Genomic DNA, 72,089 nt, shown 5'->3' with positions numbered 1-72,089 from the left:
GTTGGACAAGCTTTTCTTCAATTGGCGCTACCCCTAATCTATCCCGTATATCATCGTTCCGAACTTGATCCCTTCTTGTATGACCGTAAATCCAACGCAACATACGCATTTCTGCGACACTTAGCTGTTGAACATATCGTCTTTTCATAGGCCAACATTCTGCACCATACAACATAGCAGGTCTAATCGCCGTCCTATAAAACTTGCATTTTAGCTTCTTTGGTACCCTTTTGTCACATAGGACACTAGACGCTTGCCGCCACTTCATCCACCCTGCTTTGATTCTATGGCTAACATCTTCATCAATATCCCCGTCCCTCTGTAGCATTGATCCTAAATATCGAAAGGTATCCTTCCTAGGCACTACTTGACCTTCCAAACTAACACATTCCTCCTCCCGAGTAGTAGTGCCGAAGTCACATCTCATATACTCAGTTTTAGTTCTATTGAGTCTAAAACCTTTGGACTCCAAAGTCTCCCACCATAACTCCAGTTTTTAATTCACTCCTGTCCGGCTTTCATCAACTAGCACTACATCGTCCGCGAAAAGCATACACCAAGGGATGTCCCCTTGTATGTCCCTTGTGACCTCATCCATCACTAAAGCAAACAAATAAGGGCTCAAAGCTGACCCTTGATGTAGTCCTATCCTAATCGGGAAGTCATCTGTGTCTCCATCACTTGTTCAAACTCTAGTCACAACATTGTTGTACATGTCCTTAATGAGCCCGATGTACTTCGTTGGGACTTTATGCTTATCCAAAGCCCACCACATAATATTCCTTGATATTTTATTATAAGCCTTCTCCAAGTCAATAAAAACCATGTGTAGGTCCTTCTTCTTCTCCCTATACCGCTCCATAACTTGTCTTATTAAGAAAATAGCTTCCATGGTTGACCTTCCGGGCATGAAACTAAATTGGTTCATAGAGACCCACGTTATTGCTCTCAAGCGATGCTCGATAACTCTCTCCCATAACTTCATAGTATGGCTCATCAACTTAATTCTGCGGTAATTAGTACAACTTTGAATATCCCCTTTATTCTTGTAGATCGATACCAATATACTTCTCCTCCACTTATCAGGCATCTTGTTCGATCGAAAAATATGGTTGAACAGCTTGGTTAGCCACACTATAGCTATGTCCCCGAGGCATCTCCACACCTCGATTGGGATACCATCCGGTCGCATCGCCTTACCTCCTTTCATCCTTTTCAACGCATCTCTGACTTCAGATTCTTGGATTCTCCGCACAAAGCGCCTATTGGTGTCATCAAAAGAGTCATCCAACTGAAAGGTTATATCCATATTCTCGCCATTGAACAATTTGTCAAAATACTCTTGCCATCGATGTCGGATCTCATCCTCCTTCACCAAGAGATGCTCCCTTTCATCCTTAATGCACTTAACTTGGTTGAAGTCCCGTGTCTTTCTCTCACGAACCCTAGCCATCCTATAAATGTCCTTCTCTCCTTCCTTCGTACTCAAATGTTGGTAAAGATCCTCGTATGCTCTACCATTTGCCACACTTACAGCTCGCTTTGCAGTCTTCTTTGCCATCTTGTACTTCTCTATGTTGTCCACACTCCTGTTATGGTACAAGCGTCTATAGCATTCTTTCTTCTCCTTAATAGCCATTTGGACTTCCTCGTTCCACCGCCAAGTATCTTTAGCCTCGCCTCCACTTCCTTTGGTTACTCCACACACCTCAGAGGCCACCTTCTGAATGTTGGTTGCCATCTTCTCCCATATGTTGTTTATGTCGTGTTCTTCCTTCCGAGAGCCCTCTTTGATAACTCTTTCCCTGAATATCTCTGACGCCTCCCCTTTCAGTTTCTACCACTTTGTTTTTTCAATCTTAGCTTGTTTATCCCTACGGCCACGCACCTTAAAACGAAAATCTGCCACCAAAAGCTTATGTTGTGAAACAACACACTCTCCTGGTATCACCTTGCAATCCAAGCATGCTGAGAGTGAGAAAAAAAATTCTACCACCATGCCACAAGCATAGCATTTGGGCTAAATTGATGAGACATCTTATATTAACTGATGGATCGATAGATACACCACGCAGGTCGGTTACTTGTCTTCTGCATATGCAGGCTATATTAACTGAGGTTTTTATAAAATTTTAGGATGTCACATCGGATGTTACATGGGTAGGGTATTCGGATATTAATAAAAAAATAAATTACAGAATCTGTCATAAAATCACGAGACGAATTTATTAAGCCTAATTAATCCATCATTAGCACGTGTGTTACTGTAGCACTTTATTATCAAATTATGAACTAATTTGGCTTAAAAGATTCATCTCGTAAGTTAGTTGTAAAGTATGCAATTAGTTATTTTTTAGTATATATTTAATACTCAATGTGTTAAACATTTTAATATGACAGGGCGTAAAGTTTTGGATGGGGCTGAACAATGAATACGGTCTCTCAGTCAGGCCTTGTTTAGATTGCAAGTTTTTTCAGTCTCTCTCCATCACATCAAATCTTTGGACACATATATGAAGTATTAAATGTAGATAAAAAAATAACTAATTATACAGTTTGATTGTAAATTACGAGACGAATCTTTTGAGCCTAGTTAGGTCATGATTGGACAATAATTATCAAATACAAACGAAAATACTACCGTGCCAAATACTGATTTCTAACCTCAATTTAAACAAGGCCTCGGAGTTAAAGTTTCTGTCAGTGTGTCAGCTACGCGTACTGAAGCTGCTGACTACATACTAGCTATTTGGCTGCTGGCGAGAGGAGAAACCATGGATGCTTCTGCAGCGTTGCTATCTTTTCTTGTTTTTTACTGGTTGCAGGGACCACCTCGTGTGCCTCGTGCGTATATATGCATATGCATTATTGTTTGAGCGGTGGAGCAGCTACGATTTCTTGGCACCGTCCGTAAACATTATTATCTTTTTTTTGGTTCAATTACGTCGGGTTCATAAGTTCGGAGTTCCTTATGGACCAATTTTTCAGTAAAGGCTTAGTTCAGCAGACGACGTTACGAACGATGCACAACTCCTGGGCCGGCCCAAAACTACCTGAATGACATGCCAGAAGAGCGATCCGGTCTCCGACCAGAAGGCCTGGCTAAGAAGGAACGACGCTCACCTCTGACTCCGGCCCGCCTCTCCGGTCAGAAGGCCTCGCTTCCGACTCCGGCCCGCCTCTCTGACTGGGAGGCCTGACCAAGGAGGAACGACGCTCGCCTCCGACTCTGGTCCGCCTCTCCGACTGGAAGGCCTTTCCAAGGAGGAATAGCGCTCGCTTCCGACTCCGGCCCGCCTCTCCGACTGGAAGGCCTGGCCAAGGAGGAACAGCGCTCGCTTTCGACTTCGGCCCGCCTCTCCGACTGGAAGGCCTGGCCAAGGAGGAACAATGCTCGCTTCCGACTCCGGCCCGCCTCTCCGACCGGAAGGTCTGGCCAACGCCGCTTCTGACTCCGATCCGCGTCTCTGACTGGGGACGCACCAAACCTCTACCTACAGCTCTTCTCCGACTGGAACAGTCAGAGCCAACTAGGACCAACCGACCGGGGACGCCTACTCGGTGAGGACCAGGAAACGGGCGGAGCAAGTAAAGCAGGATGCTCAAGTCAACCGTAGTACGGAGGACCATACCCTGTACACCTGCAGGACAGTACCGATAGAGCATGGCAGAAGGGCACCCTGCAACCTTCCAGGCATGTCAGAACCCAAGCAGTGTTGTGGGCGCCGATGTTTTGCCCTATAGTGTTATGGGCGCCATCAATTCCCATATCAGGCGAACACGGTAAGACTCCCCACGTGCCTCTGGAATCAATAGTGTTGTGGGCACCGTCATTTATCGTACATGGTAAATAGGGTAAAACCTCCCACATGCTTCTGACAACAATAGTGTTGTGGGCGCCTACCATCATCTTGTACCCGACGGCATGGGCAACAAGACTCAGTAGCATACGTACTCTCTCTCTCTCTCTCGCTTGTAAGGTCGTCCCCTTCATCTATAAAAGGGGACGCACTCTCTCCCAATAGGGGGATCAATCAATCTCACTACAACTGAAACACACTCCAGCAATCCGAACGACTAAGGGTTCCAACGAACAACAGACGTTCGAACACTTAGCACATAGCGGAGCTCCCGTTACTCTCAGCCCTTTAGACCAGAGTCCGACCCGAGCTCTAGCACCCCCATCTATCTCCCTCTTGTTTGTAACCCTACAACAAACTTCGAGCACCTAGGCTCAGGAATAAAGTCGCCGACCGACTCAAACTGGACGTAGGGCACGTTGCCTGAACTAGTATAAACCCTGTGTCATTGAGTGCTAGGCCACATCCGATCACAACGTACGGTAAAACTACAAATATTTACGCGTTGGTCACTTTCTGCACCGATAGTTGGCGCCATCCGTGGGGATGACGTCGTACGATCACGCTTTTGGTCATCGGATGGCCCACTTTTTCTCCATCCTCGCCATGATGGGCTCAAGCGATGCGACCTGTTGGGATGTGGGTTCCACCCATCTTCGAGCCGTCCTAGGCCTTCCTCTTCGGAAGCCTGGACTTCATCGCCGACCAGCTCGGTGTGCTGCGCCTCCGCAAGGAGGCACCCATCCCGGCGCCCGTTGGAGGGGCACCCTCCATCGGCTCCGGGACTCCCGGCAACTTCAACGACGAGGCGCCTGCGCTTCATTCTGAGCAAACGCTCTGTTCAAACCCCGCTGTGAGTAACATACATACTGTTATTTACTTGCTATTTGCTATCTTTCGCCAATTATCCGGAGGGACCCCGTTGTCCACGCCGCGACCACCATGCGACCGGTTCCTTTACGTCCTCGCGTCCCCCACGGACGCGTACGCTCGGGGGCTCCAAAGGATGCTGGCGCCGCCCCCTTTCACATCCGAATTCGTGGGAATGGTGAGCTATGCTCCCACCACTTTCCACGAGCTCTTGGATGACGAGGTTGAAAGCGACGGCTCCAGCATCGGCGACGAGGCACCTAGCCACCGTTCGTCTCGGGAGTGCGCCACGGCGGATGCTCCGAGACAGCCACCGGTGGTAGCGGAGTCCTTGCAGACTCACACCCCTCTGGACCCTCATGCGAGGGCCCTCGCGCTCTCACAAGAACACGGCGAGGAGCTACGACAACGGCGGCAGAACCAGCCACCACTAGCGTCGGCGCGCTCAGCGCACCACGCCGCACCTCCTGCACATAACCTAGCGAGCGGCGCCCGGGGTCACGCCCGCCCGGTCCAGGGCAACATCATGGACGAGGGGAACGATCCCCAATAGTTCGATCAGGCTGGCCAGAACATCGCCGCCGCGGCAATGCTTTTGCGCGGCCTTCCCGAGCCGAACGACCCCCGAGAATAGGTGATCCACCGAAACCTTCGGGCACTGGTGGAAATTGCCGCCGTTCAACAGGCGGAGAGCTCCGCATTGCGACACCGACTTGTGGCCTCTCTCCCCACCAGGGGAGTGGGGACGCACCAGACGAATCGCTCCATCCGCTCACCGCTACAGCCGCCAAGTGTGGGACAGGAGGCCGCAGCTGCGCCACGGCCTGACTTGACGCCCGCTCCTCATTGGCCCCCTATGCGCGAACGGCTCGGGCCGAACTAAGACGCTTGCAGCGTCATCAGCAACCGACGTCGGGCCCGGCATGATGATGACGTCCATTGGGCGACAGTGAGGGCAGGCGACACGGACCCCGGCCGGGCCATCGAGGGGAGCGGTGAAATACATCCCAGGCATGGTCGCCGGTCGAACGACCAGAGTCCTAGCCTGGATGGCTCGGGACCATGGATATTCAACTTGACAAGGACAATGGAGTTCATGTACAATCAAGAGGATAATTTCACAAATTGCTGCAACCTGAAGGATACTATCGTTATTGACGGAACCATTTCTCATTCCAGTTTAGTATTTTGCCATTGGCAACCAGCAAATAAACTGTTATGGTACAGTATAGTATGACGGTTTTTTCTACACAAACTTGTAGCTACTCGCATCGTCAATGTACCACTATGTGTATATATGACAGCATACTCATTTACCATTTTTCTTATTTCTCTATTTACACATTGTCATAAACTTCAAAGTGAAATACAAGAAAAGTTTAAAGCATGTCCTATTATTTAGTATGTTGTTATACTTACATACTGTTGCATAATTCATAAATATAGGTGTATGTCCAAATAGTCTACGTATACTCACATACTCTTTCTATGTACTGTCCAAGATAGGTAGTAGGATCACACACTCAATGCTCATCTCATCCCTTGGGTTACTAGGATCACATATAGGTGAGAGTAGTTACATACATATAGTGTGGCGTCACTATATACCCAATCCTTGGGTTACTTGGGAATTTCGAGAGTTCCTCCGACTAATAAATCCCTTCTAATTCGATGATTTCATCCAAAAAAAACTGATTAAGAGATGTGGATTAAGATTTGGCATTTCACCTAGGGCAACAACAGTGAGCACGATGTCAAATTTCCGGCGATCTACTCCCTTTTTTCTTTTCACCACACGGCTATCCTCGTTGCTACGATGGGGCCATCAGTGCTACGATGGGGTCATCAGTTCGATGGATTTTCTCGGAGAAGAATGGCCATGTCGGCGATGGTAGCCCTAGTCCCTCTCTTCTTCCTTATTCTCTCTTCTTTCTTTTCCTCCTTTGCGTGTACAGGGGTGCTATGGCTGTAGGGTTGTCCAAGGGTAGGGTTCGGCAGAAAAAAAATACGGAGAGAAAGAAAACCACGCCATGGCATGAACTCCAACTCGGGTACTGTATTTGGCTGATGGTCACTGTAGCTCGCGTGGTGCTGTGGCCTTTTCTTTCCTTTCTATACCTTGTTAAGAACATAACTCAATGATCCGAACTCCGATTAATATGAATAAGTAGTCAAACGGAAAGACGAGCTCTATGCATCCGTGGTCTCCATTCATCCATCCGAGCAGTGGATCAAAAAGTAAATTTTTTAATCTTCCTTTATAGACGGTCAACCTTCGCTAAATAAAACACTTGATCCATATTAACATTTGTATTTATGCCATGTATTCTCGGGTGTTACACTTAAGGAGCCTGCCTCTGAAATAACACCATTTCCACACTACGTCAAAAAGCATTTGTAGGAGCGGTTGTAGACCATTTGTAGAGGCGGTTTACCCAGCCGTCCCTACGCAAGGGTCTCTACAAATCATGTATTTGTAGGGGCGGTTCCCAGGCCGTCCCTACAAATCAATTTGTAGGGGCGGCTGTAGTACCAGCCGCTCCTACCAACGGGTATTTGTTGGGGCGGTTCAATCTAGAACTACCCCTACAGTACGTTTTCCCGAAAAAAAAAATCATTTTTTCAATTCAAAATCGCTTTGCCGAACGTCCCACAACCAACGTTCCGAACCGCGTTCGCGTTGCCAAACGCCCCGTGACCAGCGTTCGCGTTGCCGAACACCCCACGACCGCGACTACAAACATAAGAGTATTCTATAAACTATAATTACAAGTCCAATTCACTTGAATATATACAATCCATCATTAAATATACAAATTACATGCACATTGTTATCAACGTCCTAGAACTAGCCTTTCTGTCTCACGAAGGTGTTGGTACTTGAGGATTTGTACCTAACTCAGACTCTCGATCATGGTAGGCGCCTCTGACGTGTACAATCTGGTCCAATATGAAGTTGCAAAGGTCGCCGACGAGCTCTAAGAGTTGGTCATCCTTGTATGGGTCTTTTTTCATTCCTTTCTCTTCTCTCCACTATAAGAAAATAAGTTTCGGTTTAGTATTTTATACCATTTACGAAGTTTTTATACTATGGGTGAAGAGGTTCAAACTTACCCTTAAGGGGTGTCTCCTGTAGGCACCGGTGTTACCCATTATAGAACATATATAGTATCCACAATGTACACTCCTAGGCTTCTGCTTGGGGCACTGTGTGTTTTGCATATGAAAATGTTTAGTAGTGCTTTTGACAGCCATGTAACGGAGTACTGAAGAAGTAAGTTACACTTACCGCACATAGTATTTTTATAGCCAGCTTTTCCTTCCTTGCTGGATCATGCCTTCCATGATGATTAGTGACATAGAACCTAAATGCCATGTTCGAATTATTTTAGCAAATACAACTTGTTAGTATCCAAAAGTGAACGTTACAAGTATGTATACAAACATATAAGCTAATGAGGATTGTCGATATGTATACGTCTTGAGAATCGATATGGAGTCTTTGTATGTCACCGTGTCCTTATCTAATGAATCAAAGACCCATGCCATGCTCCTCCCGACATCGACGGCTATACAAATCTAGTGGTTGCTGCATGAATTTAATCATAGAACTAGATAAGCCCTTTTGCATTGAATAAAATATATCAAACAAAGCTTTAAGTATAGAGTTGAGCTTACTCGAAGTTGTATGGTAGCCATATAGTAGAGTGGTGTTGGAGATTTTTGAAAGCCAAGGCAATATATGCCGCAACCTTAAGGGACTCTTCCCTTAGCTTCGCACTACGGATGCGCTCTTTCTCCCGAAGAGTCTTTGTAGCTGCTAGCTCTTTGGCATCCAGTGTCCACCGTTTAGGGTAATTAAAATTTGTTTGGGCTATAGCTTGAGGGTCTACATACCCGGCTTTCACACTTGGCATTTGTTTGACAATGTGCACTTGCATTCTACAAATCACGGCGTGGGTTAGTTACAACATAATTCAAAGATTACATTCATATCATATCGGGAGGACAAGGACTTACAGGCACCATGTGCGAATTAGATTCATCTCCATTTCTCCCAGGTGAAAGTATGTGTGCATGTCATTGAAGTCAAAGACAATTTTCCTGGCTGGGCTTCCAAATGTGCCAGTGGGAAAGCATGCTTGTATGATATCTATGCTCGTTGGGAGAACACGCAAGTACCAAGCATGGAACCTTCTCATTCCAAGTGGTAGGCGCTGGATGTCCCGGTTTGGTAGGAAGGGCTTGCCTCTTTCATATTTTTTCGTGCAATCCTTTGACCATTCGATGGCATCAACATTTGGATACTGCTTTGCAATTTGGTGGAGTTTGCTACTGACGGCCTCCTTAGAACCCCGTGATGGGACTTTTTTAACTTAGTTTTCAGGCTTGAACTGATCATGAGAATACCACTTGGACACCGACGAGACGTCTTTGATCGGAACATAAACTGGCCTTATGTTGATTGGAATCTTCTTTCGGAGTTCCCATTCAGGCACGTCCTCATCTTCTTGTGCATCACCTTCTTTAGGAGACACTCATTGTTCATGTATCTGTTGTGCTTGTTGAGAAGACTGTGGCATCTCATCATGCACTTGCCCGGTACGAGCTGGAGAAGGTTGTGGCATCTCATCAGGCACATGCTCGATAGGAGGCGGGGAAGAATGTGGCATCTCAGGAATGTGGGGGTCACGAGACGGTAAAAATATCTCCCCGTCCTCAACAACTCGCTCTAAATTTGGGAGAGGGAGATGCGGCGAAGAAGCAGTCAATATAATGTCCCATTTGTGCCAGAGGATGAACTACCCCATAACGTCTCCGAGTAACACCAGCCCCTCTGGAGTTGCGTAGTCTATCCTCCATTGCATGAACTCGGGCTTCACTGTATGCTCCTCGACCCTAGTGTATTCCGACGGTATCTTATTATTGTGGTGTAAGCCACCGGGAGGATGTGCCACACCCGTTGCCACCTCCATCACAGTGTTTTGCCGGCCGTTGAGAAACACCAAGGTGCAACTAGTAGGTTCCTGTATGAGATCGACTGGGGTTGTGGCTGCAGTGGAACCTTGGCTGCTAGGAACTTTTGGAGGGCTACCAACTAATACCAGTTCTCCCGGCAGCGTCACTAATATACGTGGCTCCGTAGACATTCCTTGCTCCTCCAGCGCATTCGCAACTAGAGCCTTCACTTGGAGCTCAAGACTAGTCTCCCGGTCTCGGCCATGTTTCTTGTACATGTGCCTGTCCTCTTCGAATCCTTGCTTCCAGGTCATCCTTTTCCCTAGCCCCCTGGCGCAGCCTGTGTGCTCCTTGTTTCCCAAGCCAAGGCTAAGCTCGTCCCTCTCTCTGGAAGGATTGAATGAGCCCGTCTCTTTGTCTTCAGCATATTTCAGTATCCTTGATATCGCCTCTTGGGTCTCTGGCTTATCAAACTTAAGATTACTGCTGGATGGTTCTGTACTCCTCGCATATATTCAGTTCCTTGAGCGTACCTTCAAGTTCGTCACATCGATATTCCCAGCAGCTGCGGCCTCTTCATCCATCTTCCTAAATTGCTCTTCCTTGGAATAGTAGCCACCGGGGCCTAGATGATGGCGGTGTTTGTTCCTCTTCGCCAGCTCGGTGTTACAGGCACTGAGCTCCAATGCCTCTGCTGAAGTCTTCTGAGCCACGAGCTCCTCCCATTGACTAGGAGTTATTTTGCCGAACTCGTTGAAGGGAGTTAACCCCTTTTGGATATACTTCGTGTTGAGCTCCGACCTCCAACGTCGAAATGACTCTCCCATCATCTTGATAGTATTTTTTTACCAATTCATGCTTACCCTCCGAAAATCTAAAATTGACCTTCAGATGCCTATCCCATAGTGCATTCTTTATGTTCTCTGGTACCTCTTTCTAGTTAGGGATTGCTGGGTTTAATTTATCTCTTACTAGGGCTCCAATCGCATTACGGAATCATCCTGTTAATTTCTTCGGCTCAAGGATCTCCCCTACTGGCCTAACCTCTGTTATCACATAGCAAGCCTTATCTGGATATAGATTTCCTTTTCTATCCCCTCGTTTCCTCTTAGGCTTGGTAGTCATGGTTGTGTCTTGAGTTTGTTTAGCAGAGCCATCGTGACCCGTCTTTGTGGTTGTTGCCTCTGCTCTCCTTTCCTCTACTCCGTCTTGTCCAGCGAGATGCCGCGGACGTCGACGTCATCTTTTCTGAGTTTCAGGAGGGACCTGTATATATGACATGTCAAAGTGTTAGCAGAGGTAACACAGCCAAAGCTTTAGCAAAATTTACATGCTAAGGCTTCTTCCCTACCTCCTCGTTCGGGTCAAAATCCTTGTCCAAATCTTCCTCCGTTGGCCTCCTTGATTCAGGTGGGAAAGGATCCTCGAGACTTTCATATCCCTCTTCTGACTTATCATCCTCTTCTTCTTCGCCTTCAGCAGCCTCTCCTTTGGGGCCTTCCTCCTCGTCACACTCCTCCTGAGTAAGTATCACTTCTAGATCCTTTTCTACCTCGTTATCGAACTGTTCCTGAGTAAGTTGGTCCTCTAGTGCTTGCTCCTTAAGGGTTGGCTACTTATCATGCTCGGGGCATCGAGCTGCACTGTCTGTTGTCCGCGACATTATTTCGCGCTTTGTTCTAAAAGATGCAAGAAAGTGTGCTTTAGGTACGCAAGAAGGTATAAGAAATCAAAAAGGTCTATAAATCAAAGTAGTCCTATAAAACAATAATATAAAAAATGAGAAGTAGCAGTGGTAGAGGCCTCAGAAACATGTCAATCATTATTTGATCTTGAACTTGGAGCATCAAGGCATCATAACAGAGAAGAGAGGAGAAGGTAATGTAGGGGCGGCTGCTAATGATGCCAAGTTCCTCACAAGTTCTTGATCATCAGCTCATATTCCATATAATGTATGGACTTGGACAATTTCATCATCGGCAAAACAAAGGAGAGGAGAGGAGAGATTTGGCAAAAAAAAGCAACAGCTGCTTAACAAACATAGAGAGGAAAAGGTGTAAAAAAAGTAGCTGCTGCTTCTCAAACATAGAGGATAGGAAAGGCGGCAAAAATAGAGGAGAGGTGAGATTTGGCAAAAAAAAGAGGGTGCTGCTTCCCAAAAAAGCAACAGCTGCCATACTGACTTTGCTCGATCACACATGAACATCATATGCTTAATATCTTCTGAACCTAATAGGCAGATTAGACAATCAGAAGTAGTAGACAGTTGTAGTAGGGAAGTAGTAGAATTAGTTGACAGAAGTACAAGTAGTTGATAGAAAACAGAAGTAGAAGTAGTAAACAGTAGTATTAGGGAAGTAGTAGAGTAGTAGTAGAAGTAGCAAAAGCTGCTTAGGAGAGGAGAGTAGAGTGGAGTAGAGGAGAGTATAGTAGTAGAGTAGTAGTAGAAGTAGCAAGTAGTAGTAATAGGAGTTGTAGGAGACCAACCAGCAGCCAGTAGCCACTGGTACCAGCCAACAGCCAGCAGCCAGCAAGCCCGATACTGCCTAATAAGTAGAGTAGTAGTAGGAGCCAGCAGCCAGCAGCCAGCAAGCCCAATTACAACCAGCCAGCAGCATTCAGGTACCAGGTAGATCACAACATTAGGTAGATCACAGCATCAAGTAGTTCACATTCAGAAAATAGCACTGAAATTGAAACTGAAATGAGCACAAAAACTGAACTGAAATAAGCACTAAAACTGAACTGAAATTAGCACTAAAACTGAACTGAAATGAGCACTGAAAATTAACTAAAATAAGCACTGAAACTTAATTGAAATAAGCACTGACACTTAGCTGAAATGACCACTATCCAGTTTTTAGAAATTTAATAGTACTGACAGCAGCTAGATAAAATTTAATAGTACTGATAGCCACTATCCAGGTGACTAAAGATGATGAGTACATATTCAAAAAAGAAAGAACGATCACTACAAGCTGAACTGCAGTAAAATTAGCAAGAGATGAAAAAGAATCCATATATGCCCAGAACTAGAACATCCACACATGCAAAGCCTTTTAACTAAAGCATGACCCTTCTAGTTCAAAAGGCAAAAAAGAGTTATTTGCTTCATGGACAGGGATGCATGAGCTCTGGGGAGACAATGACATATGGGATGAAAAAACATGGGAAGTCATTAAAAATGCTTTCGTGGACAGTAATCCTAGAAGTAGAATAATTGCAACCACTCGCAATTCTAAAGTCTCTGAAGAAATTGGCAAAGTTTATAGAATGGAAAAGCTTCCAGAAAGCCAGTCAAGAAAACTATTATATACAAGAACATTTGTCGTAGAAGAAAAATTTGGTTAAATGAAAAAACAACACTTCGACTCTATTATTATGAACTCTAAATGACTTCTGGATGTTGCAATAGAGTGGATGTTCAAATAGAGTTATCTGGATGTTGCAAAGGGTAGTCTCACACACATGCATAAAATGTAGTCTCACACACATACAAAAATATGTAGTCTTACACACGTACATAAATATATAGTTTCACACGCATGCATAAATGAAGCCTTACAAACACATACTTACACATACACTCCACGTTCAACAACTAGCTAGCCCGTTGTAACGACTTTTCCCTTGACACCTTTTTGTTCCCATGGCATTATATCTTTGGGGAGGTTCTTTTCCACAACACTGATCTTCTTTGAAAAGTCTGTGAATAGCGGCATCTCATCATAGTTATTGTAAGCTTCAACATCATCCACGCCATCAACTCCAATAATGTGTTGTTTTCCGGAGGCAACCACGTGCTTTGTCTTCTTCTTCGAGGGGAGGTTACTTTGTGGGTCAGACATATAGAAAACTTGTGCGACACGTGAAGCGAGCACCCAAGGGTCATCTTGGTAGCCTAGATTCTCGAGGTCCAGGACTCTCAATCCGATCTCGTTCAGTTGGTGTTGTTTGATCCAGCGGCATCGAAATAGGGCCACCGTTATATCCCTTCCATAGTCAAGTTCCCATATCTCTTCAATGATACCAAAGTATTGGATCTTTCGCCCTAATCCATCGAGAGCCTCTATTCGAACGCCGCTGTTTTGGTTCACATATTTACTATCCTTTGCGTGGGTATAGTACGTGTACCCATTGATGTCATAAGCATTCCAAGATGTCACTTGTCTCGATGGCCCCTCCGCCAACCTACTGATGGTAATAGAGTCTATGGTTTCTTCAGGCGGTATGTTTTGGTCCTTCAACCATATAGTTAGTCGTTGCTTGTGCTGTTTCATGACCCAATCATCCGAACGGCCATTTCTCTCCGCTATAATGATAGCCAAGTATTCATCAATATACGGTTGCATCAGTTGTGTACTCTACAAGACACTATAATGCGCCCGACTCACCTCTTTGTAATCATGGTCGATGAGCACTTTTCTACCACTAGTGCCCTTCCCAGCCAGCCTACCCTTGTGATGAGAATCGGGTTTACCAATCCCTTTCTGTACATTTAGGTACTCTTGACAGCACTCGACGACTTCTTCAGTACTGTAACCCTCTATCATGGAGCCCTCTGGGTATGCTCGATTATGCACGTATCGACTTAAAATCGACATGAACCGCTCATAGGACCACATTTCATGCAAGTAGCAAGGGCCAAGCGTCTGTATCTGATGAACCATGTGAATTATGAGATGTGGCATTATATCAAAAAAAGCAAGAGGTAAACACATCTCTAGTTGGTTTTGTGTCTCCACCACAAATTCATGTAGGTCACTTAGCTCTTCCTTGCCAATCGTCTTCTTTGAGATCTTCGAAAAGAAGTAGCACATGAGGGTGATGGCCATTTTCAATAACTCTGGCTTTATAGCCCTGATTGCAATAGGTAGAAACACTGTCAGCATCACATGGCAATCGTGAGCCTTGCAGTGTGTTATTGACAAGTCCTTCATCGATACTAGCTTCTTTACATTTGCTGAAAACCTAGTCGGGACTTTCATCACCCTCAGGAAAGTGCATATAGCTCTCTTCTCATCTGGTGTTAGGTTGAAGCACGCCGCGGGCAGAGTGTATTTTCCATTAGCCTCAGGTACTGGGTGAAGTTGTGGCATCATGTTTAGCTGCACCATGTCTTTTCGTGCTTTAAGACCATCCTTTGACTTGCCTGTGTCCATCAAGGTAGCAATGAGACTCTCAAAGACATTCTTCTACACGTGCATAGCATCAATGGCATGGGGGACCTCCAAGTCTGGCCAATAAGGCAGATACTGAAAGAAGATCGATTGTTTCTTGAAAGGTACGCCTTCAATAGGAGGTGTGCTTCTATCTCTGTTCGTCCCATCCGGATTCTTCTTTCCATAGACGACGCGTATGTTTTTCACCATTCTATATACATGTTCTCTGTTATGACGTCTCTCCGGAGGGCGTTCAATCTCCGGGGCGTTGTCATAAAATCTAAAGAACAATTTGCTACGGTACTTGTGACTTGTCTTTAAGAAGCATCGGTTTCTTAGGTAAACTATCTTCTTGGATGCATCCAGGTAAACCCATGTAGTACCATCCAAGCAAACCAAGCATCCCGTCTTCCCTGTGATCTGTCCAGACAAAGCAAACAACGCGGGGTAATCATTGGTAGTAACAAATATTATTGCTCTACATATGAAGTCCTCCTTTCGGAACGCATCGTACATCTGCTCCCCATGCCTCCATAGTCTCTCTATTTCTTGCATCAAGGGCTCGAGGAACACGTCTATATCAATGCCTGGTTGTTTAGGGCCAGAAATAAGAATAGTGAGGAGAAGGTACTTTCTCTTCTGACACAACCATGTTGGGATGTTGTACATGGTCAAGATCACTGGCCATGTGCTGTGGTTGCTCATCCTCTCATTGAAGGGATTCATTCCATCGGTGCTCAGGCCAAACCGTACATTCCTTGGGTCATCGCTGAAATCTTTGTGCTTCTCATCAAACCTTTGCCACTGACTACAATCAGCCGGGTGTGCAATCTTATCATCATCCACCTTGCGCTCATCATTCCACCATGTCATGAGTGCGGCTTCTTTAGGGTTTAGGAACATACGTCTCAAGTGGTCGGTCACTGGCAGGTACCACATTACCAGGGCAGGAATTCTTCTCTGCTTTGCATCGTTGCCTAATGGAGTGTCCTTTGGGGGCTGAGATTCTTGTACCACCTTTTTTGTACCCTTCTTATTCCTCTTTTTCCCCATGGATGGTTCGTCCCCACCGTAAAGGTCATTGTTCTTGTACCGGCTGGCCTCACACCGGGGACATTTATCCAATGACTTGAACGTTTCATCAAGAAAAAGTATACAGTGGTTGGGGCATACATGTATTTTTTCAACCCCCATTGTCAATGGACTTATGATCTTCTTCGCTTGGTATGTGTTGGCGGGAACTGAGTTTGGTTGTGGCAACACCCATGACAGGAGATGCAATAGATCATTGAAACTACAGTCTGACCAGCCGTACTTAGCCTTCAGGATGAGCAACTCAAGTACGAAACGTAGCAATGTCCAATGTGTCGGACAACCCTTTTCAACACCATACACAGTCTCCTTCGATGCTTTTGTCACTCTTTCCAAATTTTCTAGACCTTTTGGGCTATTTAGTAAAATCTCTGGTCCAAGGGTTCGAATCATGTCATCTAAATCATCTTCAACTCCGACACGTGCTCCACCATCATTATTGGCACCACCTTTGTCGTTACCATCCCAACCACCAGCATCACCACCTTGTTTATTGCCAAACTCGAAATCCATTTGTGCATCAAGCTCGGCTGAATATTGGGACAGTGATTCTATGGTTTCATCGTCGTATTCCTCCTCATCCTCGTCGTTAACAATAACCGTTTCACTATGATGAATCCATACTGTGTAGTCCTCAATAAATCCTCGTATAATCAAATGTGATATGATGATAGTCACATCTGTCCATGCCATACGGTTCTTGCAATCTTTACAGGGGCAAATAATTGTATCCTTATTCACTTTCAATGTCGTTGCATGCTTCGTTGCGGCTTCAATAAATTTATCCACCTCTTCACGGAAACCTGCCTTGAACCTTAACGAACCATACATCCAAGAGTTCATGTACTCCATCTTTTACAACAACAACAAAACAAACATTAAAGGACTACTTATTCAGATATATATAAAAATTAATCAAAGTAATAATTATTTGAGAATAATTGTATATACCTCAGATATATATGAATATAAATCTAATATAATTCAATGAAGCATACAAACACACCATGGTAGAGGAAAATTAATTAATGGCCCATTTATCCATAAATAATTAAAATATATATTTATTGATTACAATAAACAATTTCAAAGACAACAATTAGCAATAATTATACTTTACCCAATATCTTTTGTACAAACCCTAGTCCAATTTTATTAAACATAAATTTACAAAAACGAAATTAATAAAAAAACCAAACCCTAGATCTAGATCACATGCACATGAAACATCCATAAAACTAACTAATGTTTCACTAAAATCAAGAAACATGGACCAAATAAGGGTATGGTCTTGTTCCCCTCCCTAATTTACCCTAGTACATTTAAAAGTTAGGTCTAATTTGCTCATAAATAACTCAAGCACCATAGAAGAGAGAGAAAAACAAAACTCTAATTATTCACTAATCAACCATTAAAACTTCAAAAAAATGTGGAATAGCATTTTCTTACCTTCTACAACCTCTCCACCAAAGAATTTGAGATCAAAACCTTTCCCCTTAGTAGAGCAATTTTTGGGAGGTGCCCAAGGCCTTCCCACCTTTATTTTACGGGTTGGAGTGAATGACCCGAGGAGGAAGAAGGTGCTTCCTCAGTTTTATATGTGGGCCATTTGTAGGGACGGCGGGTGATTGAGCCGCCCCTACAAATAGGAGCTATAAATACGTGGCTATTTTTAGGGGCGGCTCAATCACCAACCGCCCCTACAAATAGAATTTCCAGGGGTGGCTGGTGATTGAGCCGCCTCTACAAATCAGACCCTATTTGTAGGGGCGGCTCGTAACACCAGCCGCCCATGCTGTTCCATTTATAGGGGCGGCTGGTGTCTAGGCACCCGAGCACGCCACTGTAGGGGCGGCTCCATCACTAGCCGCCCCTACAAAAAAATTGATCCATTGCTAAAAATCGTTTTCTACGTAGTGCCAGAGACGGTTTCTATAGGCTAGCCAATGCCATTGGGCCCTTTGACTAATTCCAGATGTAGATCTTTGCTAGGGACACCTAAAATCATTTTTTATAGTAGTGTAATACATTGGAACTAATGACGAAATTAAGTGTTGCACTACTCTTGAAGGCGATGACATATATATATATATATATATATATATATATATATATATATATATATATATATATATATATATATATATATATATCGCTAATGCTTGCCCACCGGTGTTCGCCCCATACGGACGCCGCACACCCAACTTCTGATGCGCTCTCTCCCTAAAAAGTATCTCCCGCTCGTCCCACTTCGCCTTGCAGCCGCGGCCATCGCCGCTCGCGGCCCCATCCTGCGTCTAGGAACGTCAATCCACCACCGCGTGCGCCCCCATCCTGCGCCTGCCCGTCCAACTCCTCCATCCCCCTCGCGCGCCCCATCCTATGCCGCGTAGTGCTGTCGCGTCCCACTCCACCTCGCCATCGTGGCCATCCACCCGTCGTGCCCCCATCCGCGCTCACCCATCGCGGCCACGGCGTGCACCGTGCCACCACACCACCCCGGCGTCACCGATAGAAGGTCATCGCCAGCCAGGGCATCGTCTCCCGTGGTCGGCCAAAGACACCACGACAGGAGGACTCGTATATTGCAAATGCATGTTTCAAGTGTTTCAGAGATGTATGTTGCAAGTGTTTTATGTGGATGTTGCAAAAGTAGATTGTGATGTTTCACATGTTGCAAGTGTTTTAGAGGTATGTTGCAAGTGTTTCAGAGATATGTTGCAAGCGTCTATACAAAATGTTTTATCTGTTTTAGACGTATGTTATAAGTGTTTTATTTAGATGTTGCATATGTTGCTGTGGCTATACACATATGTTGGAAGTGTAGGTTACAAATGTTTCACCTGTTTCAGACGTATGTTGCAGAAGTGCTTCATGTTGCAACATTAATAGGCGCAGGAAGCGAGCACAAGCAGAGGCGGTTCCCGCGGGCTCAGACGGTCTCCGCGTGCATGTGGGTAGCGAAGCGGGTGTGGGTGGCCCCCACCTGCATGCACAACAGCAGGCATGGGTCCGCAGCAGCATGCGGGGGTGGGCGGGCAGGCGCAACAGTCGCTACCGCATGCAGAGTGGGCACAACAGGCACAGGAGGCAGGGCAAGCGTGGGCGTTTAGATGGGGGCTAGCGTCCGAACGTCCCGGCGCTAGTCACACGAACATATGTTGTTCTTTTTGTGAGGAACAACCTCCGTGTCCTAAAAAGACGTAATTCTAGGTTTGGATTGATTCATCAAACTTCCTTAAATTTGACTACATTTGTGAAAAATATTATTAGCTTTAAGTTTTGGACTACAAATACTTATAATAGGAAAATTATATTTTCATAAGAAATATTAATAAATTTTTGTATAAATTTGGTCAAATTTAAAATTGTTTGATTTCTCAACCTTCCGGAGGGAGTAACATCCTCTCATTGATTGAACGATGAAAATGAAAATGACATTATTTTGACATATGGTGTTATGTGTCATGATCATCCTCGTGGTTATGGATTTTTAGTTTCCGCGCGCATATCCTCCGCTTGTTGTGTAGTGGATGTCGGCAGCATCATCCACGGGCCACCTCGTGTGCCTCGTGCCTTCGTTATTCAGTGGTGGACATGGAGCTAGCAGGCGTGTACCATTTCTTTGCACCATCAGCATTTTTTCTATTTGCTTTGCTTGCACCATCTACCAACTACCAAGATAAGTCTACCATACGACCATTACACTTTTCCTACCTTCATCAGCTCTATGAATAGCGCACTCTCGCTCTGTGCATATATACAGCTAGCGGTGCTGTATCAGAAGCATAAGAAGCCTCACTTAAGCTACTCATCATATCCAGCGAGCATGAGCTCGTCGACGGCCGGCGAGAAAAGACGTCATGGCCGGAGGTGGTCGGGCTGAAAGTGGAGGAGGCCAAGAAGATGATCCTCAAAGACAAGCCTGACGCCGACATCATCGTGCTGCCCGTCGGCACGCCTGTGACCAAGGATTTCCGCCCTGACCGGGTCCGCATCTTCGTCGACACCGTTGCCGAAACGCCCCATGTTGGCTAGTTGCCCAGCTGTCTTTTACTCCGTCCACAACATAATAAAACATATATAATGTATAGTAAAAAGAATAACTCAGAAGATGCCATGATCTATCGTATGTACCCTGTTCATGCGTCTTCTGAATGGATCCGGATGTGATGTGTGTTTTACTTTCTATGAATGGTACCATATTATACTACAATAAAATAACAACGCTCCTGTTCCGGCATATCGTCTTTCTGCATATGGAGAATTAATGTGTTACCACTGTTATTTATGTCTAAAAGCACGTTCCAATCCTTGCATGGATGAACGTACGTACGTACGGAAGTGATGATGCACAAATCATTCGGACACAAATGTGCCCCAATGAAAAGTGCAGCTGACCACAGATGTGCCGATTGCATTTTTTTATAAGAAACTTCCTTGCACTTAAGAACAGAGTACAGAGAGTAGCGCCAATAAAAGGCTCCCAATTTACGGAGGTGAGTGCTTCATTAACCACCAGGCACTGATTAACATGAGCAACATGTGTGCAAGATATAGTAGTTTGAGAGGGATGAGAAGACAGAGATGTATGAGCTTGTTTGGCTAAACTATGAGCTGGATGATTTAGAGCTCTTGCAATCTTGTATAGCTTGTTAAGGTTGTATCTATATTTAATTTGTCTGAATGAAATCCTGTGTGAGGGATGAGAAGATAGAGATGTATGAGCTTGTTTAGCTAAACTATGAGCTGAATCCTTGCAAAAAAAAAAAAAACTATGGGCTGAATGATTTAGAGCTCTTAGCTTGCAATATTGTAAACCTTGTAAAGGTTGTCTCTATATTTGTCTGAATGAAATCCTGTGTAGTTGTGCGATGTTCTTTTGTTCAAGTAAAATGAAAAGGACCACAGACACTACCTCTGTTCGATCATATACTATATAATATATGTAACAGCGCAGAGCTCTGGCTACTTTGTACATTTTTAATGGCATCAAACTTTCATATGTCTCAATCGCCTAAACTGTAAGGTAACGTTGAACTGGAAAGAAAACAATTTCAATCACTACAAGTTAGTAGACAGAGTCCTTTATTTAACTTTGAAATCTGCACAACCGTGTTGACAAAAGAGGATTGGGAATTCCTGGCCGCATTACACGCATTCAGCTTTGACAAATTTGATGCGTCCTTCATCTTCCACGATCGATATCCGTTACAGATATTGTTGTTTAAGCCTTGTTTAGTTTTTCCCTAAAAATTTACACCATATCACATCGAATGTTTGAACACATGTATGAAGTATTAAATATAGACTAAAAAAATAACTAATTGCACAGTTTTGCGACTAATTTACGAGACGGATCTTTTAAGCCTAATAAATCCATAATTCGACAATAAAGTGGTACAGTAACACATGTGCTAATGACGGATTAATTAGGCTTAATAAATTCGTCTCGTGGTTTACCGACGGATTCTATAATTTGTTTTTGTATTAGTATCTGATCACCCCATGCGACACCCGATGTGACATTCCAAAACTTTACACCGTGAAACTAAACAAGGCCTTAATTAGATCGGTGGATTATCCCGTTTGCATGTCCAACACGTTAGCTAATAAGAAGCCAACAGCTGTGCAGCATCTTCGCGTGGCATCTTTATCAATGATGGTGAAGAGATCAAAAAAGGTTGCATGTTAAGCTGTGTGTCTGAACATATGACATGCGCGCATTTTGCCGTACCACAGCTAGCTAGAACACGTACGACTAGTACTAGCATAATATATACCAGCCATGCGTTCAGTAGAAAGATCAAAAGGTTGCACGTTAAGCTTGCGTGGCTTGTGACTAATTCAGATCAAGTTTAAGTGTGTGTCTATTCTCTATTGTCAACAAGATTGCTTGTGGATTGGGATGTCTGCGTTCAGAGGAAAGCAGAGAACAGGTCATCCGATCCATTCATCTCCATCGTACATGCACCCTGCAGGCTGCAGCAGCTACTATAAATACCTCACCGGTGCATACTCGCTTCATATAACCAGCAGCAGTACAAAGAAGCACGTACGACAGCAATAAGCAAACACTTGCCCGTGAGTGTGCCTTTCTATACCTTACGCTTTTTTGCAATAATGTAGTAGTAGTAGTCTGTTTCCTTTTTTTGCATCGTCATCGATCAACTGATTCGCAGTTAATCTCGCGACCCACGACGACGACCATGAGCTCCACGGCGGCGGTGACGACAGCACCGGGGAGCGGCGGCGCCAAGACGTCGTGGCCGGAGGTGGTTGGCCTCAGCATAGAGGAAGCCAAGAAGGTGATCCTCAAGGACAAGCCCGACGCCGACATCATCGTGTTGCCTGTCGGCTCGCGGGTGACCGATGATTTTCTGCCCAACCGCGTCCGCATCTTCGTCGACACCGTCGCTGAGACGCCCCGTGTTGGCTAGTTGCCCAGCTCCCTTTTACTCCAGCCACAACCGAATAAAAGATAATATATGTGTAGTAAACTCAAAATAATAACTCAGAAGATGCCATGATCGATCTATCATGTACCCTGTTCATGCATCTTCCCAATGGTTCCGGATGTGTGTTTTACTTTCTATGAATGATACCATATTACATATACTACTGTAAATAACAATGCTGATGTTCCGGCATGTCGTCGTTCTGCATATGGAGAATTAGTGTGTTATCACTGTTCTTTATGTCCAAAGCACGTTCCAATCCTTGCATGGATGAACGTACTATACGTACTGGTCACGGAAGTGATGATGGACAAATCATTCAGCCACAAATGTGCCCCAATGAAAAGTTCAGCTGACATTTTTTTAACAGGAAACTTTGTTGCACTTAAGAACAGCTAGCGTACAGTGTGTATTGCCTAAAAGGCACCCAATTACAGAGGTGAGTGCTTGCTTAACCACTAACCAGGGCACTGATTGACATGAGCAACATGTGTGCAAGATGCAGATAGTTTGAGAGGGATGAGAAGACAGAGGTGTATGAGTTTGTTTATCTGAACTATTAGCTGAATGATTTAGAGCACTTGTAATCTTTGCAAACATTGTAAAGGTTGTCTCTATTTGTCTGAATGAAATTCTATGTCCGGTGGTGTAGATAAGGTTTTTTTTCATTGCCGAAGTATTTTATTAAATCAAGATAATTGTCTTGAGCTGAGATAGCATATATAATCTCTCATTTTCTCAACTGCTATAGAAAAACTAATTAAGGCCCTGTTTGGTACAGTTTTTTAGAAAAGTGCTTCCATAAGAAACTGTATAAATTAAGAAAAGGTGTGATGAGGATAACCTGACCTGACCCAGCTTATACTTTTTAATATAAATGGGGGCTACTGTGAGAAGGGCGGTCAAAGGAAACTGCAGAAAAATGCAATGTTTGTGTTTTAATTTCAGCTTATTTGGATCATAAGTTGCTTATAAACTGAACCAAACATGTCCTAAGTCCCCATTAAACCATCCTGCAATGTTTGTAAAGTCTAATCGATTTTTTTATGAATTTTTGTGTGAAAGTTCTTCGTTGCAAAAGAGAATGGTCTAAGTAACAACATTAACACGTGCAAACGCAAAAAAGGGGTGACAACCTCATGCAACTAGGCAAACAAAAATGGTGACAACCTCATGCCACTAGGCTAACAAAAAAGCTACGTTAAATTCACAAAAGCTTACCATCGTCTTTCTTCGTTGGCAAATCTCAACTGATGACTGCATGCTCTTTTTTTCTCAAGTAATAAAATGAAAAGGACTATATATGTAAGTGCAGAGCTCTGGCTACTTAATTTGTAAATTTTTAATGGCACCAAACTTTCAGATGTCTCAATCGCCTAAACTGTAAGGCAGCGTTGAACTAAAAAGAGAAGAACTTGGTCAGTCTCAGTGGAAGTTTCACGTGAGTTTCATTTGCATTAAATAGGTTGCCACGTAGGTATTTTGATGTTATGGCAGTGTATTTAAGAAGAGAGAGAAAAATGAGTTTCATGTAGATGAAACTCTTTTGGCATGATTATCAACTCTATATGAGTCATGAAATTAAATGCCTATGAAACCGTAGAATGAAACTCTCAATTGAGAGTGGATGTTTCATCCAAGTTTTATTTCATTTCATATAACATGGCAGTCTTGAAAACAATGCCACGAAACTCTTCACTAGACAGAGTCCTTTATTTAACTTTGAAATCTGCAGAGTCGTGTTGACAAAAGAGGGTTGGGAATTCTGCCCGCTTTGACAATTTGGTGCGTCCTTCATCTTCCACGATCGATATTCCTTACACCTTACAGATATTGGATTATCCCGTTTGCATGTCCAACACGTGTCTCCAATAGCAGACCCATTACAGAACCTAAACCCGAAATGGGTCTCCAACACAATACATATAGCCTCCAACAGACTATCTATATGGAAGACCTATTTTCGGTGTCAGGAGAGGCATAACCCAAATCTGAGTATCATTTCTCTTAGAGACCCATTTGCAGAAAGGGTTGTCTTTTGGGTCTTGTTGTTGGAGAAAACCAAAAATAGGTATTGAACCCTTTGCCTATAGCGCTACCCAAAGAACGAATATGTCTTGTATTTTAGGTCGTGGTTGTTGAAGACAGTCTCCGCCGTGCAGCATCTTCTTGTGGTGTCTTTATCAATGATGATGAAAGATCAAAAGGTTGCACGTTAAGCAGTGTCTGAACATATGACATGCGCATGCATTTTGCCGTACCACAGCTAGCTAAAACGTACGACTAGTAGTAGCATATATACCAGCCATGCATGTGTTCAGTAGAAAGATCAACAGGTAGATTGCAAGTTAAGCTTGCGTGGCTTATGACTAATTATCAACAAGATTGCTTGTGGATTGGGATGTCTGCGTTCAGAGGAAAGCAGAGAACAGGTCATCCGATCCATTCATCTCCATCGTGCATCCTGCAGGCTGCAGCAGCTCTCTATAAATACCTCACCGGTGCATACTCGCTTCATATAACCAGCACCAGCAGTACAAAGAAGCACGATAACAAGCAACACTTGCCCGTGAGTGTGCCTGACTTTCTATACCTTACGTTTTTTGCAACAATGTAGTAGTAGTATGTTTCCTTTTTTGCATCGTCATCGTTTTAACTGATTCGCAGTTCAATTCTCGATCCACGACGACGACCATGAGCTCCACGGCGACAGCGGCGGCGGCACCGGAGTGCGGCGGCCCCAAGACGTCGTGGCCGGAGGTGGTCGGGCACAGCGTGGAGGAAGCCAAGAAGGTGATCCTCAAGGACAAGCCCGACGCCGACATCGTCGTGGTGCCCGTGTCGGCTCCAGTGTGACCACCGATTTTGCGGCCAACCGCGTGCGTATCTTCGTCGACACCGTCGCCCAGCCGCCCCACGTCGGCTGATAATAAAGAGGCTAGCTAGCTGCTGCCTTAGCTTCGGTTCCTTCCTTGCTTCAGAACTGAATATTCTATAATTAAAATGAATAACTCGGACATGCCATCATGTCCGTGTATCTGCCGAATAATGGATGTGTACGTGTTTCTTTTCCGACTATAAATTATTACTAAATAATGGCATCGTTCTTGCATAGATATATGTATCACAATGTCGTCCATCCTTTGCACGGATGAATATATGAAAGGAGTCGCTCCCCTAGCGCCGCCGCCGCCCCGTCGCCTCCGCATCCACCACCGTTGGTCCCCATCCCTTCCCCCTCCGGCATGTCACCGGACACCGGAGGGAGTAGCGATGCATCATTTTTTATAAGTTTTCTAGTAGATCGAGTCATCTAGGGTTAGAGTCTCTTCATGCCAAGTTTTTTGGTACTGGGGTTTTATCTCCTCCTCCTCTCTGGCGACGGCGAGGGGGCGGGATAGATTCGTTTTCTCCAAGGCGGCCCTGTTGAAGATGAGGGCAACATCGGCGTCAGCAACTTCATCGGCTTGACGACATGGAGACTTGGCTTTCCGAACGGCGACATCAAGGCAGAGATGATGTCGTCGTCATGCAATAATTTTCTCCAGTCTCTTCACCATTTTATTGTGGTAAGATCTGACCACAATGAAGGACTAGGGAGAATAAGTTTTAGATCAGTCTTTCTTATTCTTTGGTGGCAGAAAGAATAAGGAAGACACAACAAAGAAGAAGTTTCTCCACTTCGTCTGCAGTGAAAGGGACCTAGACGCCTAAGAGGGGGTGAATTAGACAACTTAAAAGTCTAACTCTAAACGGTGTCCTCTTTTTCTATTCTTAGCAAAATATATGCAACAGATAAACTGTCTAAATATGCAACCACAGTTTTGCTAGGTGTGTTGTTATCTCTACCGCAAAAGAAGTTATGCAACCTAGGTTCCAAATCTATCACTAAGCTAGGAAAGTAAAGCACACACTAAGATTGCAATGTAAATGCGGAAGCTAAAGAGTAAGGTAGAGATATGCAGACTCCCGTCGACGACTCCGTTATTTTTACCGAGGTATCGAGAAGCGCGCAAGCTTCCCCCTAGTCCTCGTTGGAGCCCTTCGCAAGGAATCCCTCGCAAGGGCCAAGCTCCTAGTCGGGTAACTCCGAGGATAGCCTCGGACCTTTCCCACGCGCAAGTGGGTCTTCGACTTGCCTTCCGGCAAGCCTATCACGGATGCTCCCCGCCGTCTTCACTATCAAGCTTCCGGCCGAAATGCCATGGGTCTTGTTCCCTTCGATACACGGTGGCGGCCACACCACAAATGTGGTTCGTGTGATCTTACAAGACTACAAGCCCCTCCGATGTACAACAATGATGCGCGCAAGCACCGAGTGTTAAGAGGTATACATACCTCTCTAAACACTAGGCCTAAACCTAGAGCAAGCGCATAAGAGGTGGTCTAATCAACCTAAGCACTTCGCAAAGCACCCACGCTAATCACCTAATGAATCACTAAGCACTATGCAAGTGGAGATTACTAAAATGGTGTATTAAGACCCTTGGTATGTTTTCTCAGCTCCACACCGCTCAAATGGTCGGTTGGGGGGTCTATTTATAAGCCCCATAGAGAAAGTAGCTATTGGGGGCGAAACCTAGATTTCTGCTACTGACCGGACGTTGTTGTCGTCCTGACCAGACGCATCCGGTCGTCCCGACAGTTGAAGCTAGCGCGTTGATCGGACTCGACGTTGAGTCCGGTCACTGTCGATCGGACGCGTCCGATCGCGCTGGCGCCGCTCTAGAACCTCTCTGGACTCGATCGAACGCTGCAGTTCCTGCATCCGGTTGATCATCCTCCAGCGTTCGGTCAGTGTTGAGCTATTGTCGCGATAGTGAACAGTGTCATCATCGCGTCCGGTTAGTTGAATCCTCAACGTCCGGTCGCTGCTGATGACACTGCCATTGCCGAGCATCTTGATCGGACGCGTCTGGTCACCTCTGTGAAGCTCGTTTCTTCACGATCTTGCGTCCGGCTTGGTTCCTATCTTCATGCTTGGACTTTGCTTGATATCTTGGGTCTTCTCTTGTACTTCTAGGGTCTTGCTTATGGTGTTGATCGTGGGATCATCATGTCGCTTTCGTCCAAGTCACGTCTTGCACCCTATTGGACTAGAAAACAATTACTTACAAATTCATTAGTCTAATTTGATTGTGTTGGTCATCAAACACCAAAATCCAAAGTAAATGGGCCTAGGGTCCATTTTCCTTACATGCAGGAATGTTGGCCATCATTCATTGGGCATATGTTCTCAGGCCTTTTACCGAGTGTTTGCCTGTGCGGTCAACTATACGAATCGTCATACAGGTTTGGAGTTGAGATTTTGGGCTATACAAAGCGTAGGTACAATTTAGATGATCAGGTTCTGTATATACATAGTGTATTCCAGTTTGCTTGTAACGTGATTATATACTCATCTATGATCTAATATAATTCTTCTTTGGTCTCAAAAAAGCAATGAATATATGAAAGGGGATTAGTTGTTTGTTATCACTTTCTTTCATTAAAAAACAGCTGTCCGACACAATTGAATCCCAGTTGTCTAAATTAAATTCTCAAAACTTTGATTTACTTTTTTTGATCAAAATAGGAGGGGTTGCCCCCCCCCCCCCCCCCCCCCCCCCCACTGGATGCATATATGCTATATGCGCTCCCCCAATAGAGCCTCTTTCTCCGCATTGCACCTTAGGTCAAGGTTTGAGAGATTAGGGCAAGGGCTAAAACAAGCTTTTTTTTGCACAGTACATCTCCAAGTTACACATGAAAAAATCTGAAATAAAAAATACATAATATTCTATCCAGATTCTTCTATCTCCTCCTTCCCCAATGGCATCCCTCGAACACCGGAGCCAAAGTGCAGTCCTTATGCCGATTCCAATGACCAACCCCCAAAACATTGGACATGCCATAAGATCCAACGCTTCGGAACTAGTCCAAAACGCATCTAAATCACTGAAAAAATATCGACAGTTGCATCGTTGGGTACGACATAGGCTGCAGATTCATCATCTCAAGACCCTGAAATCCTCTCCGCGACCATCGACGATGAGATCGATGACCCGGAGTCGCTATCCTTGTCGGTGGCTCCCAGAAGCACCCCTCCCATTGCAGATAAAAGGCCACAAATTGGCTGTTTGCCGATGAAATCGACGCCTGCAACGGTGATCTCGTCGTGGCAATCACTGAAGACATCATAGGACACATGATCCTGACCGAAAATCATCTGATTTCACTAGAAATTTATTTAGACTAAACCCTAAATAAACTAGAACTATAAACTGTGGAAAAGAGAGATGGGTCCACTTTCCTTCTTACCTCCGGCAGACGCACCTGAGAGGAAGAAGGAGAGGGGCTCTAGGTGGTGGCGTGGCGACGGCGAGGCCCTACGAGCAAGGGCAGCGGCGGTGTTTTTCTGAAGACCCTAGGCAGCGGCTCCATCTGAAGAAGCGCACGGCTAAACTAAACAACAAGCTTAACTAAGGTGTTAAGCAAATTTTTTGTCAAAGGGTGTTTTTTGGGTTGTGACAGTTATAAGTAACAGTGACTCGTGTCCTAAGAACCTCTCTGATCCATCCAACTAGAGACGAATTAGCCAGTGCAACACGTGTCGTGCCCAACCGCGATATCATTAACAAGATGCCGGTAGCTCCACCACTCCGTGCACTGGAGGGCTTTATTGATACCATTGTACTAGGCACACAGCAACTCTGCAAGTGCGCTTGGTTATTACTAGCCAAATAGAACGGAAGATATTCGGACTAAAGGCACTAGTTAAACTATAATAAGCAATGATAACAAAACATTTTTCACCGGTAGCGTATCTAGTTTACACATTGTAGTTTATTAGTGCAGTCTGCTGGACACTGTAGCTGCAGCTGCAGCCCGCAGCAGCAGTATCTTTTTTGTGCAGCCGAACACCCAGTTTTGTACGCTGTGTGAACAGCAAGGGTCAAGAGTTCTTTCAAGATGGACGTATTAGATGATACTGAGAACTAATAAAAACATCATTACTATATGCAAAAAAAAATCTGCCAACGTGCCACAAGCATAGCATTAAAACACTTAAAAACTATTGCAAAACATAGCAACATCTAGATAAAACACTTGCAACGTATGTCTAAAATAGCTAAAACACTTGCAATATATGTCTGAAACACTTGAAAATCAGTTGCAAGCATACGCAACATACAGATAAAACACTTGCAATATATGCGTGAAACATGTGCAACATCTAGATAAAACGCTTGCAACATACGCCTGATAAACAAATAAAATATTTGAAACAGGTGCTTGCAACATGCGTGTATAGCCATTGCAACATATGCAATATCCTAATCTACTTTTGCAATATTGATGTGAAACACTTGCAACAAACATTTGAAACAATTGAAACATACGCTCACAACATGCGCTTTCAGCGCAACAATCTTGCTGCTCGCCGCATGGAGGGAGCACAGCTACTCGTGCGCCCCGGATGCGCTAGGCCACCATGGTGCTGTTGTCCAAGATCATCTACGAGCAGGCCGACCATTAGCACGAGTAACGCGAAGGACATCTACGTGAGGAGGGGGCCAGAGGCACATCAAGGCAGCTGGAACAGCACCACGCATAACAAATCGGAGGGTCGTGTGGCTACGTACACTTGTGGTTGAGGAGTTCATCTACTATGCACCGCCGGCTGGAGAGTTGTGTCATGGGACGGCGGGCGAAGCGGTCGAAGAGGCAGCCACATCAGGCACCAGTGCAAGGCGAGGACGACGCAAGGGCCAGGAGGAAGACGGGCGGCCGCGACAGGCAGGAGGCGTGATGGAGAGGGAGGGAAGGCGGGCGGCTACGCTCAGGCGCGGTGGAGATATATGCTGGCCGGCGAGCGCTCGGATGCCATGGAGAATGCCGAGGTGGCACAACGGAGCACGGTTGCGGCGCTATGGTGATTTTAAGAAACTGTGTGGCCAGAGAGTCTTATGGAGAAACGAGTGGACGAACGAATAGGATAGGATAGGAGGGGGTTATTAGGCTGGTGTCGTGGGCTACCAACAGGAGCGTCCAGATAGATGGACGCCCTATAGGAAGTATTGTTCTCTAAAAGTTCTGTAGGCTGTGTGAACACGCAAGGGCCAAGAGTTCTTTCAAGATGGACGTATTAAATGATATTGAAAACTATAAAAACATCATTTATATATGCAAAAAAAAATCTGTCAACCTGCCACAAGCATAGCATTAATTTGGGCTAATTTTACGAGCAAGAACGGTGACGCTCAACGGTTGGCTTGCAGGTAGGAGTAATAATTAATGAACAAAACAGGTTAACCGATCGATTGATGGATCTACCTCGCACCAATCGATCACTTGGCCTGTCCATATGCAGGTTACATTAACTGAACAATCTCTCTACGATTTCCTAACGATAATTGTTTTGAGACGGTTTTCTAACGATAATTAAGCAGGAGCATTAATATATGTAGGTAAAGATGAGCTTAACCGATATATACTAGCTATAGCTGCCGACGAGAGGAGAAGAATATATGTTGTGAAGAAGACGTCGTGGCCGGAGGTTATGGGAGACTGAGTGCTCACTGAGTGTCACTAACAGTGCCAGCTATGCGCACTGAAGCTGCTGACTATTTGGCTGCAAGCAATAATATCACTTGGCTGCAAGCGAGATGCGTTTCTGCAGCGTTTCTATCTTTTCTTTTCTTTTCTTTTTTTTCTGGCTGTTGGGGGCCAATGCAGGGGCCACCTCCTCATGTGCCTCGTGCGTAAATACATTGTTGGACGGTGGAGCAGCTACGATTTCTTGGCACCACGCATCAACATTTTCTTCTTTTTCTCTTTTTAATTTGTTTGATCCTGCAGATGAACACACACACATCCTGCCTGCAGCTAGCAGCTGTCTATAGATACCTCACGGGTGCCATACTCGCTTAACCAGCAGCAGTACAAGAAAGCACGATAACAAGCAACACTTGCCCGTGAGTGTGCCTTTCTATACCTTACGTTTTTTTTTTTTTTTTGCAATAATACAGTACTAGTAGTTCGTATATTTCCTTTCAGATCACACAGGCCTGAGCATCATCATCAATTGATTTGCAGTTCTCGACCGACGACGACCACACCATGAGCTCTACAGCGGCGGCGGCGGGCGGCGCCAAGACGTCGTGGCCGGAGGTGGTGGGGCTCAGCGTGGAGGAAGCCAAGAAGGCGATCCTCAAGGACAAGCCCGACGCCGACATCGTCGTGCTGCCCGTCGGCTCGATTGTGACCGCGGATTATCGCATCTTCGTCGACACCGTCGCCCAGACGCCCCACGTCGGCTGATAAGATGCTGGCTGATGCCTAGCTAGCTTCGGTCGTTCCTTGCTTGCTCCAGAAGTGAATATTCTATAAAAATGAATAACTCGGACATGCTATGTATTCATGTCCGTGTATATCTGCCGGATACTGAATGTGTTATGTGTACGTGTTTCTTTCCTATAAATTATTACTAAATAATGGCATCGTTCTTGCATAAATAAAATGCCGTCCATCCTTGCACGAATGAATAAATGTAAGCGGTTTCGTTGTTTGTTTTCACTTTCTTTCGTTATAAAACAGCTGTTCAACATAATTGAATCTTGGTTGACTCAAGAGCTAAAGTGATCTAAAATTTAGTCAATAAACTTTAGACCCTTGGGAAATCCAAACAGACTTTTGTCTGTACGTTTCCAAAAAGTTTTCACTGCCGGAAACAGAGACTTTGCCGAGTGCAAAATTCTTTACCGAGTGTCAAAAATCGGGCACTCGGCAAAGAATTGCACTCGGCAAAAAAATGCACTCGGCAAAGGACTTCTTTGCCGAGTGCCAGACTCTCGACAAAAGCGCGGCACTCGGCATAGGCTGACCCGCGTAACGGTGTTCGGCCACGTCCTTCTTTTGCCGACTGCCTGCTATTAGGCACTCGGCAAAGATTTAATTTTTTTAAAAAAAATCCGTTGCCGAGTGTCCTAGATCTGGCACTCGGCAAAGATTTAATTTTTTTTTAAAAAAAATTCTTTGCCTAGTGTCCCAGATCTAGCACTCGGCAATTTTTTTTTGAAAAATACTTTGCCGAGTGCCCCTGGCATGGCACTCGGCAAAGATTTTTTTTAAATGTCTTTGCCGAGTGCCCTGTGAATGCAATCGACAAAGAGGATTTTTTTTAAATAAATTCAAAACCCTCTTTGCCGAGTGCCTTATCCGTGGCACTCGGCAAAGACCCCCTTTGCCGAGTGCCATGCCCCGACACTCGGCAAAGTTTTTTAAAATTTTCCTCTTTGCCAAGTGCCTTCACCGGGCACTCGGCAATGACATTTAAAAAAAAATAAATCTTTGTCGAGTGCCGTGCCAGGGGCACTCGGCGAAGTTTTCAAAAAAAAATTTGCCTAGTGCCAGATCTGGGACACTCGGCAAAGAATTTTTTTTAAAAAATAAATCTTTGCCGAGTGCCAGATCTGGGACACTCAGCAAAGAATTTTTTTTAAAAAAAATTAAATCTTTACCGAGTGCCTCCCTTATCCGGCACTCGGCAAAGAGCGGTTCTAGGACTTAAGCAAATTCGGCCGGCCGGGCAGTCAAACAGACAGCCAGCCAGCCCCCGCGCCGCACGCCGCGCCCACGCCGCCACCGCCCACGCGCTCATGCTGCCCGCGCCCTGCCCCGGCCGTGCCCTGCTCTCGGCCGCCCCAGGCTGGCCCTACCCCCCGGCCGGCCCTGCCCCCGGCCGCGCCCGTGCCCGACCCTGTTCCTGACTCCGACGACCCTGACTCCGACCTCGACGCCGCCCGACCCCGACACCGCCCGACCCTACCCCCGGCGCCCGTCAGGTATGCCTTCTCTCTTGTTGTTGTCATGGTAGTGATAGTTGTAGTAGTATTAGTTGTACTAGTAGTGCTAGTGGTAGTAGTAGTATTAGAAGTAGTGGTAGTAGTAGTACAACTAATGGTAGTAGTAGTAGAATTAGTGGTAGTAGTAGAAGAAGTAGTGGTAGTCGAACTAGTGGTAGTAGTAGTAGAACTAGTGGTAGTAGTAGTAGCAATAGTGGAAGTAGTAGTAGAAGTAGTGGTACTACTTGGATATATTCTTCTGTATGGATTGATATCCAAATTACATGGCTTCCCTTGAGACATATGTGCTTGTCGGCCATCGTGCCGCTGTTTTTTGCAGGTTTTGAAAACCTCACTGTGCAAGGGAGGTTCTGTCAATTTTTTTTTAAATGACAGTATTTTGTTCCATTTTTGTAGAGAAGAGCCCGTCGGAGCCGAGTCGGAGTTCCCGTCGTCGTGCCGGTCTGCCTGCACCACGTCGCCTCGCCACTGCAACAACCCGCCACGTCCCCACTAGCCTGACTCCGCCACCACCCTAGGTATAACCCCTCTTTCCGTATCATGGTCATAGATCGCATAACCTAGTTAGGCGTCTCCCGTTCGAAAGAGATATGGTTGGAGGTATGCAGATCTTTGCATATCTATGACTGTATCTGTTTTGGATTGTCCACATTTTTTGGACATCCTGTGGATGCGTAGATGTGTTAGTTTCTATGGTCTGCTCTGGTCCGAGACCGAGTTTTGGCATCACCTCCCTGTTGTTCTCCAGATACACACTCTTCTTTGGAAGGACGTGTATCTGGAGAACAGCGGGGAGGTGCTACCGAAATTCTATCTCGGATAGGAGTAGAGCATGGAAACTAACCTCATCTACGCATCCACGGGTTGGATTAGGACCTATCCTCACCTATTAGATAGTAGGAACACCATGTAGATGCAATTGATGGTTACATTACTCGCTGATACATATGTTAGAGGATGGATGACCGTCAGTGGATGTACACGGGCTGGAGAAGTCAGAGTGATTACACCACGGAATGGATGAACAAGACTGATGCTTTCTTGAATAGTGCATTTGGCAAGGCTGCTAAAGGACATTGCCTAGTTTTGTGTCCCTGCAGCAAATGTGGAAACATGAGGAGGGTAAACAAGGTGGAAATGGGTAATCATCTTGTGAAGAATGGATTTACGTCGGACTACACCCGGTGGGTCCACCATGGTGAAGCCCATCGTATGAGAGAGGAGGTGGTGAGACCACGGGTGGAGGCTTTTGATGCAGATGCCGGGGTACCAGCCATGTTAGATGACTTTCACCAAGGATAGTTCGATGAGGGACGTGAGAAGGAGGAGATGGAGGCAGCCGCACAGGTGTTCTACGACATGATGGACTCGGCACAGAAACCCCTTCACAATCGGTCAACGGTGTCTCAACTGGATGCCATTGGATGCTTAATGGGGTTGAAGTCCGAGTTAAACTTGAGTCGACCTGGCTTCGATAAGATGTTGGCCGTGATTGGCACCCTGCTTCCGGAGGGCCACATTCTGCCAAAGAGCATATATGAGTCACAGAAACTCCTTTGAGCACTTAAGATGCCGTATGAGCAGATACATGCTTGTCCGAAGGGGTGCGTCCTATTTAGGAAAGAACACGAGCATGCAAAGTTCTGTCCAAAGTGTAAATCCTCTAGGTACCTGGAGGTAGACTTTGATGATGGCTAGAAGAGGCAACTTACGATCCTCGTGAAAATCCTATGGTACCTTCCGTTCCTACCGAGGATCCAACGGCTATACATGACCGAGGAATCCGTAAAACAGATGACATGGCATAAAAATGGCAAACGGTACAATCCTAACAAGATGGTACATCCATCCGATGGTGAAGCTTGGATCCGCTTTAATGATAAACATCGTGACAAAGCAGATGAGGCTCGTAATGTACGTGTCGCGCTGGCAATAGATGGGTTCAATCCTTATGGAATGATGGCTGCCCCATACACATGTTAGCCCATCTTCGTTATCCCCCTTAATCTCCCCCCGGTGTCTCCTTTCAATGACATAATATATTCTTGTCGTTGATAATTCCTGGACACCCAGGGAGTAATATGGGTGTGTTCATGGAGCCCGTGTTTGATGAATTGGTCTATGCTTGGGATGAAGGGGCATGGACATATGATCGAGCTACAAAGACAACCTTCAAAATGCACGTTTGGTACCACTACTCCCTGCATGACTTCCTGGCGTATGGGATATTCTGCACCTGGTGTGTTCACGGGAAGTTCCCTTGCCCAATATGCAAGGAATGTGTAAGGTTCATTTGGTTGCAGAAGGGTGGCAAGTATTCATCGTTCGACAGACATCGTCAATTCCTACCTCTTGACCATCCATTCAAACAAGACATCAAGAACTTTACGAAAGGTGTCAAAGTGATATCTGATGCACCCCGGATGATGACTGGTGCCGAGGTTCTTGCTCAGATAGATGCTCTCGTGCCTAATGAAGGTGGTTTTGTGGGATATGGTGAGCAACATATGTGGACTCATATCTCGGGCATGACGAGGCTCCCCTATTCCGATGACCTTCTTCTATCACATAACATTGATGTAATGCACAATGAAAAGAATGTCGCCGAGGCACTTTGGGCAACACTCATGGACACTGAAAAGTCTAAGGACAACCCTAAGGCTAGAGTAGACCTAGCAACATTGTGCGATAGACCAAATCAAGAGATGCAGCCTCCTAGTCGTGGTAAGACCAGGTGAAGGCCTAAGGCCGATTTTGTCTTGAAAAGGGACCAAAGGAGGGAAGTACTTGAATGGATCAAGACGTTAATGTTCCCTGATGGGTATACAGCGAATCTAAAGAGGGGAGTGAACTTAGGCACTCTACGAGTGAACGGGATGAAGAGTCATGACTACGACATATGGATTGAGCGGCTTTTTCCGGCGATGGTTTGAGGCTATGTCCCGGAGCATGTCTGGCAAGTGATGGCAGAGTTGAGCTACTTATTTCGCCAGCTTTGTGCCAAGGAGCTCTTTCGGACCGTCATTGATGACTTGGAAAAAGCGGCACCCATGTTGCTTTGTAAGTTGGAGAAGATCTTTCCACCCGGCTTCTTCTTGCCGATGCAGCATTTGATTGTGCACCTCCCGTATGAGGCATGGATGGGGGGGGGCCATGCAGAACCGTTGGTGCTATCCAATCGAGAGATGTCTGAAGACTCTTCGCAAAAATATAGAAATAAAGCCAAAATTGAGGCTTCTATTGCAGAGGCATACATTCTAGAGGAGGTGTCGAACTTCATAGAGAAATACTACACTGAGAAACTTCCTAGCGTTTATAATCCACCCCCTCATTACAATGCTGGCGAAAATGAATCGAACCTCAGCCTTTTCCAAGGGCAACTCGGAAGCGCATCGACCACTAAGCAATTGAAAAATAAAGAGTGGCGTATTATCATGCTATATGTGTTGACCAACCTTGTCGAGGTGTAGCCGTTCATTGGGTAAGTTCTAAATGAACTTGTTTCATTTCACCGTATATCCTTGTTTCTTCGTCCAACCCCCTTGTTTCTCGTTGGTACAGGGAATTTCTTCGTCAATCCTGGCATGGATCAAGGCAACCTACCCCGCAAAAAAATGATACCCTTCTTTCATGGGGTGTGGGACTAGGGAGCCCCGATTTCATTTGTTGGTTCAAACAGAAAGCCCAAACTGATGCGTCTATAAGTGACGAGCTGAGACAGGTTGCAAACGGCTGTGCCATTAGGGTCATGTCATTTACCGGTTATGACGTGAATGGATATCGTTTTCACACAGCAAGCTACGAGCAGAGTCGGCCCAATCGAAAAACCACAAACAACGGAGTTGTTACGCCCGGCACTGATGGACTCGACTATTATGGAAGAATTGAAGAAATCTATGAACTATCATTCTATGGTTCCAAACCTCTTACTCCTGTCATATTCAAATGCCATTAGTTTCATCCTAGAGTAACAAGACGGACCCCTAAGCTTGGGCTAGTCGAAATTCGATAGGATTCCATCTATCTAGGAAAAGATGTCTACATTGTAGCTCAACAGGTCGTCTAGGTTTATTATACGTCATACGCGTGCAAAGACACCGAGCATCTTAAGGGTTGGTCTATTGTGCACAAGGTATCGCCACACGGTAAACTACCTATCCCAAACGATGAAGATTACAACTTCAACCCAAACACATATGATGGAGAGTTCTATCAAGAAGAGGGACTACAAGGGAGGTTTGACATAGACTTAACCAAAGAGATAGGAATGGAAGTAGACAATGAAAGGGATGATGACGAGGACGCTGGAGACAAGGTGCGAAATCTGAAGGACATACAAATGCTTGAGCGATTACGTTTAGGCAATGAAAATGAAGACAACATTCCTCCTTTGGATAGTGTTGATGAGTTGGACAATGTTGATAGTGATGACGAGACCTATGATCCAGCTAATCTCAATCATGAAGATTATTTCTAATACATGTAATACTATGTTTTTTGTAATTATGTTTTGTTCATTTTTGCACCTATTTCTAATTACATCTTGTTTTTCTTTTTTGTTGCAGGTGATTGAACAAAGATGGCAGGCGACCGTCATAGGTTCGTGAACTCAATTTACCAAAGACCACGCCGGCTGCAGGAGGAGGTTGCGGCGGAGGGATCGGACAGGAGGAGGAGGAGGAGAACCGCCGGACGCAGGAGGGGGCCGTCTCCTCCCACGTCGTGTGAGGAGGAGCCGGAGGAGGAGGTGGCGCCCGTGGATGAGTCGGACGATGAGCTGGTTCGGCAGACGGACGAGGAGGAGGGCCCGCACGAGGACGACGAGTTGGAGGCGGCAGGCACTGGTTATGCTTCCTCTGACTCCTCTTCAAGTGTCTACTTGCGAGGTCCCGCGAGCCTCCCACATGTTCCGCTTCCTCACCAACGCCCAGTGATTTGCCTCGAAGGGCAAAAGTAAGTAACTTTATATGTTATCACCACTACTTCATATGATATGATAAAAAACTAATATTTTTTCTTAATCACTTGTGCAGAAACTGGGTGGTTGTGTCGGGTGGTAATGCACGGCTAGTCAACGGCATCCTGGGTCTTCTGTGTAGACAACACTTCCCCGGCATTGTCACGTACGCATCGAAGACGGAGCCGGCCTACTCGTTTGACCACTACGCCATCGCCACCGATGTGGAGTACCCCAATAAGGCAGCGCGGGTGAAGGCAGAGCTTTGGGTAAGTCTCCCTCACACAACATTGCTCAATACGTCGCATTCATTGGACTTTTCTTGAAATAATGAATGGATACATCGCTTTTGTATGCAGACTTATTACAGATGCGAGGAGGGATTTGAGGCCAGGGCGGAGCAGGTGACTACCAAAGCCTGTAAAAAACTCATCACCGACATGCATCACGAGGCACACATCTAGGCCATCGTAAACTACTATGGGTCGAAGCTTGGAGAGAGGAAAACCAAGAAAGACACAAGAGAGATGCTGCTGACCCGGGAGCAGTACCTTGAGGTAAATGAAGAACATCAATATTGATTCGTTTTGAGATTAAGTTGGTTTAGTTTGATCTTCTTATATGTCCAATACTTGATGACATGTAGATGATTCCCTGGTGGTGCCAAGCGTATCCCGAGTGCTGGGCGATGGTGGTGGAGAGGTGGTTCACGGAGGAGTACCTCAAGATGCACAGGGATGCCCGGGACCGTTGTTTGCAGATGCAAGGTCCAGCACACCATTAAGGCAGCCGTAGCCTCGCCAGATACAAACAAGCATGGGTATGCGAATTCATTTATCTATTGTGACGCTCAGTTCTGCCTGATTTGTAATCATCGTGCTGTCTTTCTCGCAGTCGGTGTCACATAGTGGTCAGGCTTGCTCAGACTTCCAGGCATGGTGTATGGCCCACAAGGGCAAGGCGACGTTTGACGTCTCCTTCAACCTGGAGGAACCGCCCAAGGCATACACGAACCCAAGCGTCCACTCTCGCATCAGTGAGTACACTGAGGTGGCGAGGTCGCTCCATGGGTCAGACCACGATCCGAGCACCTAGGACTTCGATGGAGAGGCCGTCATGAGGGCGGGGCAAGGCAAGAAGCATGGGTGGTTCTGGCTTGGCGACAGTGTCATTGACACGGCCTCTACTCCCTCTCTCTCCTAGATCCGAGCATGGAGCACGAGCAAGAGCTCGGCCATTCGCACACAGCCGACCGCTGCACAGCACCGAGTTGACGCACTTGAGGTTATTCATGTTTTACTCGTCATACATTGATCTTTACACACCTTAATTAGCTTTGCATTATTGAAACATTAGAGTGAAATATTGCAGGCCCAGCTGGAACAAGAAATGAGGCAACGTCAGGAGCTGGCGGCCCAGCTGGATGCCGAGCGGATTGAGCGGCAGGCCCAGGCGCAAAGGCTGACGGATATTACGGAGTTCCTACAAGGGCTTGGGCAATGTGTGGGCTTCTCTCTACCAGCTGGGCTGTTGGTTCCACCTCCGCCTCCGCGTCCTGCAGTTGCAGCTACTCCTGTGAGTATGAAAGTTTTTTACTTTCGCTTGTGTTTTGCTTGTATGGCCTCTACCTTTCTAGATTAGCTATCTAAATAATCTTGTCTCACATGCAATCTTTATTCTTTTGTGTAGTCTCCATCTGACGGTGGTTCGAATAATCCACCTCATGCACCTCCGAATGATGCAGCTGGGCCTTCACCACAGTCGCAGTGGCCGAGATGAGTGCATGTTATATTTTTTTCATTTGTTGTTCACTTGGTGATGGACTTGTGATGCACTTGTGGACTTTGATGGACTTGTGGATTTATTTGGATGGACTTGAGCACTTATTATTATATATGTAATATATATTGTGATGGATGTGATATGTGCGGATGGATGTGTGGATGGATGAGATATATATGTAATGGATGAGATATATATGTGATGAATGAGATATATGATTGTATGAATTTATTTGTCATTATGGAATGTAAAAAAATTAAAAATGACTGTTTTGGGTCACTTTGCCGAGTGTTGCACTCGGCAAAGGACCCCTTTGCCGAGTGCCACGGTCATAGCACTCGGCAAAGCTGAAAAAATGGGCTAACGGAAAACCATTTTTCTAGCTTTGTCGAGTGCCATGATCATGGCACTCGGCAAAGAATTTTTTTTAAAAAAAATTCAAACTTTGCCGAGTGCCGACAAGAGAGCACTCGACAAATAATTTTTTTTAAAAAAATTCAAACTTTGCCGAGTGCCGGCCAGAGAGCACTCGACAAAGAATTAAAAAAAATTCAAACTTTGCCGAGTGCCGGTCCCAGAGGGCACTCGGCAAAGAATTTTTTTTTAAAAAAAAAATCGAAACTTTGCCGAGTGCCGGCAAGAGGGCACTCGGCAAAGAATTAAAAAAAAATTAAACTTTGCCGAGTGCCGGCCAGTGGGCACTCGACAAAGAATTTTTTTAAAAAAAAAATAAAAAAAATCTTTGCCGAGTGCCTGCAGGGTTGACACTCGGCAAAGAAATTTTTTTAAAAAAAAAAATCTTTGCCGAGTGCCTACAGGGTTGGCACTCGGCAAAGCCACCGTCAACGGGGCCGGCGCCGTGACAGTCGCTTTTCTTTGTCGAGTGCCCGATAAAAGACACTCGGCAAAGAGGGCTTTGCCGATCAATTTTTTGTCGTATGTTCTTTGCCGAGTGCCTCACCTGAATCCAGTTGTGTTTGTAGGTTGTGCGAATCTTTTTTTTTAAACAATGGCAGGAGCTCTGTCTTTCAATTAAGACGAATGAAGTTTATATACAAGCAAAGGTAGCCAATCGTGGCACCAAACACCACGAAAGTTTAGCCCACCCACGCAACGCGGTAGAGTACACCACTACCATGAGTCATCGTTGCCGAGCATGGTTACAAAGCAGCCAACAGCTCCGACTTCCCATGGCAAAACACCGACGACCCATCCTAAGATATCATACAGGAGGCTACAACAGCTCATCGTTGCCGAGCTCAATGGCTACGCGAAGAGCAGCTCCAACTTCCTGCCTTGATCCCACGCCCCGCCCGCGGCGATTGCCGAGCCTCTAAAGCTGAAACCCAGCCGTCGGAGAAGGAGGGTTCGACCCGCGTCATCATTGCCAAGCTACATCACCTGATACAGCAGCTCCGACTTCACAATGCAGAACTCATTGTCTCGCGTCAACCGGATGCTGAGAGGCAAAGGACATCCGCCGAAGGAGACATCACAGCGACGCCTTCAGGAAGGGTACGACGCCGATAGCGCTGCCGTCGCTTGTCTAGGAATGGACCGGGTTTCCACCCGTGGAAGACATGGCTGGGGCACAAGAACACGCCGCCCACAACAAGGAAAACGGCGCCCACAGGCGTTGCCATCGCCAAGGCTTTCGCCCAAGGTGCCCCTAGCACAAACGTCGAGCCAAGATGCCAGAATGTAGCCTGTCGCCACCGTCGTCGTCACTGCCATCCCGCAAAAGCCCCTCCAGAGGGGCATCGACGCGCCGGCTGCTCACAGCAGTCGCACAGCTGCGTCGGCAGCCACCCCCTCCGACCGGGCAACATGCAGAGATGGACTTACCCTGCCACGCACATCACCCCACCACACGCCGAAGCCGTCGCCAGCTGTCGTCGTCGGCTCAAGCACCCGCCGTCGACGCTGCCGACCTCCGCCAGCCACCTCGGGCGCCGCCCCCTACCCTGGGGGCACCGGATGTGGCCGTCAGGGCGCCAGACCCAGTGACCCCGGCTGGCGCCGCCGCCTCCATGCCATGGTCGAGGAGGAAAGGGGGAAGCGGGAGGAAGAAGGAGCCCCCGCCACCGCTCGGCACCTGCACGGGCACTGGCCAGCGCCGCCGCAGCTGCAGCAGGCGGCCCCACCGAGCCCCACGCGGCTCGCGCGAGGAAGGGAAGGGACCTGGCCCTGGGCGACGCAGCCACCACCGCGCGCGCCCCTAGACGTAACGCCCGCACCGCGGGCGCCGTACCCGCGGATCCGCGGCGTCTTGGACACGAGCCACCGCCCAGCGCCTGCCCAAGCGCGGCCCGCTGGAGATCCGCGTGAATCCGGTCGTTGGACCGCCGGATCCGGACGCCGAAGCGAGGAGACTGCCCCAAACAGCCGCTGAAGACGCCGGCGCCACCACCTGCCCCAGCGACCACGCCGTGCCCCAGGACGCCGCATGCGAGCTCGTCCCCCACCATCGCAGCTTCCACCGCGAAGAAAAGCCTCGCCGCCGCCCTCCCGGCAAGCTGCACGGCCATGCTGGTGGCCTGCTCTGACGACGGTGCGGCTGGAGAGAGGGAGGGAAGGAAGAGAGGCGGCTAGGGTTTGGGTCGCCTCCCGTGTCGCCTGCATGGGGGCGACGCGGGGGCCTGTCAAACAAAGATTATGAAAACGCGCTTGCGAATCTTTTTGATACGCACACGGCAAGGGTTTTCAGGATGATGGTATATCAACTTGACGTAGCTGGAGATTGTCATGAACCAACAAGTATTAGTATTACTCAACGATTGGACACAGCACACAATGGGTTCTGGAAGCTTCTACATACAAGGAAATGGATACACATGAAGTATATAGAACAAGGAAAAGGAGAAAGGGATAGATCGAGCGTATGCTCGCCTCGAGCTCTTGCTGCCGCCGCTGAGTTTAGATTCCCTGGTCATCCGACACCCTCCGCGTTGATTCTCACTTTCCTTCTGTACAACAAGTTGCTATTAGTTCTATGGGCCAACCGGCCAAATCAAGCCCAGTGCATACTCCATCACGTGTTGAACGGCCCAGAGGACAACCCATGAGCAGGTCCATGACAGTGATATTGAAAGTTAACAAAAACTACATTTATGGAAGAAAAATTCTGCCACCGTGCCACAAGCATAGCATTTGGGGTCAATTAACAAGACAGTTTAAGTGGTCGGTCGATAGATTCGCGGTCGGTTACTTGGTTTCTCCATATGCAGGTTAACTGAATAATCTCACTCTAGCTAGGATAGATCTTGTAATAAATTTTTTTTTGAGGATAATCGGAGGGGAGAAGCACTCCCCACCTACTTGATTGCATTGGAGCAACAAAAGCTTGTTGCTCAGTTATATATGACAGAGTACATTGGAGGAGGGGTAGGACAGTTTTTTTGTAGGACTTAATTCATAAGGAAAACACATTACACCAGTGGGCAGCTACACCCCGATCCGCAATAGGCAAGCAAAACATCCATAGGTTTCACGGCGTCTTTGCATGCTCCCCGGAGACGATTGTACGAGGGCGCCATATTGTTGAAGACCACATCGTTCCTGTGTTTCCATAACATCCAGCATATCAGGTGAATGAAACTTGCTGAGTGAGCGGTGGGGAATCCGGTCGGCCGAGTGATGTTCCAGAGCGAGGTCACCTGGACGCGCGTTTTCAGTCTCAAAGCCCATCCGGTTCCACTGATTTTTGGAGAAGCGGCACCTGAGGATTAAATGGTCTTCCGTCTCAGAATCTAATCCACAGATAATGGGGCATGTATCACCATCAAGGATATGTAGCAGGAGCAACTATATGTAGCTAAAGATGAGCTGATCCTAGACTAGCTAGTTGTCGACGAGAGGAGAAGAATATAACGAGAAAAACGTGGAGGGACCATTAACAATTCACTATAATTGTCAAGTTTCTGTCGGTGTCTGCTGCGCGTACTGAAGCTGCTGACTGCCTGACTAGCTATTTGGTTGCCGGGGAGGAGAAACCATGGATGCATGTTTCTGTAGCGTTGCTATCTTTTTCTTTTCTTGTTTTCTACTGGCTCCAGGGGCCACCTCGTGTGCCTCGTGCGTATATAATGGATGCATTATTGGTGAGCAGCTACGATTTCTTGGCACCATCAACAACATTATCTTTTTCTTTTCTGTTTAATTATATCTGCCTAGCTTTAGACCAATAATCCTGATGAAGAACACACACACGTACACATCTGCCGCTGTTGGTTGCAGCAGCTCTATAAATACCTCACCGGTGGATACCCGCTTAACCAGTAGCTGAGTAGCAGAAGAAGCGCAATAACAAGCCACGCTTGCCCGTGAGTTAGGCTTTCTATACCTTACGCTTTTGGCCTTTTGCAATACTAATATAGTGGCTACCAGTAGTTTGCTAATTTCCTTTTAATTCACAGGGCAGAGCATCATTATATATATTATATTATCGTAATCAATTGATTTGCAGTTTCAATTCGCGACCGACAACCGATGAGCTCCACGGCGACGGCGGCACCGGAGTGCGGCGGCCCCAAGACGTCGTGGCCGGAGGTGGTCGGGCTCAGCGTGGAGGAAGCCAAGAAGGTGATCCTCAAGGACAAGCCCGATGCCGACATCATCGTGCTGCCCACCGGCTCGCCTGTGACCATGGATTACCGCCCCAACCGCGTCCGCATCTTCGTCGACACCGTCGCCCAGACGCCCCATGTCGGCTGATAAGCTCGCTGCTGCTGCTGCTGCATGCCCAGCTTCCTTCGCTCCTCGCTCCAGAACTTGAATAAAATATGACGAATAACGCGGACATGCCATGTATGCATGTCTGTGCATCTGCCGAATAATGGATGTATACGTGTTTCTCTTCCCTACTATATACATTATCACTAAATAGTGTCATCGTTCTTGCATACATAAATAAATGTATCAGAATGTCGTTCATCCTTGCACGAATGAATATATGAACGCTAAATCCAACCGTCGTCCGAGTGATTTCTGGGCGTCCAACACTCGATTTTTTGAGCCGTCCGATCCCTCTGTCATTTAATCTGCCGCATCTGTTTCTTTCTTGTTTTTCATCTCTGGCCTAGCAGTGAACGTACAACAGCAGTATGAGCCTTTCACGGGTACCGAGGCATGCAGCTACGCTTCTTCTAGGGACTCAGCGGACCCTCTTCCCATATGTTTCGTGTGCAGCAGAGCAAGTAGCTGGCTCTAGGCCGTAGGCATGGCAGCACAGCACAGCATGCGACTGCTGGCCCCGCGTTGCATAGCGCGTGTTTAGTTAGGTGAAAGTTGAAAATTTAGTTATCGTACTATTTTCGTTTTTATTTGATAAATAATATTTAATCATGGACTAATTAGGCTCAAAACGTTCGTCTCGCAATTTTTAACTAAACTGTGCAATTAGTTTTTTTCGTCTACATTTAATGCTCCATGCATGTATCGTAAAATTCGATGTGATGGCTACTGTAGCACTTTTTTGAAAATTTAGGGTGAAAACTAACCACGCGCATACAAATATAGCACTCGTTAGACTGTCTCCAACGGTGAGTACTCAAACCCAACCCCATTCAGGAGTCTGGGGCGCCAACAGTAAAAACCCATTTTCTCCCTTCTCCAACAACCACAGGCGACCCATTCTTCCTCTTCTCCGTCGGCGGCGTGGGCTTCGGAGCGGCGGCGGCGGCCGCACGCCTGCGACCAGGGCACTAGGAGCGGCGGCGGTGCCCGCACGCCTGCGGCCTGCAGGGCCGGGCAGGACCAGATCCACACAGGCGCCGGCGGCATCTCCGGCGAGCACAGGCTCCGTGCGGCTCCTCCGGCGAGCACGGGCTCCGGCGGCTCCTCCGGCGCGGGCCCGCTGCTCCTCTCCACGCCGGCCGCACCCACGCCCCACCTCGCTCCTCGCCTCGACCCGCTCCCCGTCTCGCCCGCCGGCCGCGGACTCGCCTGGAAGCACCGGCGGCTCGCCATAGCGGGCTCGCCTCGCCGAGCTGACCGCGCTGTCGACCAGGGAGGTGGAGGGGGAGGCCACCGCGCGTCAACCAGGGAGGAGGAGGGGTCGGCCGCTCCACGCTGCTCGCCTCGCCGCCGGCCGCTCCACGCTGCGGGGCCCACCGCTACGGGCACGCCAGAGGTTTGCGTCGTCGTTCAACGATGACGCTTTTTTGCGTTTCGGTGCAGCAGGGGCGCAAAATGCGTAGCCTCTTTAGGTCTTCTGTTGGAGAGGTTTTTGGTTACCTAAATACACTGTGCACGCTGCATTTTAGGTTTTGGTTGCTTTGTTGGAGATAGCCTTAGCCCCTATCATGTTCGTGTGTATACGTGCAGTTTTATTTCTATAGTATGAGCAGATTACGCTTTAATGAATCATATTTTACTACTTTTATTTTTCTATGTTTAATTAGTGTAAATTGATTATTCGTTAATGAGAATGGTCAGAAACCCAAACAGTTATCTGATCATTTTTAGCTTTTTTTTTGTTTTTTTTATGTTTGATTTGGTTCTCCTTTGAAATCTTTCAATTTGGCTTTTATAGAAATAATCTGGTTAATTTCCTGTATTTTTTATTTGTTGTTTGTATGTTTTTTTTTAATTTCTTCCAATTTGCACTTCATCGTAACTATCTGGTATTCTTTTTTGTTATTTTATAATTTAATTTTTGCATTTACTTGATATATTTTATTTGCAATCTTTAGATCTGGATCGAGTGGTTATAGAAATCGAGTGTTTGGATGGGATCCGACACTCAATTAGGCCCCATTTAGATCCAAAAATTTTTGGATTTTGGCTACTGTAGCACTTTCGTTTTTATTTGACAATTAGTGTCTAATTATAGACTAATTAGGTTCGAAAGGTTCGTCTCGCGATTTTTCACCCAACTGTGCAATTAGTTTTTTTTTCATCTACATTTAGTACTCCATGCATGTGCCGCAAGATTCGATGTGACGGGTACTATGCAAAAATTTTTGGCTTTTAGGTGGCATCTAAACGGGGCCTTATTGTTGTTCGTTGGAATCGCGTGTTTTAGGGAGACTTACACTCGGGTGACAGACGTCCTTCGAACACCGGAACGTCTAGTAGAAAGACCTATATGAAAGAGGGATCAGTTGTTTGTTTTGAATTTCTTTCATTAAAAGCAGCGGGAGATTTCCATCTAGAGTTCAAATGATACTGTAAAAATCATGCTCTAATCTTGATTCTGTCGACTCATTTTTATGTTTATTTTTCTCTATTTATTATAATTAGTCGATATTGATCAACCAAACTAAATAAAAGATTAAGTGACACGGACTACTGTCGCTAGTATATACTCTCGTTATCTATTATCCTTTTGTTTTTGTATATAAATCTTTTTCGTACTTTTGCTGGTGTTTGTGGAGTTACATATATGAGTCATGTCATCCACATTTTGACAGCAGCTCTCCATACTTTCTACACTTACATAGTCATAGATAGAATCAAGTGATACACTTATGTTCATACTAAAGGGTTTGTTTAGTATAGTTTAATTATAAACTGTTTATAGCAAATATAAGCTGAAACTAGAAGCCAAACGACACATCTTTTGTAGCTTTTTTTTTTTTGCCACGCTTCCCTCATCATAGGACCTATTTCTACTAAAAACATAGAAATTGGGTCATACTAGCTTACTATTTTGGTTGTGCTTTTTCTCCATTCGTGTAGCTTATCAAGAAAACGTTTATCAGCATAGTTATACCAAATTGGATCAAGTATCACGTGGTTACAACATTACATGACACTTGTGTTGTCTCAAAGTCAGCTAAACTTTTTCATAGTTTGGGTCATTGATGTAGGCTAATTATAATAGAGACTTCATATAAATCCAAAAAAATATCTATATAAGCTTTTTATATAAATCCAAAAAAATATGAGCACCCATATGATATAGGTGAGCATGTTCCACCATAAGGAACCAGTAGCGTGAAGTAATTACTTATTGTGTCAATTTTTTATTACTTCTTTTTTTGGTTTGAGAGCAATTGAATAGTCAAAACATATAGTTATTTAAGCCGGTCTCGGTGGAGAGATTCGTTTCGTTGTTTTCAAGACTGCCATGTCATATAGAATGAAATGAAACTTGGATGAAATTTTCACTATCAATGGAAAGTTTCATTCTATAGTTTTATATACATTTAATTCTATGACTCATAGAAAGTTGGTAACTGTGCCAAGATAGTTTCATCCCCGTAAAACCCAATTCTTCTCTCTCTTCATTAAAACGTTGCTATGTCATCAAAAGTGTATATGTGGCAAGCTATTAAATGCAAATGAAACTCTAACTATGACTGGCCTTATAACTAGTTCAACTTGCAAGTTTCAGCGCGTGTTTAGTTCGCGAAAAGTGCGAAATTTGGCTACTGTAGCACTTTCGTTTTTATTTGGCAATTAGTGTCCAATCATGGACTAATTAGGCTCAAAACGTTCGTCTCGCAATTTCCAACCAAACTGTGCAATTAGTTTTTATTTTCGTCTACATTTAATGCTCCATGCACGTACCGCAAGATTCGATGTGACGGGTACTGTAGCACTTTTTGGGAAAACTTTTCGCGAACTACACAAGGGCTCAATGGCATCAAACTTTTCTGATCGATGTCTCAAATAGCCAAAACTTTTCCACAAAATGTATAGCTCCAAACTTTGAACACAATCGATCGTCTATGGAAGAAAAGGATAAACAACAAAGAATTATTGAAGCTACATATATACAGTGACCCCTATATATTGTTATTATTATCTGCCGCGCACGATATCCATAGAAATATATTTGTTGTTTAGATCGGTTGGATTATTATTATTATCCTGTTTGCATGTCCAACACGTTAGCTAATAAGAAGCCAACAGCTGTGCAGCATCCGGTGTGGTGTCCTTATATTACGTTATTGGATCATCCAAGACATGATATCATTAAAATTAATATACATTTATTTTTTAAACACAATCACAACCATAAAGGCACACACCATATATATCTTATCTTTATGAACATTTTCGAGAGTCCAGGGTCAGTTGGGTACAATTCTGTTTTACATGTATAAAAATAAATAACTCCTCATGGTACATACAAATGTGAAATGTCCATAATATCGTTTTTTTTTTTTTTTTTTTTGCCTCCGTCTTCCTCCTATGCACACCGGTGCCTACGCCCCGGGGCTGCACATGTACACACGTCCTGCCTGCAGCTAGCAGCTCTCTATAAATACCTCACCGATGCATAGCTCTCTTAACCAGCAGCAGTACAAGAAGCAGCATAACAAGCCATATATATCGTCTTCACCACACCGTGGGTGTGCTATCTATATACCTTACGATTTTTGCAATAATATAGTAGTAGTAGTAGTTTTAGTTTGTTTCCGTTGAATTCGCAGGCCACAGCATCATCAGCTGATCTAGCTATTCGCAGTTCGCGACCGGAGACGACCATGAGCTCCACGGCGGCGGCACCGGAGTGCGGCGGCGCCAAGACGTCGTGGCCGGAGTTGGTGGGGCTCAGCGTGGAGGAAGCCAAGAAGGCGATCCTCAAGGACAAGCCCGACGCGGACATCGTCGTGCTGCCCGTCGGCTCGATTGTGACCGCGGATTATCGCCCCGACCGCGTCCGCATTTTCGTCGACACCGTCGCCGAGGCACCCCATGTCGGCTGATAAGCTAGCCGCTGATGCCAAGCTTCCTTCCGTGCTCCGGAACTTGAACAAAATATGATATGATGAATAACGTGGACATGCCATGTATGCATGTCAGTGCATCTACCGAATAATGGGTGTGTGTACGTGTGTTTCTTCCCTAGTATAAACTATCTCGTTCTTGCATTAATAAATGTATCAAAATGTCATCCATGCTTGCAAGAATGAATATATGAATTCGCAAAAAAAAAGAATGAATATATGAAACGGGACCAGTTGTTTTGTATTGACAGAAAAAAAGTGTCTTGACACTAGTAATAAGAGACTCCACCATGCAGTTTCCAGCATCAAAATGGTCAAGAAAGATATTTGATGACAAGGGTAGAAAAGACATTTTTCCTACCTCCCCTCTCTTGAATATGAGAAATGAACAAAATGTGCGGTGCGTTAAGGCAAATTAAAGATACACGTTTTCCTAATAATATTAGACAAATTCTGGAGTTGACGGTGTCCATCAGCATATACCACGTTTCTCTGATATCCTATAGTAAAATTTTCTTAAAAACAAACATTTTTAAATGTTGAGGAGTTAAATATTCGGTTTTATAAATAAAAGGAGGAATCGGACTATCAGAAATTAAAATTGATGTGGTAAAAAGAACTGTTAGCTCTGGATAGGAGAAGTGTTTGTGCGAAAAGTGACCGACAACTAAATATTTATAGTTTTGTCGTACGTTATGATAGGATATGACCTAGCACTCAATGACACAGGATTTATACTGGTTCAGGCAACGTGTCCTACGTCCAGTTTCGGTCGGTCGGTGACTTTATTCCTGAGCCCAGATGCTCGAAGTTTGCTGTGGGGTTACAAACGAGTAGAAATAAGAAAGGGTGTTAATGGCCTGGTCGGACTCTGGACCAAAGGGCCAAGAGTGACGGGAGCTCTAACGTACGCTAAGAGTTGGAGCGTATGCTTTGTGTCGCTTTAGAGCTCTTGAGGTCCGAATAATACGATCTTTTTAAGAGAGAGCTCATCCTTTTATAGTCGGATAAAATGGGCTCTTATAAGTTCAGAGTAAGAAAGTGTCGGCACAAAAACATCGACACGCAGCGAACCGAAAGGATATGTTCGATGGAGCAGTAGGTCCGTTTGACTTCGACGGTGGACCAGTCGCCCCTGGTGAACGGGTCGAAAGCACGTGGCCAGTGGGGTGTTGAGGAGGATAGCGGTGGCTGTGAGCGAGGAGATGTCCGCGATGGCCACAGGACCACGACGACGACGACGACGACGGGGATGGAGAAGGAGAATCGATCAGTCGACGGAAGACAAGACGGATGCCAAAACCACGTCGGCGCACGCACAAGACAAGACGGGTAGTGGGTCCAGGAAGCACGCACACGTATCGACGCAGCAATGGGCGGGATCGATGGTGTGTGGTGGGTCCACACAGGACGCTTCGACGTGGCAATGGACCGGGCGGACGTGAGGCCTCGGGAGAACAGGAACGGGAGTTTAGATATCTGACGGAACAAACCCAATAATAATTGTACTTGCTCTTACTCTCTCCCTGCTAAAGTAAATATACATCTTATGTGTCGAGGTGTCACATTTTTTTTAAGTTTAACTAAAGATATAAAAATTAATAATATCAATATTTGTATGTCCAAATAAATTTATTATAAAAGTGTACTCTATGCATGCTCAATCTAATAATAATTACTATACATCATAAATATTAATATATTTTTATATAATTGAGTCAAATTTTAAAATATTTGACTCCTCGCGGGAGTCAAGATGTGTGTTTATTTTAGGTCGTGCCCAGTACACAGTACGCACGAAGACACAATAAATATCTTGAGTTTGGATTCGCACTCAAACATCTACTGGGTTTAGACAATTTCAAGTAGATTATCTATTATTTTATCGGTGTTTCTCTTTGAAGAACAATATTAATATTATGGAACACTAATTATATAACACATGTAACTAACACGGGAAAAATAACGTATTCCTCAAATAAATAACAAAAAATAATTTTTTAAATATAATTTAAAACGAAAAAAATATATAAGGTTGAAGCTAAATCAAAACAACATTAAAGTTTGATATCATTAGTCACTACCATTTTTCATACAGATAATTTAAATAGTTTCAAAGCATATATTATTAGTAATATATACTAGAACCGATATCATTAGTCTCATCATGAAAACAACTTTTTATTATTTTCATTGTGTGCATCTTCGAGACGGATAAAGATAGCGGTTGGATATTCTATAATTTTTCAAATACGTATGGAATCGGATAGAGAAAAAGTTAGGGCAAACAAATTTAGGCACGGTTTCTACCGGCTCCAGCTTATCTGAAAACACCGTAAAATACTGTAGCAACAACGGTTTTCTGTCTCCTACTTTTCTGTCTCACTGTAGCAAAAACACTGTGGCGCAGGGGAAAAGCGAGAGAACGGCTTCTCCGGCTTCGATGAACAGTAACGATGTCAGTGAGAGGGGAGGGGAGGAGAGAGAAAACCGGCTTCACGCTATAGTATTGCTGCAGTACCGATGTCAGATAAGCCGGAACCGACGCGAGCCGTGCCAAACGGGGCCTTAGATACATCTATTTTAGCTTCCATATCAGGAACAAATGCGAATATAAATATCTGTTTTTAAGTTTTGTCTGATAAGATGGTTAGCTAAACATCCATTTCCAGCGCTAATCGTGCGGAGGACGATTGGCTGCGGCTTTCATTCTCCACCGCTCGTTGTCCACGCAACCTAGACCGTACACGTACTAGAAGAAGCCAAAACCACGTCGGCACACGGGACGGTGGTGGGTCCAGGCAATACTATTGTATGTTGACGTGAGTGGGACAGTGATACTGCTGGGATGGGTGAGTGTGAGGCCACTGGACCATCACGAATGTCACGCCCAATAAAGAGGGTTCGTAAACTAATCTGATTAGATAAGCTATCTTCAACAATAATACCTAAAATATAAGATCAATACGTTCTTTGGGTATCGCTATAGGCAAAAGGTTTAATACTTATTCGACATCTTCTCCAACAATAAGACTCAAATTGAGAATCATTTCTGCAAATGAGTTTACAGGAGAGAGGATGCCCATATTTGGGTTGTGCCTCTCAGACAACCCAAAATAGGTCTCCCATATAGATACTCTGTTGGAGACTGATTTTGAATCTCTTACTATCTATTTTAGGTTTAGGTGTCTATATGGGTTTCTTATTGAAGCATATGGGTTTCTTATTGAAGACAGTCTAAGGACTATACAATTGCATGTTTTTATGTGGCTCTTACTACGAAGACATTTTGACCCTTTTTTTAAGATACATTACTTTTATTATGTATCTAGTCTAGATATAATGTATATCTAGCTAAGTGCGTAGCAAAAACAATACAATATTATATCTAGAAAAGATAAAATATCTTATAGTTTGAAATAAAGGGAGTACTATATAATCAGATAGCGTTCTATTCATCACTAACGTTGTCCCTCTCCAATCCTTAGGGTCTGTTTCGGTTCTCTCCTCTAAACTATAGAGCTCCAAAAACTTTAGAGCACTTTAGCTCATATTTAAGGTCTAAAGCTCTAATGTGAGGTGGGCTATAATTTAGAGCTAATTAACTTTAGACCACCTGTTTAAAGCTTTAGCACTATAATTTAGAGCTCTAGAGTCTAGAGGAGAGATCCAAAAGCCCCTTAGCTCGTTACGTCGCTCTGCCTCTAGCACCGCCCCGTCCCGTGCGCGCTTCGTCCCTGGCTCCACACGCATGAGCACGTCTCGTCTCTCTGGTCAGCCGACGGCCCGAGCACGCGCCGCTCGCTGCTCATCCCTCATCCTCGTCGAAGCACCTCGTCCTCGTCACCACCTCCATCACCGCCTCGTCACGTGCGCACTCTTCATCCCTAGCTTCACGCGCACGTACGCCTCACCGCTCTCGTTGTCCCCCTCCCCGTATCTCATTGTCCTCGTCTGCATCATCTCCCACGATCGAGCACTGCCTCGTCTTCGTGCCATCCTCACTCGTCAACCCGTCGGCCTCGCCTCGCATCACCCCGCGCCGGCCTCGCCATCGTCGTCCATGCGCACCATACATCGGCATCCTCTCCTTCCTCGTCCTTACCAGAGTGGGTGAGTATATAGAGTATATATGTGTGTGATATAATATGATGATCATGTTGTACATGTGTGTGAGTGATGATCTGTAAATTGTGTGTGTAAGTGAGTGAGTGTGTGTGATGTGCATATTATTTTTTGGCATAGAAAAAATAGAAAAATAGATAGACATATTGTAGTGTACTATAATATATATATAGAAAAATGGTAGAAAATTAAACAATATAGCTGTAGAAAATAATATTGAAGAAATATATTTAAATCTTAATAGTTAAAAGGATTGATTTTATGTGCTATGAATTTTTTGGAATATATCCTAATATCCTGAGCTTCGCTCCAAACTCTAACCTGGCCAAGCTCCGCTCCAATCCCTAATTAAGGCGTAAATAATAACCCTGAATTCTATATATATATATATATATTTGAATTTGAATCTTCATAATTAGTGTGACATGAATCCGCTCCAAACCCTAACTAAGGCGCTAACCCTAACTAGATCGAGTTCCGCGCATGCAAACCCTAACCAGAGCTCGGCATAAATAATAACCTTAAATTCTATAGTTATTTAAGTTTAAGTCCCTGGCTCGATCCATTAATTAGCATTTGCATGGTTACTATATGGTTTTCATTTATATATAGTTCTGGTAATTAAGATGGCCGACCCGCAAGAAGACTACGAGAATGAGGCCATGATGAACATTATCAATGCTGGCAGTCAATATGGCCCCAACCAGAACAAGGTCGACCCGCAGGATTTCGATGATGACTCTCAATACTTAATAAATTTTGAAGATGAGCAAGAAAATCATGTGCAAGAAAATGCTGGAGAGGTATATTTGTTAACAATCTTGCATCTCTTATATATATGAAATTAAACATAATTCCAATAATTCATATATATATGTATTACTAAATCTTTGTGTTTGTACATACGTAGCCCTCCAGATCGACGACGTCGACGAAAAGTAATAAAAGTGTACGAGGGCCGACAAAACCGTTGGAGGGCCACTACATAATCACAGAAGTCAATCCTAATTCTGGTGAACCGCTCCAGCCCAAAACAATGCAAAGAAGTTCGTAAACCACTATGGGGTTCTCGTTAGGGATAGGGTCCCGATCAGCGTTCATGAATGGAAAAAGAGGAAGGATGATCCTCTGATCAGTTTTGTCTCTGAGTGAGAGAAGGGCCTTCTTTGAGATTCAATCACCGCACATTTCAAACTAGTTAAAAGTTGGGCTCTCAATAAAATGGTCACACAATTTCAAACCTAGAAGAAGAAGCTATATAATGAATTTGTCAAGAAGAATCTAACTCCATATTTCAGTCAAAATAGTCCGTACAAAAGTTGAGGGACGACTGGCCTAAATTTGTGAGGTACAAGACCTCAGAAGAGGGTGAGGAACGGGTGAGAAGAAACCAACAGAATGCACAATAGAAGGTATACCATCATAAAATGGGATCAGGTGGCTATAGGAGTGCCATTCCAAAGTGGCAAAGAATGGAAGAAGACCTGCTTGCCAAAGGGATCCATCCATTTTCACTCGAATGGCCCGAACGCTTCAAGAATTGGTTTTTCGCGCATGGGGATCACTGGACCCACAGTCTGGGGAGCCAGTTATTGGTGGGGAAATCGGAACAGCAGCACAAAGACTTATCGATATTGTAGATGCTTCTGCCAGTGGTGCCTTTGTGCCCAACCGAGAGAAGGATGAGTTGATGTACACTTTCTAGACTCCTAAACACCCTAGGCGAACGCAAGGCAAAGGGTTGATTTTGTGGTGGCATGGCTTCCCTGAGCACGCCACTACCTACGAAAGCCACCAATGAAGGAAGGATGAGGAGACAGAGTAGATCCATAAGTTAAAGGAGGCGGTGCTTCAATTGTAGGAACGAGAACTAAACATGGACGCGAGAATGCAAGAGGAAATCAAACGGCAAGTGGCACTATAGTTGAGTAGCCAGAGGCAGTCATCAACATCAGAGCATGCAGTCAATGTTAGCCCCCCTCAGCTAAGAAGTAGCTATGCTTCAACTGAGCTCCCAAATCAAGATGACGCATTGCAGCACTTCCCCGTGGATGACATCACCATGCCTTTGACGCCATGTGAGCTGCACATTCCCTTGGGGAATACTGGTGCCACATTCTTGGTGGCGCATGGTATTGTTTCTCCTATGGTCCCTGAGAAGACACCAACAAGCCATGGGAATCCAATTTCACCTGGCTATTATAGCGTCTTGGTGGATGGAGATATCAAAGACTATAGGAAAGTGCCTCTTGACTCTCCTGGAGGTGATGGGGAGAAGACCCTAGGACAAGCAGAGCATTCATTCGTTTTATGGTGCAAGCGCTACATCATTATTCCCGGTGCGGCGGCTAGGGTACGGTCGCCTCCTCAACTACCTCATTATAGGTGCAGATGAAAGTGAACGAAACAATTTTTAATAATCATTCTCAATTATTGGCTTCTCGCGTAATTATCATTTTTGTACTCATAGGTCTCCCAACCTGAGTCCACTTCTTCCATCCCATGATGATTATCAGAGTGCTCTAGACGATGATGATGCTCTGGACGATGATGATGCATTTCACGGCACGGCTGCATCTCCATCTCCATCTCCATCTCCTCCAAGGCAGTCTCTCGCTCCTCCGCCTCCCGCGCCTCAAAGCCAGAAGAGGCCCCCGCCCCCGGTGAAGTCCCTGGTGAAGAAGAAAGCTAGTCGTCATAAAACAAAGCCCCGTCTAGAGAAGTTGCCTTATGAGATGTCTAAAGAGGAATCAAAAGCGGCGACACAAAAAGATTTGGATAATTCACGAAAAAGATTAGTAGAATCAAAAGCAAGGAGGTTGGAACTTCAGAAAAACTACCAAAGCCGCACTACATAGCTCAACGAGAACTAAGGAAAAGAGTCAGTGAAGTGGAGAAAAAGTGGCATGAGGCATATAAGCCCCTACCATTATCGGACTATGAATGCTCTCTCGACAAGTCATATAAGGCATCGCTAAAAGCTAAGAGAGTAGGGAAAGATGTTGCACAGCACAGGCAACAATCTAAGTAATCTATCAACCCATTAGTTGTTGAGGATGATTGTACAAATGCACAAGGCGGTCCAATCGAGAGGGAGGCACTCCAAGACTTCATGGCCACAACAGGTCTCACACCTCAACAACTCATCGGGGGAGGATCGATACTAACAGCCAAATTTGATATTTACCGGACCTATGAGTATGGCAGGAGTCTTGTCAACCCTAAGTCCTTGTCATCATTGGGTACACAAATGTTCTTGTTAAACAAGTGGTACTTAAGAGCGTGTAACAACAAAGAGGCATGGCTTATTGTCAGAATTAGACTAGAGCATTACTTCAATGGCTATGACATTTTACATATTAAGTTCAATGAATTACACCAACTATTAAACCAGGACGCTCACGACAAATCTCTCCTCAGCTACTGGTGTCTGTAAGTGATTCTTTCTACAATTGAAGTAACTTGCATGTTTGTTAGTTCGTTGTCTATATATAGTTATCCTCACACTATATATATTCTTTTGTACTATATAAATGCAGACATGAGATGCTAAAACTAAAGAAAAAAGGGTTAACTGATGTTGGTTTCATAGATCCAAATCACACATTCAAGGACACGGTTACTCCATATGATAGATGATGACCTCAAGTGGAGAATAATCTGTTTAGATTCTTAGATAACTAGCATGACAAGACACCGATACTCTTCCCTTACAACTTCAAGTGAGTGTTAATGTCTTGTGCCCATTTTATTTTGCTTACTCCATGTTGACTTTAGTTAATGAGTTATGCATGCCTATAAATATGTAGATATCATTAGATACTGCCGGTCATCGATATGCCCAAGAGTATTGTAAAAATCTTTGACTCAGCGATAAAACCCCGAGAAGATTACTAAGAAATGATAGATATTCTCCAGTGGTAATTTTGGTCTCGCACACTGTATACTCTCTTATGCCACTTTATTGATATAATTCCATTTATTTATTTTGTTGGGCAGTGCTTGGAAAAGGTTCACCAATAAATGCCATTATGGTCAATGGAAAGTGCCTTTAAATGTAGTCAAATATCAAGTAAGTACTAGCTTGGTCACCGCATCTATATTTAGTTCAATTCATTATTACCATGCTTCATTAGTTGATGATGAATCTTTTTTTTGTAAAGTGGTGTCGGCAGCAGGGATCGGGGAACAACTTATGTGGATACTATGTATGCGAGTTCCTCATGGAGTACTCAAGGAGAACAAGTGAAGAGATCCTTGAAGTACATAAAAAATATACACAATTTATTTATTACCATTGTGTTTATATATATAATCATATATATATATATATATATATATATATATATATATATATATATATATATATATATTCATACTTTTCCTTTCATTCAAATTGAAGATTCAATGGAAGAAGCAAAAGGTTCTACGATGTGACCAGATCAAAGCAATTCAAGAGGCATTGTCAGGATTTCTTATGGATGAGGTCATAGATCCCAAAGGCATGTACTACTATGACCCTAAAGAATTATTACCTAGTAGCCATACGACTGAAGATTAGGGTTAAATGAAATCCCAAGGACATGAGTACAAGGTTTTTGTGACTTTATTATGTACATATTCCATACATGTACAACCTCTTGAAATATGTGTATATATGTAGTTTCATACATTTTAGTGTGTTATTTATGTATAATGCTCGAACGGAACCTTATATGTACATATATATGGACGTATATTAGCAGCGTAGAATTCGTATACAAAAAGCTAATCGAAACAAAAAAGAATTGAATTGAAAAAGAAACCATAAAATAAAAAGGAATGAAATAAAAAAAGAAACCTTTAGTACCGGTTGGAAACATCAACCGAGACTAAACGTGCCAGCCCCGGTGCAATGTCTGGGGGCCCATTTAGTCCCGGTTGGTAATAGCAACCGGGACTAAAGGTGGGGGCCTTTAGTCCTGAATTCACAATCCCGGTTGGGAAACTGGGACTAAAGGGGGTTTCTCAACCGGGACTAATGCTCAGTCCTGCACTAGTGGTATTGTGTAATCTTGATGATTTTCTTTGTCATCTTCTTTGTCGGTGCAGAAAGTGATCAACACGTAAATATTTGTAGTTTTGCCGTACGTTGTGATCGTTTGTGGCCTAGCACTCAATGACACATGGTTTATTGTGGCAGAACCGCCTAATCTAATGCCTTACATGAGTGCTTGTCTTCCATTAGACACTAAGCACTCGAGGGAGAACACTAAATTACTCTGTTTCGTCGGGCACACCCCAAGGGAGAACCCGAAAATCCACATTTTTGCCATCAGGATCACAAATGAGAGAATAAAGCTTACATCATTCTTAACCATTTCTTACATCACTTTTGGTACAACATTAGAGTATAACATTTGTTATTATAATAGTGGAATGAAATCATAGTATCAGAGTTATGAACAATTTAAGTTACAACGAAATATAAACATGTTATCAGAATTTTAGTGGAAATAAATATCTATTCATGACCTGAATAAGTATTGATATATGAACTATGACAACAGATTATAAAACTTCTGTTTATAAAAACATTTGGTGAGAGTTGTAGGTAAAAACTACAATCGCAGCGTAAAGGAATCCTCGCTGAGCCCACCAGGAGGTATCCACACACAAGGGTCAGCTCTAGCATCCACCTGTCACCTGCAACAGGGAGAATAAAACCCTGAGTACTCGATTGTACTTAGCAAGACTTACCCGACAGGAGGAAAGAAAAGACTCTAAGGATATGCAAGGCTATTTGGCTTGTGGGTTTATTGCATTTGCAGGAAGTATTACTAAGCGTATGTCCTTATATTCGATTTTTATTAATAGCCGCATTGGGTTCATTAACTAACCATTCTATGTAAGCACCTGTACTACTTTCAAGCAGGTGGTGAGCAATTAGAGTTCCTCTTTCCATTCCATCTTTCATCTTTTAGATCTTACTACGACGCTAAACCACAGACAAGCCGTACTGGATCTCCCGGTGATTCGCGAATCAATGCCCGCAGCTAGGTACCCTAAAAACACACGCCCCGCTTGTACCCTAGGCACAAGCAGGACCAACCCATCACTCTCCTATCCTAGGTGTCCAGGTCCCCGTCCAAACTAGGACTCCAAGCCCCCGCCCCTGAGTCCCGGACTCAGTGCGGTGAAAGGACCTCCTCCACCAAAAAGAAACCCTGACAGTCGGTCCGGAAAGAGCCAGATCTGCGACAAGAGAGAAACAAGTCTTTCAAGCGCTCATACACAAGTATGTGCTCGGGATAATAAGTCTGTGACCTGCCTAGAGTCTTATGCAACGAACGGTCCTTAACCGACCAGACAGGGAAAGCAGTGTAACCAAGCTATGCCCCGTGTCCACGGCGACACAACCTCTTACAACCACCAATACTCAAACCATATCCCTACCCGGTCATCATTTTTCCTTTCCACCATTTTTTATATTTTCCAAGTGATGATAAATCAATAATATATTTTCTATATCTCGCGAGTGACAGGCAATCACTCGACTTCTACCAGAGTCCTGTAGCATAGCAATCTACACGATCCTGTCATACTAGTAAGACTCATAGGATAAAGATATATATGCAAGTGGGTTTCATTCAACTCCTTAAAACTTAATGCACAAATATAATTTAAACTGTAGAAAAGTAGGGGTTATGCACCGGGGCTTGCCTGGGTAAAATATAATCAGAAGTTAGCTTTCCATTATGGCGACATGATCTCTAAAAGCACCATTTCTCCAGCAACACTTGATGACTCCGTGATCCATCGACGTCCCTATTATGATATGCAATGTAGTGCAATGCAAAGATATAATTAATTGACTGTAATCGTGATTTCGTAAAATACGATCTACGCCTCTCAAGTTAACGGGCTAGTTCTAACGACGACCGTACTTAGGCTACATATACACGTTGTCGGATGATGCGTTATTTCCCAACAATAATTTTTAGTTATATAAACCAAGGTGTTTCTTTATTTTATTCTATCGATTTAATCATTATTCGAAATAAGACATCATTATCTATTTAGCAAACTAATTATTCTGGAGCTACAAAAATTATAGCGAATACCTAATATTGCTAGGAGCCTACTATACAAATTTCGGATTCAACAATATTACCAATTTATCAGGGAAACTCCTACAAGTTTACCTTTTCATAAAATTAATTATCTCTAATTAATTATATAGTTTCCTAAGACTATTATCCAACTATGTGAACAAATTATACTAGCAGGTAGGTCATGATTTTAGGAGACTAACAAAACTGCTTTGGCATTTTTATGATTTTTCTATGATTTACTACGAATTTTACAAGTTTATTTCCAAAACTGATTTGACAATTGCTTAGAACTTAAAAGCCAGCGGCCCACGCGAACCTAGTGGCCCAGGCGCGTTGTCAGCCGAAAGTGAGCGGCCCGGACACGGCGGCGACAGGCCGGCCCAACGGGCGCACGGGCGGTCCAGTGGGGGTTGGCGGGCTATGCGGACACGTGGCCCAGGCGAGGCGAGGCGCGCGTGCGGCCCACGCAGCACGAACGGCCCAGGCACCGTGTCGCCAGGCCGGCCCAACTAGGAAAGCCTAGGGTTGGACGCCCATTTTATAGAAAACCCCTTATCCATTTTTCTAATTGCCAAAACCTATTTGCACTATTCATCACTCTCTCAGCCTTATCACAATAACCCCCTATACTCGTTTATATTCACAAACACTGATCCACGATGTACTCCAGAGCAGAGCGCCTACCAAGGGGCGGTCCGGCGGCGGCCAAACCAGTCGGGGAGGGCATGGCGGCAGCGGAGGGGTGGCCGCCAAAGGCGCAGGGCCACCGGAGGGTTAGCGAGACTACACAGGACCCCGACGACCCATGGTGGCGTGCAGGGCCTGTCTGCCGCGTGCAGACACGAAAGGCAGCAATGGCGCGCACGTACCGGCGATATAGCTATGAAATTGGAGGAGCAGAGGGGTATCGAAGGTACCAGGGCTCACCTAGGTTGAGCTACGACGGGTGGTTGGTGAGGCGAAGCTATGGAGGAGGTGGGTCACATGAGGGGTGGATCCAAGCGGGCACGACAGCGGCGCCAGCATCGTTCCGACGAACCACTGGAGCTCCGACAAAACCTGTGCTGTAGGCGAGTTCGAGGTATCAACATGGAGCAATAACACCGAAAAGATCATAGAAAAATGGAAGGGATGGGAGGGCTCAAGACCGAGCTTGGTGCGGCACCCACGGTGACCAGCGGCGACGGCGAGGCTTCGGGCGAGCTCGCCTGTGGATGTCTTACCCCGCGATTGACCTCACTGGCAAGCTAAGGACCTTGGACACCAGGGAGTGCAAGGAAATTAGAGGGAGGCTCTTCATGCACGATGAATTTAGGAGGAGAGGGAGGGCGGCCATGGTGATTGCGGCAGCGGGAAAGGGAAGGAACGGAGAGCCACGTGCGGCCAAGGAACTCACGCACGCGTGCGCACACGACGGCCATGGTCGGAGCAGCAGGCCCCAACGTGGACCCGAGGAGCGCGGGCACGCTCGCTCGCGGGGATAGGCCAGCGTCGGCGGGACGCTGCGGCTCGGCTGGCTACAGGGAGAAGGAGAGCGACAAAACTACGCGTGGGTCGGGGGCTCGCTCGCGGGGAGGACGGCAGGGAGGAGTTGCGTGCGGTCTCGGCGCGCCTGCACGTGCGGTGAGCAGCAGGGTGCGGGAGGAGCAGCGCCGCGGGGCTTGGTGCGCTTGTGCTCTGTGGCCGGGCGACGGTGAATTGGAGTTAGAGCGTCTCCTCATGGCATGCAGAAAAAGGAAGGGTGAGAGAGAGGGAAGCAACGCAAGCAGGAGACAGACAGAGATAGGAACATACAGGGTTGCAGCGGAGAAAAGAAAAGAAAGAGAACAGTCGGTCAAATGTACAGTAAGAGAGGACAGAGGGGCCAAGGCCAAAGCGAAAGGTTTACAACAGCACGGTTCAATTAAGTTAGAAAATATATTAATAGCTGACCATGCACAGGGTAGAAGTACAAAAATGTGGATTCCCAATGGAGAGCAATGCAGAGCCTCAGCGTTAACCATGGCAAAATTGTTAGATAATTATTACACTAATGCGGGCCCCGAACTTGCTTAATTACACCCTGATAATATAAACATGTATAAAATTGTTATAATACTAGTCTGTACGCATCAGCAGGAATATAGTTTTTCCCGTGTCTTACTAGTAAATTGTGGTTAAATGTCCATGTGTGCACATTTGATACGAGGACACCAACCAGAACGATATATTAACAGCGGAATATATCGTTCTATTTATTAATGGATTTTATTTTATTTATAAAGGTTACTTTTCCTGCTTAATCTAATAGAATAAACCGTTCGCTATTTATTTGCTAGGATTATCGTTCGACATTCCTAAATATTTTTACGCACTGAAATTTAACCTGGACGTTGATTCGAGTCCACAAAACCGGGTCGCACAGGATTCGCTCATCGCCTCCCGTACATTTTAAATTAAAAATCCGAGGAAACTCGCTTCGGAATTTTTTTTTGCTTAGGTCTAAATCGCAGTACTAAACAAGATCGTAACACCAAGGGTGTTACATTTATACTGGTTCAGACAACATGCCCTACGTCTAGTTTGAGTCGGTCGGTGACTTTATTCCTGAGCCTAGGTGCTCGAAGTTTGCTGTGGGGTTACAAACGAGGAGTAAGATGGGGGTGCAAGAGGTCCGGTCAGACTCTGGACCGAAGGGCCGAGAGAGACAGGAGCTCCTACGTGCGCTAAGTATTTGAGCATGTGCTCTATTGGAATCGTTCGAATCGTAGGTTGTTCGACTCTATGAATCGATCGTCCTGGTGGTCGAATCGTTCGTGTGTCTAAATCGCCTCAGAGTCGTCCTTATTGGGAGAGAGCGCATCCCCTTTTATAGATGAAGGGGATGGCTTTATAAGTGAGAGAGAGAGAGAGTTTACATATGCTACTAAGTCTTGTTGTCCATGCCGTCAGGTACAATGATGATTGTAGGCGCCCACAACACTGTTTATGTCAGACACATGTGGGAGGTTTTATCTTATTCACCATGTATGGCAAATGATGGCGCCCACAACACTGTTGATGTCTAGAGGCATGTGGGGGTTTTTACCGTGTTTGCCTGATATGGGAGTTGAGGGCGCCCACAACACTGTAGGACAAACATCGGTGCCCACAACACTGCTGGGGCTTTGACATGCCTAGAAGGTGGCAGAGCACCCTTCTGACATGCCCTGTTGGTATTGTGCTGCAGGTGTATAGGGTACGGTCCTTAGTATTGCGGTTCACTTGAGTGCCCTATCTTACTTGCTCCGCTCGTTTCCTAGGTCATCACCGAGCGGGCGTCCCCGGTCGATTGGTCCCAGTCGGCTCCGTGTGTCCCAGTCGAAGAAGAGCTATAAGCAGAGGTTCGGTGCATCCTCGGTCGGAGACGTGGGTCGGAGTCAGAAGCGGTGCTGGCCAAACTTTCGGTTAGAGAGACGGGTCGGAGTCGGAAGCGGCGTTGGCTAGGCCTTCCGGTTAGAGAGGCGGGCCGGAGTCGGAAGCGAGTGCCGTTCCTCCTTGGCCAAGCCTCCCGGTCGGAGAGGCGGACCGGAATCGGAAGCGAGCGCCGTTCCTCCTTGGCCAGGCCTTCTGGTCGGAGAGGAGGGCCAAAGTCAGAAGCGAGCATTGTCCTTTCTTTGGCCAGGCCTTCCAGTCGGAGATTGGATCGCCCTTCTATGCCATCCCAGGAGTTGCGCGTCGTTCGCAGCGTCGTCTGCTGGGCCAAGCTTTTGCTAGGAAGCAGGTCCATGTGGGACCCCGAGTTTATGAACCCAACATTCTTTGTTTCGTAATCTCAGTGTATGAACCTTTTATGTTTTGTTTCAATAAACTTCTAGTAGGGGGAAACCCCTCCTGTTCTCCTAAAAAAACACACCACTTGATCCTGTTCTGAGGTTATTATGGCCTTATGGTAAGGCTTTGCTTCCTTGCAACTCAGACTTGCGAGCTGCTGAACTTCTTGGGATGGGTAGGTGAAAGGTCCTAATGGCTAGAGGGGGGGGGGGGTGAATAGCCTAATAAAAATTTCTACAACAACACTTAGCAAACCGGTTAGACAATTATGAGTCAAAGCAAGTGTTGCGTTAGCCTACTAAAAATGCAAGCCACCTACCACAATTCTAGTTAATATAGTTTCTATCCACACAATAGCTATGTCACTACACTAACTTAGTGTGGTCTCAAAGGCTAACTAAAGAGCCACACTAACCAAACTAATAAGCTCTCATGACAAGCTACACTAAAGAGCCTGACAACTAGTTTGCGGTAATGTAAAGAGAGTGAGCAAGATGATTATACCGTCGTGTCGAGGAAGGAGCCAATCAATCACAAGAATGAATAACAATGAAGACCAATCACCTCGGAATCAAATGATGACACAATGATTTTTTACCAAGGTTCACTTGCTTGCCGGCAAGCTAGTCCTCGTTGTGGCGATTCACTCACTTGGAGGTTCACGCGCTAATTGACATCACATGCCAAACCCTCAATAGGGTGCCACACAACCAACACAAGACGAGGATCACATAAGCCACGAGCAATCCACTAGAGTACCTTTTGGCTCTCCGCCGGGGAAAGGTGAAGAACCCCTTACAATCACCACGATCGGAGCCGGAGACAATCACCACCCTCCGCTCGACGATCCTCGCTGCTCCAAGCCGTCTAGGTGGTGGCAACCACCAAGAGTAACAAGCAAATTCCATAGCAAAACACAAACACCAAGTGCCTCTAGATGCAGACACTCAAGCAATGCACTTGGATTCTCTCCCAATCTCACAAAGATGATGAATCTATGATGGAGATGAGTGGGAGGGCTTTGTCTAAGCTTGTAAGGTTGCTATGTCAATGCAAATGGCCAAGACAGTGAGCTTGAGCTAGCCATGGGGCTTAAATAGAAGCCCCCACGAAATAGAGCCGTTGGGCTCCTCACTGCATAGAACACGGGCCGACCGGACGCACCGGTCAGATTGACCGGACGCTGGACCTCAGTGTCCGATCACGCGATGCACGCCACGTGTCCCTCTCTTCAAATGTTGTGCGCCCGATCTCAATGTTAGAAGACGACCGAATGCAGCAGCTAACAGTGACTGGACGCTGGACCTCCAGCGTCTGGTCGTTTCCAGTAAGCTTCTAGAAATGATTTTTCCCGACCGGACGTGTCCGGTCATGCTTGATCGGACACAGCCTGCATCCAATCACATGGTGTCTTCCTCTGTGCTGCCACATCAACATGACCGGACATAGCCTTCCAGCGTCTGGTCGCTGAGCGACCCAGCGTCCGGTCGTTTGACCGACGCCAGCGTCTTTGCTGTTATAACTGACCGGACACGCTGGTTCCTCCGAGACCAGCGTCCGGTCACTTTGTGACCAGCGAGACCAACTCCTCTTCACATCTATCTTCTTCACCCTTGCTCAAATGTGCCAACCACCAAGTGTATCACCTTGTGCACATGTGTTAGCATATGTTCACAAACATTTTCAAGGGTGATAGCACTCCACTAGATCCTAAATGCATATGCAATGAGTTAGAGCATCTAGTGGCACTTTGATAACCATATTTCGATACGAGTTTCACCCCTCTTAATAGTATGGCTATCAAACCTAAATGTGATCACACTCTCTAAGTGTCTTGATCACCAAAACAAAATAGCTCCTACAATTTATACCTTTGCCTTGAGCCTTTTGTTTTTCTCTTTCTTCTTTTCAATTCCAAGCACTTGATCATCAACATGGCATCGCCATCTTCATGTCATGATCTTCATTTGCTTCACCACTTGGAATGTGGTACCTATCTCATGATCACTTGATAAACTAGGTTAGCACTTAGGGTTTCATCAATTCACCAAAACCAAACTAGAGCTTTCAATCTCCCCCTTTTTGGTAATTGATGACAACCCTTTCACAAAGATATGAATTGAAATTCTATTGAATCCATGTTGCTTGTCCAAGCATATTTACCATGTGTAAAAGGATATGGACAAGTTTCAAGAACCCCAAATGGTAGCGATTGCTCCCCCTATATATGTGCTAAGAGTTTGGATTGTAGCTTGCACATATGCTTAGATAGAAAATATAGGAGACAATGTCTACCAAATGATGCTAGGGTATAAAAGATAGACCTTTGAAGCGTGATACCAATCAGAGTGCAACATTATACCATCCTTAGCATCATGGTTAGCTCTATACCACTTGAAAACACTTGTAAATGAAATTACTAGATAAACTTAAGCATGCCAGATTTTCATTTCATCATTCAAACCTACAACTAGCATACACCACACAAGCATGGATATTGAAATTTAAAACTTGTGCCATGCAAGCAAACATATGAAATGCACATTCAAATGCACCATACAAGTTCATGAGCTTGCTCCCCCTACTTGTGTGCTCAAAATTTTAATTGATCCTCCCTTTCCTTTACCACCTTTATCATATCTCTCCCCCTATGTCAAATACTCCCCTATCACTCATATCTTTCTTTCTCTCCCCCTTTGTCATCATGACCACAAAGACTTAAATTATAGATAGGTTAGGATTATCAATGTCAATCAATGGGGTGAGGACCATTTTCCCAAATTTGGTCCAATCTAGATCATTTGCCAAAGATAGTTAACTCGGTTTGATCCAAGGACAAACTTCTTCACACCTCCAAATAAGGGTTATCTTGTACTATGTTGAGTTAAACACTTAGAGCTCATTTTCTAGATCAAACACTAGGTTTACAAGCCCACAAACATGTCATATGCTACCACTAGATCAAGTAAAGCATAGAAGCAATAGTGGTACCATACAAACATCAAAATCATTTGATTTTCATGAATGAGCCTATATAATGTGAGAGATGTCTAGATGCACTAAACAAGTCCTTAGCAAGGATGTATGCCATGCCAATCAATCTTTTACCTTGGATTGCTCGAAGGAGAGGCATGTCATATAAGTGGGGGGTGCATCAACACATATTTGAGAAATCCAATATGTTCAACTCATCCCTTAGCTTGCAAAACCTTTTCTCATCCAATGGCTTGGTGAATATATCGGCAAGTTGATCTTCGGTGCCCACACTCTCAATGCAAATGTCCCCTTTTTGTTGGTGATCTCTTATGAAATGGTGGCGGACATCAATGTGCTTTGTTCTTGCATGTTGAACCGGATTGTTGGTTAACTTGATTGCACTCTTATTGTCACATAGCAATGGCACTTTCTTGAATTTGATTCCAAAGTCACTCAAAGTGGCCTTCATCCAAAGTATTTGTGCACAACAACTACCGGCGGATATGTATTCGGCTTCGGCGATTGATAATGCCACACTATTTTGCTTCTTTGATGACCATAAAACAAGTGATCTTCCCAACAATTGACATGTGCTCGAGGTGCTCTTCCTTTCAACCTTGCATCCCGCATAATCCGAGTCAGAATAACCAACTAGCTCAAACTTTGCTCCTTTGGGATACCATAAACCAACATTTGGTGTATGCTTCAAGTACCTCAATATTCTCTTTGTAGCCTTCAAATGACTTTCTCTTGGTGAGGCTTGAAATCTTGCACACATGCATACACTAAACATGACATCCCGCCTTGATGCGATCACATAGAGTAGGCTTCCAATCATAGACCGATACAATTTTTGATCCACCATATTTCCACTTGCATCACTATCCAAGTTGCTATTTGTTCCCATTGGTGTACTAATGGTTTTACTGTCATTCATGCCAAACTTCTTGATCATGTTCTTGATACACTTGCCTTGAGTCACAAATGTATCATTCTTTAATTGCTTGATTTGAAGACCAAGGAAGTAACTTAACTCTCCAATCATGGACATCTCAAACTCTTTAGCCATCATCTTTCCAAACTCATCACAAAAGTTTTGATTGGTTGATCCAAATATGATGTCATCAACATAGATTTGCAATACAAATAGACCTTTTCCAATCTTCTTGATGAAAAGAATGGTGTCAACCTTGCCCATCATGAACCCTTTAGAGGGTACGAAGTCCCTCAATCTCTCATACCATGCTCTAGGTGCTTGCTTCAAGCCATACAATGCCTTCTTCAACTTGTACACATGGTCGGGCTTCTTATCATCTTCAAAACCAGGAGGTTGCTCAACATATACTTCTTTATTGATGTAACCATTGAGAAATGCACTCTTAACATCCATTTAATAGAGATTGATGTTGTGGGCACAAGCATAGGCTAGCAAGATTCTAATTGCTTCCAATCTAGCAACCAGGGCATATATTTCTTCCAAAGTCAAGACCTTCAACTTGTGTATAGCCTTGTGCTACCAATCTTGCTTTGTTCCTTACTACTATCCCATCTTGATCTTGCTTGTTTCTAAAGACCCATTCGGTTCCAATCACATTGTGTCCCTTTGGTCTCTCTACTAATTCCCATACTTGATTTCTTGTGAAGTTATTCAATTCTTCATGCATAGCATTCACCCAATCAACATCCTTCAATGCTTCATCTATCTTCTTTGGTTCAATGGATGACACAAATGAGAAATTCTCACAAAATGAAGCCAATCTTGATCTTGTTTGTACACCTCTTGTAATATCTCCAATTATAGTGTCCAATGGATGATCCCTTGCAATATTTGTTGGTTAGAGGATTGGAACTTGATTGCTTGCACTTGCTTGATCATTGGGTTGAGATGATGTACTAGCCACTTGATCTTGTTCATTGTCATGAGAGCCACTTGTACTAGCTTGATTTGTATCATCTTGCACATTTGAGTTAGAGAGCACTTGCACTTGATCATCTTCATCATCATTCACTTGCCTAGGCCTCAATTCACCAACATCCATGTTCTTCATGGCATTTGAAAGTTGAATGCCTCTAACATCTTCCAAGTTATCATTCTCTTCTTGTGAACCCTTGGTTTCATCAAACTCAACATCATGAACTTCCTCAAGAGTACCACTATCCAAATTCCAAACTCTATATGCTTTGCTTGTAGTGGAGTAACCAAGTAGGAATCCTTCATCATATTTCTTGTCAAACTTGCCCAATCTAGTGCCTTTCTTCAAGATATAGCATTTCCAACCAAAGACCTGAAAATATGCAATGTTGGGCTTTCTACCATTCAAGAGTTCATATGGTGTCTTCTCTTTCATTAGGTGACAATAAAGGCGGTTGCTACAATAGCAAGCCGTGTTGATAGCTTCGGCCCAAAAGGATTGACTCACATTGTACTCACTAAGCATAGACCTTGTCATATCAATGAGTGTTCTATTCTTCCTCTCAACAAGACCATTTGATTGTGGTGTGTACTTGGCTGAGAATTGATGTCTTATTCCAAATTCATCACACAACTCATCAATTCTAGTGTTCTTGAACTCACTACCATTGTCACTTCTAACTCTCTTGATGGTTGTTTCAAACTCATTATGAATGCCCTTGACAAATGATTTGAATGTTGCAAACACATCACTTTTGTCCACTAAAAAGAATACCCAAGTGTATCTAGTATAATCATCCACTATCACAAAACCATATTTGTTTCCACCAATGCTAGTGTATTGTGTTGGCCCAAATAAGTCCATGTGCAATAACTCAAATGCTTTACTAGTGCTCATTATGCTTTTCTTAGGATGGGTGTTTCCAACTTGTTTGCCGGCTTGACAAGAGCTACAAAGCTTATCCTTCTCAAACACAACATCTTTCAAGCCTTTAACCAAGTCATGCTTAACCAATCTATTCAATTGTTTTATTCCAACATGACCAAGCCTTCTATGCCATAACCAACCCATGCTAGACTTAGTGAACAAGCATGTAGACAATCTAGCTTCACTAGCATTGAAATCAACCAAGTATAGATTCTCATATCCAAAACCTTTGAAGATCAAATTAGAGCCATCTACACTTATGATCTCTACATCATCTACCCCAAATATGCATTTGAATCCAAGATCACACAATTAAGCCACGGATAGCAAATTGAAGTTTAAGCTCTCTACAAGCAACACATTGGAAATACTCATGTCATTAGATATTGCAATCTTACCAAGCCCTTTGATCTTGCCTTTGCCATTGTCACCAAATGTGATACTATCATAACCATCATTGCCATTGGTGTTGATTGAGTTAAACATTCTTGCATCACCGGTCATGTGTTTAGTGCACCCACTATCAAGAACCCAATGCCTTCCTCCAGCTTTGTAATTTACCTACAAAAGAAGATTAATTCTTTTTAGGTACCCAAACTTGCTTGGGTCTTTGAAGATTAGTCACTAAGCTCTTTGGTACCCAAATAGCTTTCTTCTTTGAGCCCATCCATGGTTTACCAATGAACTTAGCCTTTACACCATTTGCACCCTTGGTAAGCATATAGAAAAAATCAAGCTTAATGAAGGATACATTAGCATTTTTGCATTTGTTCTTGCATTCATGCTCTTTATGACCAACTTGTTTGCAACTAGTGCAAAACCGACCATTGTTCTTCACAAAACTAGTCTTGTGAGGAGCAAAGGCCGCCTTGCCTTTCTTAGGGATATAGCCCAATCCCTCTTTGTAGAGAGAAGCTCTTTGGCTACCCAAGCACATAAGCAAGCGGTCCTCACCACCATAGGCCTTAGCCAAAGTGTGAGTGAGTTTGTTGACCTCCTTCTTGAGGTTCTCATTCTCAACCATTAGTGAGGCATCACTAGTGAAACCATCACTACTAGATGAGGTGGAAGTAGAAGTACTATAAGAAGGGTTAGTGGGAGCAACAATGATAGGCATAGATAATGATTCATCAATTATATCACAAGTTAAGCCTACATTGCAAGTTTCAACATGCTTCTTTTTATTTTGCTCATCAAGCAAAGAGGAATGAGCCTTTTCAAGCTTTTTGTGAGCCTTGCCAAGCTTCTCATGGGCATCCTCTAGCCTCTTATGAGATGCATTGAGCTCATCAAAGGCTTGCTTAAGGGCTTTTAGTTCCTTACGCAAGCTTTTGCATTCCCTTATCTTGATATCAAAGTGTTCTCTAGCATCTTCTAGCATGTCAAATAGTTCATCCTTAGTAGGTTCATCATCATCACTATCACTCTCATTTTCATTTTCATTTTCATTATCATGTTCATCATCACTTCCATCATCACAAGTTTGTACCTTAGTGGCCTTAGCCATGAAGCATGATGGAGTGTCGAAGAGAGAAGGCTTCTCATTGATTGCAATGCTTGCAAGTGCCTTCTTCTTGGTGGTCTTGTCATCATCA

At 44.9% G+C, this 72,089-nt stretch overlaps 2 protein-coding genes, 1 long non-coding RNA gene and 1 pseudogene across 3 annotated transcripts; all 4 read left to right on the top strand.

The window, feature by feature from the left end:
- Nucleotides 1-21,961: 21,961 nt before the first annotated feature.
- Nucleotides 21,962-22,559, top strand: LOC136514106 (subtilisin-chymotrypsin inhibitor-2A-like). Its single transcript, XM_066508086.1, has 2 exons — nt 21,962-22,027; nt 22,126-22,559. Exon 2 carries the CDS (start codon nt 22,153-22,155, stop codon nt 22,381-22,383), a length of 231 nt encoding a protein of 76 aa, XP_066364183.1. The 5' UTR covers nt 21,962-22,027; nt 22,126-22,152; the 3' UTR covers nt 22,384-22,559.
- Nucleotides 22,560-24,944: 2,385 nt separating this feature from the next.
- On the top strand, nt 24,945-25,468 carry LOC136511077 (subtilisin-chymotrypsin inhibitor-2B-like; annotated as a pseudogene).
- Nucleotides 25,469-31,150: 5,682 nt separating this feature from the next.
- LOC136514499 (uncharacterized) lies at nt 31,151-31,932 on the top strand. The gene is made up of 2 exons (XR_010773661.1): nt 31,151-31,358; nt 31,480-31,932. It is a non-coding gene; the product is annotated as an uncharacterized lncRNA (long non-coding RNA).
- Nucleotides 31,933-44,238: 12,306 nt separating this feature from the next.
- LOC136513857 (subtilisin-chymotrypsin inhibitor-2B-like) lies at nt 44,239-44,955 on the top strand. The gene is made up of 2 exons (XM_066507834.1): nt 44,239-44,309; nt 44,453-44,955. The coding sequence occupies exon 2, from the start codon at nt 44,476-44,478 to the stop codon at nt 44,698-44,700; it is 225 nt and encodes a 74-aa protein (XP_066363931.1). The 5' UTR covers nt 44,239-44,309; nt 44,453-44,475; the 3' UTR covers nt 44,701-44,955.
- The last annotated feature ends 27,134 nt before the right edge of the window (nt 44,956-72,089 follow it).

Source organism: Miscanthus floridulus, chromosome 16 (genome assembly GCF_019320115.1).
Source record: "Miscanthus floridulus cultivar M001 chromosome 16, ASM1932011v1, whole genome shotgun sequence".
NCBI classification, from domain to species: Eukaryota; Viridiplantae; Streptophyta; class Magnoliopsida; order Poales; family Poaceae; genus Miscanthus; species Miscanthus floridulus.
The sequence above is the reverse complement of the archived record's forward strand: the minus strand, read 5'-3'. Positions and strand labels throughout refer to the sequence as shown.

What these genes read in the sequence shown, in the direction of transcription:
- LOC136514106 (XM_066508086.1), top strand. Translation starts at nt 22,153, where the DNA reads ATGAGCTCCACGGCGGCGGTGACGACAGCACCGGGGAGCGGCGGCGCC.
- LOC136513857 (XM_066507834.1), top strand. Translation starts at nt 44,476, where the DNA reads ATGAGCTCCACGGCGACGGCGGCACCGGAGTGCGGCGGCCCCAAGACG.